General features: G+C 33.9%; 2 protein-coding genes across 5 annotated transcripts; both read left to right on the top strand.

The window, feature by feature from the left end:
- Positions 1–2,227: 2,227 nt before the first annotated feature.
- On the top strand, positions 2,228–45,764 carry LOC128546022 (uncharacterized). 4 transcript variants are annotated; one of them, XM_053516611.1, is made up of 4 exons: positions 2,228–2,389; positions 38,788–39,418; positions 39,966–40,028; positions 45,375–45,764. In XM_053516611.1, exons 2-4 carry the CDS (start codon positions 38,797–38,799, stop codon positions 45,641–45,643), a joined length of 954 nt encoding a protein of 317 aa, XP_053372586.1. In that variant the 5' UTR covers positions 2,228–2,389; positions 38,788–38,796; the 3' UTR covers positions 45,644–45,764. The 4 variants fall into 4 exon arrangements, with proteins under 4 accessions (XP_053372586.1, XP_053372585.1, XP_053372587.1 ...); XM_053516610.1 differs by lacking the exon at positions 2,228–2,389 and adding an exon at positions 2,440–2,760; XM_053516612.1 differs by lacking the exon at positions 2,228–2,389 and adding an exon at positions 18,510–18,635.
- LOC123561138 (uncharacterized) lies at positions 45,625–57,043 on the top strand. The gene is made up of 6 exons (XM_053516593.1): positions 45,625–45,764; positions 46,168–46,281; positions 48,481–48,712; positions 49,722–49,882; positions 50,972–51,190; positions 53,481–57,043. Exons 1-6 carry the CDS (start codon positions 45,692–45,694, stop codon positions 53,969–53,971), a joined length of 1,290 nt encoding a protein of 429 aa, XP_053372568.1. The 5' UTR covers positions 45,625–45,691; the 3' UTR covers positions 53,972–57,043.
- The last annotated feature ends 5,754 nt before the right edge of the window (positions 57,044–62,797 follow it).

Genomic DNA, 62,797 nt, shown 5'->3' with positions numbered 1-62,797 from the left:
AACAGATATCCCTGCGCGTTTCATTGAAATTAAATGACGTTGAGGTAGAGTTGATTTATTCATTCTGCATTCGTTTTATGCACTTTATGCTTAAATAGCTTTAACTCATGTCCATTTCGTGTAATAACATCTTTAGAACCCCTCGGGATTCTGCATATATTGTAACACGAAAAACATGCGTTATCCCTACAAAGAAAGAAGAAATTTTGATGTTTCAGCATAACAAATCTTGCATGTGATAAAAATTATTCCCATAGAGCCTTTCATTTTATTATTTTATTCAAATTGTGTAATTAAGGGTGCTATAGTTTGCTGAATACATGTTTTATACTTAAAAGGACAAAAACCGATCTAATGTACTAAACTTGTCGCAGTAGGTTAGACTGAACGCCGAACACCATGTCTTTGTTGTAGGTATGGGTTCGAATATAGAATTCAAAACAATAGAATATGATACGTACTAATTGAATTATAATTGCTAATACACTAAAAAATCATCATGGGTTCGAACCTACACGTTATGCGCATTCTGTATGTGCGTCAAACACTCTTACCAATACACTGTGCAGTCTTTGTTAGATTTTCTAAAGCGAATCATCATCTTCCCTAGGGAAAAAAATCCTACAAGAAATATTTCCTTTAGGAACGCATTCCCATGGGAAACGCTTCCCTAGGGAACAGTTTCCTATAGGAAAGTATTCCCATGGGAAAACTAAATTATATTTTTTTAAACAAATAAACTGTCCAGTGCCATAAAAGTATTTTTATAAAACAGCTATGATGTTTTTCTAATAGTTTATATAAAAATAAAAATAAATTCCCATGGGAAATATTTCCCAAATGTTTCCCATGGGAAAACACCGTTCCCATAGGAAAGCCATTTTCCCATGGGAAACATAGGAAATCGGCCATTTCTCATGGGAAACAGAATATTATAATAGCAATATCTATTAAAATAATAAGACTAGAATGATGAAAGTTGTTGGTTGCTATATGATAGATATGGGCTATCATTCAGTACCATTTTAAAGTTCAAAGCCTTTGTAGAAGTACTTGACGTTTTTGCCAATTATTGTCCCTGGCAAATTAAATTTGGCGGCCATTATATCTTAACTGGATTTTATATGAAATAAAGAAAGAGAAATTTAGTGGTCAGCCTGTAAAGAGCACCATCAAGTTTTAGGAATCAATCCAAATGCCATGAATCTAATTAAATGGTGCAAAATGATGCTTTATGGCTTAAAAATCTTCTGATATGTTTTGGACATATTTTGGTCGTTTTTTGTGACCTTGCAAATATCTTTTGTCACATTCAATCATTGCAAATGTTTCAGTTTTATCAAAATTAGTATATTTTGATTGGAAATATCACATATCTTGACGATTAAATAAAACCTGGATAGATAATGTAACTAAATGCAAGAAATTGCTTTCACATGGCTATAATTTGCATTAGTTTTCAAAATTAGGTGTCCTGTTTAAAATGTTGCTTTTTCATATTTTCTCCATATTTTATGATGAGATGACAGAAATTGTTTTAAAGTAGACTTTTCGTGATAAAAAGATGTATAACCTGGGATAAATTTAAAACAGTTTTCTTCCTTATAGGTGCACAACCCGGTAGTTGGCGAAACCCATCTGAAATCAATATCAAAATGCCTTGCTTAAAACTTAAAACATTCTAGCAATAGCATTGCAAATGTCTCAATACTATTAAAATAAGGATGTTTTTAACTGGAAATATAAATTATCTTGACATGAAATGGAACATAGGTCAAAATTGTCTGATTGATTAATAAAATGTAAAAATCGCTTACACGGGGCTAATCTTTGCATACTTTTTATATTGAGAATAGCCTGTATTTTGATTCATAATGCTACTGAATTGCTAAATACTAAAATGCTTTATACATTATGCTTAATTTCCAAATGCCCTTATGATAAGTGTTGCTTCCAAAATGCGAGCATGTCAACAACTGTCAAAATAGTGTATTAACTGTGCGGATGGGTGTATCATATAAATGGCACATAACTGTGTACTGTAATCCTTATAATTTTGAACATATCGAGCAGTTTCAGCCTTACGTTCGCACATTATAACCCCGGTAGAACATAATATATCTTCAAACTTTTAAGGTTACAATCTTGACATATCGTGTTACATATCTTTTACATAATTTTTCAATGAGCAGGTAGTCTTTTTGATACTAATCTAAAATCATTTCAATCAAGACAGCGCTCAGGTGTCATGTTTAAACGTGTTGTGCTAAATTTATCATTGACCTATATTTCTTTATTTCGTGGAAAAAGTAGTTCCAAATATTTCTATTTTCGAAACGAAATGAATTAGGAAAACAGTTAAATACTGAAAATTGGACTTAAGAAGTCGGTAAGCTAAAATCTATTTGATATTTCATAGTTTAAACTCTGCTATTGTAAGACTAGAAAAAGGAAGTGTTTAAGAAAAATGCAAAATTTAATCAAAATTAACATTCTTTTTCAATCATCAATATCGTACAGGAAGTGTTTTTGAACAAAGATTAAAATTGTAATATTACCAATTATCCGTAGTAACTTTAAATACCATTAAGTTTTCTTTTCCTTCACTTTATTTTCAACAACAACAAAAAAGGAATTATCTTTATATGTTTTGCACTTTTGTTTCCGTTTCGATAAAAGTGTAGTCGTCTCTCGCGCAGTAGATACATGGTAGAAGACCGTATGCTAAGACTTTGTTTGTTCATGAACTCAATATTACCTGTAAGTATGCATGATTTTCATTACATTCGTAGCTTTTTACATACAGCCCAGTTTCTAAATTGTTTTGCTATTTATATAATTGCTTACTCAGGTTATGAATGGTGCATGAACAAACCCGAAAATATAACTACGGAAGCTCTGAGGAGACAAGTGTGAACTTTTTATATCGTGGCCATGAGATATTATCAAGTTGGCAGAAGGTAGAATATCAGTCCAACGAAATAAAAATTCGTTTCAATCAGTTAGCATTTGGTGGTTTCGAGATAACTTGAACGGCATATAGAAGTTTCCCTTATCTTGTGGCCTCGAGATACTAACTTGTGGGAAGGAGATACTAACTTATGACCACGAATTAATTATCTCGTGGCTACGGGATAAAAAAACATACTTGCCACCCCAAACCATTCGTATACAAGTCCCCTCTAAAATAGTATCAACGCAATATGGAACAGTCTCACATTCTAAATTGGTAAAGGCAAATAGTAAGTAATGAATATGACGATCTCGATTAGATATGATGAATTAGTTATTGACGAGGATGATGTAGATATATTATGACGATTGCGAAATCAAACACGCCATGCTAAATTTCAAATATATAATGCTTATTGCCGATGATAAATGCAAAACATTTTAAGCTAAATGCTACACTTATGTACATTTATGGATTACGGATATCATTTTATGTACACAATGCTTGTTCTGACAAATACGGGACTGTTGTTCCGCAGGAAAAAATTATATGATGTTGTAGTGTTTAACCGAGGCTTTCGTACAGAAGTCATAGAATAACCTGTTAAAAGCAATAAAAGCAATTGTTGCTAGGTCGTTTATAGAAAGAAACTGATATACACTCAAGATGCGGCAATTTCCAGATGTTCTTTATGGAATTTGATCAGAATATATGTCCTTATCAGATTTAAACCTGTTTAACAGTTAAATTATCTGAGGTCTGGAATCTTTCAGTTTGAATCATATAATATACTTATTCAGCCCATTAGTCACATAACTACATAATTTGCATAAATATCTGAAAGCTAGGTATATATTAAAATTGAACCATTTTCGATAAAACACTATGACCTTAGGTAAAATCATGGACAGATGTTTAAAAGTCACATTTTCTACCTGCACCTCATAAAAATGGCATAGACATACTTGTCAATATCAAAACTGTCATCAACATGTAACTAGACCACTAAGTCAAAGTGTATTAACACCATGTAACACTCTCGGGGTCTTTTTCTGCCTTGTAAAATGATTATTGTCCAATTATTCACCCTTTTGCATTTGATGGCAGTTATGAACTGTGACTCACCGTGATGTTCAATCCAGGTCACATGATCATACTGCAGAAAAAAATCTTTACATTCTATAAAACAAATTTTGACAAGAACATCGTTAATCATTTCTTGTGCAGCTTGAACTCTTTTATGCACGGATGGATATTGAAACTATTTTGCACAAGCATTCATACCTGATAGGACAAGAAAAAATACTGATCAATTCTCACATTGGTTACGGGTAACAAAACAAAGCATGATTAAAACTTTTCTAAGATTAAAAGAAACGTAATTTTGACAAAATAAAACCTATAGTTATGTGACTACTCCTATGAGGTCACCTTTAAATGCCGAAGATATGTGTAAGATTTGAAAGCATTTGTGTTGACTTTTTTTTAGAAACATGACTATTACAAACCTTAAACAGTTTTTTGTATATTAAAAACGAGCATAATTTTCTCATTATGATAACAGCATTTCGTGTCATACAAGGTGAAGATATGCTGCCGAAGACATGTTTGAAACGTTTCAAAGCATTTGAGTAAGTGAATTTTGTAATGCTACCGCCAAAGCGGACATCAAAAAAAATTCTCGTATTTGAACAATAAGCTCAAATAATTTAGCTTATAACAAACACCTATCTAAGAGTTCAAAACGAAACAAAACGCCGTATAATGCGGTGAAGTAAAACGTATTAATAATGTCGTTGTCGCCGTTTCTTGTACTTAGTGAATATCATCATCACTTCTATTCAAGTTGGCTAAATATAACAGATCTAAGAAAAAAAAATCTTTAAGAAAAAAGAAAGAAAATAAATCACTTCTCCAGTTATAAAGTGGTACGTAGAACGAATTTACACTTTGGGTGTTAATACATTAATTTTTTTTTTTTTTTTATACTAACACGCAATACAGTTTATACATTCAAACATGCTTTAGTTTTTTTACATAGCAGCTGTGCATTATATGCTTATTTGTTTCAAACACGAGTTCCCTTTAAGCGGAAATCTATTATCCTATATTTCTGAATGAGATCGTGTGATAGTGAATTCCAATCGCGTAGTGTGTTAGGTATGAAACTATACTTATAAACGTCTGTCCTAGCATATATAAGGTTAAAATTTCCTCATGTTTGTTCTTGGTAACACGTATAGATTTAACTAGATGGTCCACTGGTTCTGAACTTCAAACATTCGCATTACTAAAAGTCAGAAAACTACCCCAGTGTGGCTTCTACTGTGTGGTGACGTTCATCCATGCCCCGGCCCCGTCCATAGAGAAAATAGTGAAAAATCTGGCATTAACTTTCATCGAAAGCGTGGTTTGCATTTCATTCATCTAAATACACGTAGTTTGATACCAAAGTTGGAGGAAATTCGTATTCTAGCCAGAAAATACAATCCTGCAGCTATATTCATATCTGAAACTTGGCTTGACACATCTGTGCCAGAGTCTGAAATTCATATTTCTAATAATAATGTTCAAAGAAGAGACAGGCCGGACGGTCGAGGAGGTGGCGTTTGCGCTTACATAAGGAATGACCTGGCGTTTAACCCCCGTCATGATTTAACCATCCGGATCTGGAGGCTATCTGGGTGGATATTCTTCTGCCCAAATCCAAACCCATACTTTGTGGAGTCATCTACAGACCACCAAAACTTTTATAACATCCTGGAAACACTGTGCCATTCTTGTGATGATTTTATTACACGTGAAACCTTAATTTTTGATGATTTTAACACAAATGTTAGTGGTATTAAATGTTCGCTTCTTACCAACTTATCATCTTTTTGTGAGCTTTTCAATTTCAAGCAGTTAATAAAGGATCCTACCAGAATCTCACCATCATTTTCTACAATAATTGACCTCATACTTGTTTTAGACAAAGATAAAATTTCAAATAGTGGTGTTGTTGATGTATCTTTGAGTGACCATTCTATGATATTTTGTACCAGGAAAATTACTCGTTCTTCAATTGGTAAACACAACAATGTTAAAATCAGATCTCAGAAAAAAACTATAATAGAGAAGATTTTCAACAGTCGTTACTTTCATCTGACTGGTCAACTGTAATACTCAGTGATAATGTTAGTGAAGCATGGTGTAATTTCAAAAAACATTTTTATGTCTGTTTTGGACATGCATGCCCCTGTAAAGGAAGTTCGCATTAAACAGCGAACAGAGCCATGGATCAATGATGACATTCTACAAAGTATCAATGCTAGAGACAAAGCTTTTAATTTGTACAAAAAGAATACAACAACTGAACATTATGAAAGTTTTAAACAACATAGAAATAGTACTCAATGCAAAGAAAAATTATTTCAAAGAGAGTGTAGAAAGCAATAAATCAGACTCTAAATCGCTCTGGAAATGTTTAAAACAGCTTGGTTTGCCATATGAGAAAGGTGTTAGTTCTTCTAGCAACATTGGTTTGAAAATTGATGGAGAAGTTAGCTTTGATTTTTTAAATGTTGCAGAAAAATTCAATAGTTTTTATACAACCGTTGCATCAAAATTAGTTGAAGGTAAATCATTTGTAAATAAATTTTATTTATTTTTCCGAATAGTTTTTCATTTTCAATTGTTTCTGAAAACAAGATTCTGAAGTATCTTAACAGACTCAGTGCTAATAAGGCTACTGGTTTAGATGGCATCCCCTGTAGGTTTTTAAGGGACAGTGCTTCAGTTATAGCCAGTCCTTTGACTCATACTATCAATCTTTCAATTATCCAGGGTTCTGTTCCCGATGATCTTAAGAATGCCCGGGTTATCCCTCTTTATAAGAAGAACGATAAAACCGATGTTGGTAACTGTCGTCCTGTGTCTATTTTATGTATACTTTCCAAGAATTTTGAAAGGGTCATTTATGATCAAATGGAAGGTTACTTGAATGAGAATTTTTTTTTATATAGTTTTCAGTCGGGGTTCAGACGTTGATTTTCCACGGATACCTTACTTATCCATCTTTCAGATTTTGTCAAGTTTCAAATGGATAAAGGTAACATGGTTGGAATGGTTCTGCTGGATTTACAGAAGGCGTTCGATACAGTTAATCATAGTATTTTGTTAATAAAACTGAATGCAACTGGCCTTAGTTCAGATGCTGTTCTCTGGTTCCAATCATATCTTTCTGATAGACACCAGTTAGTTGCTGTTTCAGGTGTCCATTCCAATCGTGCCCCTGTAACCTGCGGGGTTCCCCAAGGTTCAATCCTTGGTCCCCCTTTTTTTATAATCTATGTCAATGATATGTCAGCTGTGGTCAAAAATAAGTTATTACTGTATGCTGATGACTCTGGAATTTTTGTATATGGTAAAAGTATAGCTGATATTGAGTCTATTTTATCTATGGAAATGGAAAATATAAGTGAATGGCTTATTGACAACAAGCTTTCACTCCATCTTGGTTAAACAGAGTCTATTCTCTTTGGGACTAAGCCTAGGTTAAAGACACAAAATGCTTAAAATGTTTCTTGTAATGGTACAAACATTCAAGCAACCAGTTCAGTGAAGTATTTGGGTGCTACATCAGACCGAAATCTTTCGGTGATGAAATTGCACGTTCAGTGGTCACAAAGTCTAATGCTCGGTTAAAATTCCTTCATAGAAAGTATCAGTTCTTGGATCTTCATACTAAGAAGCTTTTAGTAATGTCTCTAATACAGTGTCATTCTGATTATGTATGCTCTAGTTGGTATCCAAGTTTGACCAAGTATTGGAAAAATAGGCTTCACACTACTCAAAATAAAATGATCAATTTTATTTGAACATGGATAGTAGGTCACATGTTGGGTCAGAGCAATTCAAGTCTCTAAATTGGTTGCCTGTCTCAAAGAGAGTAGATCAGATAACTCTCTGTCATGTCCATAGAATATAGTCAGGCACTGCACCGGAATATCTTAAGGAGCATTTTACATCCCATTTTCCAGCCCATGACCATTTTACCAGATCTAGAGTGTTTGCACTTCCATCATCAAATTCTTTTGATTCTAATTATTCCTTTGTTGATACTGGTCGGTTTTCTTTGCCAGAGAGGATGAGTAGCTTTGGTAGAAAGTCTTTTGCTTACAAAGGGATTGTCTTGTGGAATGGTCTCCCTCAACATCTTAGGGAAATTGAATCTTCCCATTCATTTAAGCATGCCATCAAATCCTTTTTAATGCCTAATTGATTTTAATAGTCTTTCAGTTGTAGTATATTAAAATCTTTTAATTGATTTAAACAGACAAGTCTTAGAAATTTAATTCTTATCTTAGTCATTTATATTTTTTATTTTTGCTGCTGTACTGATTTCATTTAAATGTAGCTATACTTACATTTTTAAAGTATAAATATTTTTTTTTTTATTTTCGTCAGAAGTAGTGAGTTTTCTATTTTGGCTGACAACTTTGTGATCATTTTAGCCTTCACTGATCATTCCGCATGAAATATTATGTGATAAATCCTTTACTGTGATACAAATATGTAATTTATAAGCCTGATGTTAGACATCTTGAGAACAGGCATATAAATTCCTTCTTAATAACCCCAATGTTCTATAAGCCTTATTGCATGTTTCTTTGATATGTTTATTCCAAGTAAGGTCACGTGTTATATTCAGTATTAAATTGACTTCAGAAATTCCAGAGGAGTACTTTTAAGGGTGTATTGATATTTTATAGATTGTTTCTAGACAGGGACATCATGTTACATTTAACTAGTTGAAATCTCATCCCCCATGCAGTTGCCCATTCTCCTAGTTTATCAATGTCTTTTTGTAATTCTATGTAGCCTTTATTCGTTAGTATTTCCCGGTAGCATACACAGTCATCTGCGAAAAACCTAAAATTTGATGTGATATTATCAGATGTCATTTATATGTATTAAAAATAAGATAGGTCCTAGCACTGTTTCCTGCAGTGCTCCTGATAGTACTGATGATACGTTGGAGGATTCCCCATTGACTATTACACACTGCACACTGACTGGATTTACTAACAAGCAAATTCGATGAATTGGTATCCCCCGCCGAAAGGGTTTGTGGTGAGGAATGGCAAAAAGATATATCCGGCAAAAAGTTAAGGATGTTAATAAGAAGCAAATAATTTCATTAGTCAAAATCAATTTAACAGAAAACAAATGTTTAATTAAAGAGTACATAATAAATGTATGATACTTTGATCCTGACTAAAGAATTTATTTTGAATGGGATATGCTTACTGTAATAAGCTTAGCTTTTAAAATTAAATGCAGTTAATTGAAATGTTAGCTTGAAGTTTAACTGGAATGAAATATTGTCTTTGAGTGGTTTGGCACCAGGTGTTGCTGTTTTACTTGTACATTTGAACTTAAAAGATCAGATGTCCTTAAGAGAACATAGGTAAGATATCTTGAACATGGCTGAGGGCAAGGTTTGTGCAGTCACAACTTAACATGTTGAAGGTTTGAACATTTAAAAAAAAAAAAAAAAAGGAATGGAAATATATATATCTATATATAGATATATGTATATATTTATTTTTTTAGGGGGTGGGGGTGCAGGGGAACGGGAGAGGAAACAAAATTTCACATGCTGATTATAAATATTGATTGAAAATTAAAAATGAAAAAAAAAAGGTAAAAGGGTGAAGTTGGAGTGGGGGGGGGGGGCAGAGGATGCTTGATCAGTGGTGGGCATGACTGGGTGGAGAAGTGAGGTGGGGGAATGGTACAACTTGGAAGGTTTGAAAAAAATCTAAAATAAGAAAAGAAAAAAAAAATTTTGGGGGAGGGGGGGAGGGAGTTGGGAGGGGGAGGGGGTGTGACCAATGCAAGTGGGTGACCAGGTGTGGGTGCGCAACTTCACATGTTTATAATAAATGTTCACAGAAAAGAATGAAAGAAATTTAATGAAATTCTGCCAAATGGTAAGTTTGTTATGTACAAATATGTGGATTTTTAGACAATTAAAGGGCAATAACTCTGAAGTTACAAAAAGAAATCCGTACAAAACTGTCTGTGCACAACCACATTATAGTGCTCTAAATTCTGTTAAAGTTTCATAGTTCTAGATCAAATATATCAAAAGTTATGATGCAGAAATTGGCATATCTATAGATCTATAGTACCCTATATAGTTAACACTAGAAACTTCTAAGGGCCATAACTCTGGTGTTACTTGGGCAATCTGTCTGAAACTTGATGGGCCCCATAACCTCATAGTGGTGAACATGTATATGAAGTTTGTTCGAAAAAAATCTAAAATAAGGAATATTTTTTTTTTTTTTTGGGGGGGGGGGGGGGGGCGGGGGGTAGGGGGGGGAGGTGTGTGATAAAGGTAAGGGGGTGACCAGGTGTGGGTACACAACTTCACATGTTTACAATAAATGTTCATGGAAAAGAATGAAAGAAATTTAATGAAATTCTACAAAATGGTAAGTTTGTTATGTACAAATATGTGGATTTTTATACAATTAAAGGGCAATAACTCTTAATTTACAAATAAATCCAAATGAAATTGTGTGTACACAACCACATTATGGTGATCTAAATTCTGTTTGAGTTTCATAGTTCTAGGTCAAATATATCAAAAGTTATGATGCAGAAATTGCCATATTTATAGTACCCTATATAGTTAACACTAGAAACTTCTAAGGGCCATAACTCTGGTGTTACTTGGGCAATCTGACTGAAACTTGACGGGTCGCAAGAACTCATTGTGGTGAACAGGTATATGAAGTTTTAAATAAATATTCCCAACCATTTCCTAGATATGGCTCCGGACGGACGGACGGACGGACGGACGGAAAGACGGAAGGACGGACGGAAAGACGGACGGAAGGACGGACGGACGGACGGACGGACAACGTCAAAACTATATCCCTCCGACTTTCGTCGGGGGATAAAAAAGAGTCAATCCAGTTTAAAAGAATGGATCTTACACCGTATTTATGCATTTTGGATTTTAAAAGTAGTTCGTGTGGCACGGTATCAAACGCCTTTTCGAAGTCAAGAATAAAATTATCCACTTGTTTGTTTCTGTCTACTGAATATGCCCAGTCATTAACCACTGTTGCTAGTTGTGTTTCACAGCTATGATGCTTCCTAAATGCATGTTGCCTACTGTTAAGAATATTATGGGTTTCAAAATGTTTCATTTATTTTAAAACAAACAATGTGCTCAAGCACTTTAAAACAGATACAAGTCAATGATACCGACCGATAGTTACTAAGTAGAGATTTATCCTTCTTTTTATATATTGGGCAGATGTTTGCCATTTTCCAGTCTTCAGGTATTTTACCTACATTAATTGATTGTTTAAATAAGTGTGGAAGTATACTTGCAATGCTTGAGCCGAGCTCTTCTATCACTTTCGGATGTGACGAATCAGGTCCCATTGCTTTAGATGTATTTAATCCTGTTAAAAGCTTTTCTACCCCTTTCTGTGTCACTAGTATGTTTTCCATTTTAACATATCCTTCTTGGAGTGAAACTGGTACAGACGTATATTCAGTTTTTGTAAAGACACTTGTGAATTCTTTATTCAATACACTTGCTTTATCAATATCAGATTCAACTGTCATCGGTTTTTAATGGAGGAATTCCAAATTGTTTTGTTTTTTTACTATTGATATATTTCCAAAAAGGTTTCGAGTCACTTTTAATATCCCCGATAAGGTTGTTTAGTTGTTTACATAATATGTATCATGAGCAATTTTTACTTCCTTTTTCACTGTCTAATTTTTCGCCATTTGTTTTTCAGTCTGATGTTGCCAGTTTTTTTAAAACTTGAATGGACACGGTTACGTTTTTTTGACAAGTGCTTTAATCTTATTTGATATCCATGGTACTGACTTCGATCCCTTACTTCTTTTGCTCGGGATGTTTTTCTTTATATAATTTATAACTGCTGTTTTAAATAGGTTCAAGTTTTCTTCTACACTACGATTATTCTGGTATCCGTTAAAGTATTTATCATTACTAAAATTAGACATTTCATATCTCATTGTGCTGTAGTCTACTTTAGAGTAAACTAAAAAAGTTCTTTTTTGCTCTTTTCTGTATGGTTTAAAGTTTGTAAATGTGCCCATGATAACATCATAATTTATCAGGTGAATTAATGTCCTTTATCTGGTCAGGGGTTGTTGTAATAAACAAATCTAAAGTGTTTCTCCCTGGTTGGAAACATTATAATTTGTTCCGCACTATTCTCATTTAAAATATCTATAAGTATCTGGCCGTCACAATTACTTAGGCTTGACCCCGTGTCTTTATTGACTTTTTTACCCAATCAATCTTCCTATAGTTTAGGTCCCCGAGTATATGTATGTTTGGTATATCATAGGATTTAACTTTCTCTCCTTAATTCTAATAATTTGTTCTCTTAATAAGTTCATGTGTTAAGATTTGCAAACTGATCACAAACGAACATCTATAAATGTAAATGTCTGAGAGACATATGTTTAAGAGGCGACTGTTTCTGATGAAAAATAGTGATAAAATCCCCCTCTTGTTATCTGATTTTGAAACAAAACTTGAATAAATATAAAACTAAAAATAATTATTTACCTTCAGCAAACTTCAGCAATTTTAACTTCAATTTGAAACAAAGCAACACATTCCTTTAATTTAATGTCATCGAGTTTAGCTTTCTGTTTTGTTTGCCTGTCACTAATGTTTATTTGTAATGATCATATGATAGATTGTCAAAACTTAAATAACATTACCCAACGACATCTTTTGAAATTGTCTTCTGTTTTATACGAAAGAGCATTAGTGCCCGGTGTGTTTTTTATTAACTCAAAATTTCGAGTAAGTAACTCGAAATTTCAAGTTACTAAGTCGAAATGTCGAGTGACGTATCTCGAAATTTCGAGTTAATAAGTCGAAATTTCGAGTTAATATCTCGACATTTCGAGATATGTATCTCGAAACTTCCAGTTACTAACTCGAAATTTCGAGCAACTAACTACAAGTTTACATTAATGTATAGGTCTTGGCCAAGATTAGGTACCTGGTATATCCACCGGGTAGCCCTACAGGGTCATATAATTAAGATGACCGAGCAGCGTTTGCTCATAGAAAATATCACTATTTAAACTATGTTTATCTATTTATCTATTTATTTATTTTGTTGAGGTTAACGTCCCACCGACACAATGATAGGCCATATGGCGACTTCCAAGCTTTTATGTTGGAGGAAGACCACAGGTGCCTAAACTATGTTTCTTTAAGTCTGGAAGGTTTTCGACTTAGTTTGAGCCCATATGGCATTGAAATATAGACATACCCTAAATGAACGTGTAGTTTGGAGTCTGACAATAAAACCGGGAACCTGGACTGATCTAGACTTTCATGAGAGGTCATAGAAGGTGACCGGGAAGTATTCAAACTTAGAATATTTCACTATTTTGACCATATCTAGAAGATTTGCGACCTGGTTCGAGCCGTACCACCTGAACATACTATACATGTGAATGAAGGTCGTCTGAAGGCTATAGTGGTACATTGATGTATGGTAATATATGTTCAAGTCCCTATATGTTCGGTACAATATATGCATGTATAGATAGATGATTCTACTTCGAAGAGTCAAAAGTCGTCCATTACATTCTCGGCCTTTGACAGACGGGCAGACATACAAATTTTGCAAATAAAGGGCAAGATAGTAACTCGAAATTTCGACTAATGTTACTCGAAATTTTGACTTATTAACTAGAAATTTCAAGTTACTAGCTCGACATTTCGGGTTAATAAAAAACGCACCTGGCACTAATGCTCTTTCGTACTTTTATTTTAACAAGTTAAACAGTTTTTGGGTAATGCAGATGTACAGATAAATGATACTTTGCCCTCCGAATTGCAAAACATAGACCGTAAGGGGACGATAAAAGATTATTTCATGTCCACTGTAACTTAATTTAATCAGTACTTTGTTGTTTTTGCAGTTTGATCAACCTTTTTCCGTAAGAAAAGTTTTGCATGATTTCTCTTCGAATATAAGACAATACTTTTCACAACATACAGCAATAATTTCATAACCTCAAGGTCTGTAACATGAACCGTTTAGTTGAAAAAAAGGCGATAACATGCTGCAAACAAATTATGATAGCATATTTTCCATCGTAAATTTTGTCAATTTAGGACAGGCGAAGTTTTGAAATTTTGAGTTTGGATTAATTTCCTGATGGAATGATTAGGAAATGATATCCAGTGTATAGCTTTTTACTGGAATTTCTAAAATTAAGTCAAAATTAACACAATTATTACGTAATTGGTGGATCAAACAGTATATCACAATAAGATCAAGTAAAGGTTAAATACTTATGCTGTACCCACAACAACATTTTAAGTGCCGTGTAGCGGCTATAAAACGTCTCCCTTTACTTGAAATAGTGGTGATATATTTTCTAATCCTTTTGGATCTCGGATTCCATTCAATACCTTTCTAATAGAGTTCCACTTAAGAAATTATTTGGTTACTCTACACAAACGTTCTACTATTCTGGGTCAGTGTGACCTTGACTTTGACCTGCTGATCTCAAAATCAACAGGGATTATTAGCTGGTCATGATAAACATCACTATTAAGTTTCCTTATCCTAGGCCTAAGCATTCTTAAGTTATCGCCCAGAAAGGTTTAACTGATCCGGGCCACTGTGACCTTGACCTTTGACCTACTGACTTCAAAATCAATAGAGGTCATCTGCTGCTCATGACCAATCTAACTGTCAACTTTAATGATCCTAGCCCCAAGCGTACTTGAGTTATCATCCAGAAACGGATTCGTCCACATAGAACCTTTTCTTTGTTAAATAATGAACAAAAATTTGTATGGTTAATGTCCTCTGAAGATCCTGCAATTTTATTGATATTTCTTAGATATTTACATGATATATATAATAAAAGATCTCTCCTGCTAGCTAACTAATCAGATCATGTAGCACCAACAATGAATGGAAGTCATAATTGACTGTAGAGTTTACTTCAATCTCAGCAATAGTTTCTTGTCTTTGTTTTTTCATTTTCATAAGCTTATTTTAATTGTGTCTTAAGAATACGAATGCAGCTTTATTTGCCTTAATGTCCATATTTAAATTTTTGTCAATTATGTTCTCCCCGTATGTTTGTGATTATACATGTCATTATATATGACCCTTGATTGGCTAAATAAAATATTCTATTCTAGTCTAGTCTAGTGTAGTCTGATCTAGTCTGGTCTGGTCTTTTCTGTTCTGTTCTGTTAAAAAAAATTCAATATTTTGAACGTACTTAGTCAAAATTGAAATACGTTATATGTAATAATGTACTCTACTTAGTTTGTTAGCTACAGCAATGTTCACAAAACATGATTATGGATATATGTTTTTTTTTTTTCAAAAATAGTTAATTTAAAACGATCGCGTTTCTTCTTTTAAGCCGTTCATGAGAGGTAATGAAATGCACCACACCACTCATGCCCGAAAGCAACGGCTTAATCGGAAATCTTAGATATTAAGCGAGCTTGTACCGCTAACAGAGTGTAAACAGATTTTTTCTAAATTCTGAGACATTAGACGTTCATTGAAATAAAGAATGAAATCCTATACGGAAGCGTACTAGTATCACCTCTCTAAAGTAAGAATGCATACATAAAACATACTATTATCACATACATGTGCACCTTGTCGACTCCATGAAATTATTCTATATATTGCATAAAACTGAAATGTGTATCCGAGAAATCTACCCTAACTTATTATCTTTTGCTATATTTCCACGGACGTGATCGGATATTGTAAATGAATCAAACAACTTAAATATATAGGACTTATCGCATAGTGCGGCAATTTTCCTTTGATCTTTGCAGTATGTTAAACATGGTAACACACATTATTACTACAAAATCTGTGCTGATATTTTACAAAACTGTTACGATATATATCAACACAGAAATCTCTATTGAGTTTCATTAGAAAAAAAGTGTTGCGATATATATCAGCACAGTAAAACTGTTCCGATATATATCGCAACACTTTTTCTCTATTGAGGTCCTATCGAGGGAATATAAGTTTTTCCTTTCAAAGAAAAGATGATTTTAGCTCCAGTTTACACAAGAATTATCACAAACACTTACATTTATAAAGTAAAAGAATAAATAAACTAGAATATTTCAAAAACTCGATAGTTATCGCCAAATTCAGAAATACATGAAATATATGAAATTCTGAGATTTCTCAATTTGATTTTTTTTTACATACAAAATAACAAGTTTTACAATATGTTTGGTCAGTGAAATGCAAAGATTTAAAACCAATGCAGAAATCTGTTGGATACTTTTATCTGGGGAACACATTTTCTAAAACAGAAGTTTTAGTGTTTCAGTCAGCGAGGCGCAGAAAGGGAATCAAAAGAGTAAAAATAGTAATAAACAAATTTAAATGAAAATAATATATTTTTAATGAAAAAACTATGCGATAAAACAGTTCTAATATGTAATGCTCGTGTGTTACGAGGATATATCAGAGCTAGGGGTACATCTCGTTATTTTTCTCTTCACATATCTGTCTCGGCCTACCGGCCTCGACGATATGTGCAGAGAAAAATACCCTCGATGTACCCCTACCTCTGATATATCCTAGTAACACACTCTCACACATACTATAACTATTACATCTTGGATATTATATTTACTGTTCATTACGTTGATAATGGAACTATTTTTAATCAGCAAAAGTATTCTTACAGTCTTCCTACTTAACTTTATGGCGTGATGTTATTTCTGATTGGTGTGAAACAGCATATTGATTTCGTGCAGTTTAGTTTCAGAACTGGATATGTTGAACTCATTAAATGAATATTATGCTCGCTCTCATAATTTGTATATATGAATTGTTCAGTGATGAAACTGCGTTATTACATATATACTCGTAAATGGCTTTCAATCACATCTGACGCAACGTCAAATTAAAACGTAAATGGATCTTTTTCGTTTAGAAAGTTTGGTCGAAAAACGGCATGTAGAAGGGACACTTTTCTTGCTTTCGTTACAATCTTTAAGTTTTTTTAATTTCAAAGGGTGAAAGTTTTAGTCAACACTTTTTAAGCAATTTGCTCAAAAGGCCATTTTTCAATGTAAAGTATACCAAGCCCCTTTATTACACTGGCAATTTTGTTTCTTTAGATATCTAAAGGGGAGACTACGAATGGAACTACCATGGATTATTTAAAGCAACTATGTAAGGCGCTTTCTCATGTCACGTTATGAGTTTTAAGACAAAATTTGGTCATCAAAAATATGACTATTTTTGTAATCAAAACTCGTTTACAACGATCTAAATAAAATCTGTATATTAGTAGTTATTTAAAGCTTAACGTTATTACTTTATCTGTTAAATCTAAAATATTTTTCTACTGCAATAAGCATATTACATTACAAAAGCTCTACAGCGGTAATATTGATATATACCAATGTTGCATTAGATACAAAGGAAATATATAAAGTGATCTTACAGCGGTATTGTGGCGAATATAATGAGACTGCACAGCAGGGGATAATGTACCTTTACCGATCCTAAAACAGTTTTATTTCTTATCAAAAGCACTACCCGGTGATTGGCGAAACCTATCGGAAATCAATATCAAATTGCCGTGGACTATTTCAAATGGTGTAACTTTATTCTTAATATATCTTAAAACATTTTAAAGCAGCATGCCTCCAGATCGTTCGACAAAAAAAAAAATCTTTTAGATATCTTGAAATAAATGTTATATTTCTTAAGAAGGCTTTAAAACTTAATTACTGACAAACATTATGTTACGGAAACACATGAGAATTTGCTGTTTTTACTACTTTTTACGATGAAAACCGAAAAGGGTTTGTCACGCTTTTACTCCGTGTAAACTTTCTCAATAATAAATATGTATATTTTGAAGACATTATTCACTACTTCAGCTATAGCGCTATTGGTTACGACGACGGGAAAATGTCTTTACTGCTATTGATAGGGTTTATATGCGGTCCGGGGTTCGATTCCCGACGCGGTCATCTTTTCTTTCTTGATTTGGAACTTTTAAAATATTTCAGAAACAAAAAATCATATTCTAATTTTCATAATATGACCAAACTTCAATTTGAAATTTGACATGAAATGGAACATAGATCAAAATTGCCTGAATGATGTAAGAAAATGCGAGAAATTTCTAACTCTGGGCTAATCTTTGCATATTTCTTTAATTGTGCTTTTGATGCAGAATGCTACTGATTTGGTTCAATTCCAAATGCCTTAATTATAAGTGTGAGCATGTCAACAACTGTCTGAACAATATATTAATTTGTGCGGATGAATGTATCATATAAATGGCACATAACTGGATGCTGTACCCCTGTTAATTTTGAATATATTGAGCAGTTTCAGTCTTACATAATATATCTTCAAACTTTGAAGGTTACAAGCTTGATATATCGTGTTACATATCCTTTAGATAAATCTTCAATGAACAGCTCGTTGATACTTATAAATAAATGTAAAATCATTTCATGCAAGACAGCGCTCGCGTGCCATGTTTAAACGTGTTGTTCTAAAGGTAGCATGGTACACTTCGAATTTTGTTATAATTAGAACTTCGTGATTTTGGATGTCTTTAAATTAAGGTGAGAGATAATGATTGTTATTTCTTTAGAAAATTTATACAGCTGACACATGTAAAATTCTGTCAGTTGTAAAACTAACTGCTGGTAGCTTTGTATGAATCAATGAGGCACCTTTTTGCGGAAAATTCAAATCACGGAAGGGTTCTGTGCTTGTTGATTGACACTCAGGAACTTTTTCGCTATTTTGTGAAAAAAAAACGAGCTGGATGGGCCCCCATTCCGTTTATATTCCGAAGTTCAGTAAGGACTATTATATTGAGAAATGCAATAAAATTGGGCATTGTTCTTGCAGCGGGATCATTGCAGGCTGTTCAAAAAGTGCAAAATTGATGGTTTTGGCATGCTATTTTTCATGGATGGTGTAACACTTTCGTTTTGATAACTTTCTTTATTCTTGTATGAGAATCCTGATCTTGCCATTAATTAAAAGCACATTTATAAAATGGCCACCCTGATTCAGCTTATAAGGGAAGTGCAATATTGCGACTCGCGACATGTAAGACTGTCCGTGCCCAAAATTTTCGAATCTAAGTGTACCCTGGGAAATCTGCCAAAATTAAATTTCGGAAAAACTATAAATTTGTGCGTTTTCACATAGTTTAGAACTTCTTCTTCGATATTCTAAACTTTCTGGGGACTAACGCTACCTTACGGCACAGCAGCTCAAAAATGTTACGATGAGGACACATAAAAGCATAAAAGTCAATATACACGCATACGATTGTTTAAGATTCTAGCTCAAGTAACAGGTTTCTGGTACAGGAAAAACAGCATTTGTATCATTATTAACCCACACAGCGCATATTTGGACCACCAGCTATGCATCTCGTCAATCAGGGGCATGTTCGGACGGCGGGGACCCCATGAAATAGGAAAATAGAGGTGGGGGACATTTTATTTTCGCAAAATGATGCAAAATTGCCCTTATATCATTCTTAATGACAAAATACGTTAAATCATGCCAGAAAATAGTACAAACGGATGTATTTTACGTTCTTTGTCTCGTGGCGACAATTTATAAATTTTGGCTAAATTTGCGCATTAGGGGTGGGCAAGTTTAGACTCTCTCATACAGACTTCTTTTCGTGCTAATGAAAACATTTTTATTTGGTTTAATTTTCGAAAGACATATAAAAGTTCAGAACTAGTAAAACCCTCTTTTGTTCATTAACTGAAAAATCTTAATTAAGGTAGCAGGGTACCCTGCTACCTAATTTTATAATCGACCTATATTTCTTCTTTTCGTGGAAAAAGTAGTTCCAAATATTTCTATTTTCGAAACAAAATGAATTGGGAAAACATCTAAATGCTAAAAATTTGACTTAAGAGGTCTGTATGCTAAAATATATATTATAGTACTTTTAATGAAAATAGCTAAAAAAAACTCTGCTAAAGAAAACTGCAAAACATAATTAAAATTGACATTTTTCCAACATATCATTCAGTTTTCTTTTCAATTATTAAAAAGAAACATCTTTATATGTTAACACATTCGCTTCAGGTTTTTAAACAGTGAAACATTTTCTGTCTTTATCAATTACTCTAACGTCCCTTATGATGACCTTGGAGTAGATTCATGATAGTAGGTAGAATAGTGAGGCTCGGATTGTCCCTGACTTTGATAAATGTGTATAACCTATAAACTGATAATGTTTCTGTGTTCAGTACCGGAATAGCACTTGAATATTAAAACTTGGAGAAAATGTGTAGTAGAACGGGTAGTTCAGTCGGTAGAGGCCCCGGGTTTGAGTTCCGGTCTGGCTGCACATTTTCCTCGCCCTGAGACATTTGGTGCCCAACGTTAGGCCGTGACAGAATATAGACCGAGATCATGTTTACCCTGTTTTATATCCCATTAGAAAAAAATTTAAGGACGAATTTCATATAGCGCGGGAGTATGTCATGGTGTAGGACTTGACTATTAAAACTGGGAGAAAATGTGTAGGTGGCCGGGTAGCTCAATCGGTAGAGCAGCTGAACAATATTCCGAGGCCCCGGGGACTGGCTGCACATTTTTCTCACCCTGAGACATCTGCGTCAGTGATATGATTTTATGAACATTGTGGATAATAACATACATTATAAGTTTTAAGTTTATTTCAAATATTCCATTAAGCCAAAAGGCACATGAGGATTTACAATCAATATAATGGCGAGACAAATAATACATTGATACAAACATTTAAACGGAGAAGGTTGTATGGTATTAAATCACTTTACATACACTTATGTATTAAATTTTCTTGTGAAGATTTCCTGAATAAAAGAAACGGCATATTCGCTTAAAGAGAATTCCTATAGTTTTTTTCCTTTCATAGAATTTTTTTAAATTCACATATATGATAGGAAAATTTGTGCTGAAAACAATGAACAAATAAAAACAATAGGTCACCAGGCTTGTTTTTGTGAAAAATTGTTTTGAACACACCCACTGTTGCTGAAACTGCCAGCGATTTTTCAACATTTTCATTATTTTCTGCTTTTCTATAAATACCAACCAAAATATACATCCAGGCAGCACAATACGGTTTTTTCTTTTTACAGATTTTATTATATACTTATTTGATATCAAAGTCATATTTGTAATACTCTATCTTTACAATAATGGGTACAAATGAAAAAAAATATTGTTTCATATTTACTTTTGTGAACTTTTTTCAATGAAAAATACCCATAGTGAAGAATATTTTTTTTAATTTTGAAAAAACTCTTTCATAGAATTTTTTCTTTTTCTTCTTGTGTATAGATAATTGTATTGTGAGCATAAAAATGCCTAAAAATGTATGGGTCACCAGGCTAAATTTTATGTTAAGACCGCTAGAATACAACACCTGTTCGGACGGAAATGGCGCGAACCTGGCCAAATTGATTACATGTATGTCTGCTAAAAGTTAAAAAAAAGTTTTAAAAATTCTTAATTCTTTCTATAATTGAATACTAAATAATCTGAAAGGTGATATTGTCTTATCAGTACTAAGTCAATTATCTTACATTATATGAACAACACTGTCTTTGTACTAAAATGCGATGTGAAAACACAACCACAAAAATAGCAAGATACCTGTCAGGCATGATACTTGTCAATACTACATAAACCAGTATCAACATTTGATTACTGATATAACTTATCAAAAATGTTATTTCATTCAAAATTCCTCATATTTAAGATTGTCTGTAACATGTTTCAACAAATGTTGACTTCAGTTCAGTTTTCCATAGAAAGTGTCTGCTGCGCAGAAAGATGCGCATAAAAAACTATAGGAATTCCCTTTAATTAGCAACTGGTGTTACGTAGCATACCATGTTTACACGAAACTATTGTCAAATGCTTATTCAACGAATTCAAATAATTATCACATTGCATATGTAAAAAACGACAACGATTAAGACTTTTTTTATCTTGAATCCATATAACAAACGCTGATCTTGTCGCAACGAAACACAAGAGCAACGTTTGGAATTCGTGTAATATACGTCTTGAATACGACTTTTTAAGTAACTTAATAAAATAGTATGCCATGTAACATTCCATGTATTATGTTACAATAACAGTATGATAAAAGTGAAATATTATTCTACTGACAAGACATAAAATTATAAATATGCCATCACATGATAACCATCATATCATACTCACTGGTTATAGACTATATCAACTTTGTATAACTGGTTGTTTGACGAATAAACAGTTTGAAATCGATATATGGTAAATAAACAGTCAGAAGCATTGACAGACATAAAAATAACGGGCATAATAAACGTTAAGGTTCAATTATCTTAATATAATTGTAAAATGTGATAAGCGCATATTGTTTGAAAAAAGAAAACAACAAACAAACAACATTAACCATAATATATCATAAATGTTCAAGTGAAGTTAACTTAATAGCCAGTTACGCATAGTGATATTAAAATATATAGCACAATTGCAAATAATGTGATTGCATGTAACGTTTTTGAATTAAACATTGCATAATGTAAATATACAAATTTTCCAAGCTTACGTACAATATTTTCATTGCATGAGTTTATTAATTCAATTAATTTTGTCATACATGGCCGTCTCCAATAATATATAGGTATATATTGTTTACTTAAATATGAATATAATGAACAATCAAATATAAAATGATATTCGTCTTCTAATACACCATATACTAAACATTTTTTTCCCTGATTGGAGTGCTAAAAGGTTAGCTCTGCTTGATTCTTCTAATCTGCTAGACCAATTTTGTACAAATTGATCACGAAGCCTCTGCTTAATATTGTACAAGAATAAATCAATATTACCAACACTTTGCGACAGCCATACATCATAGAATCCTAAAGAACATAACAATAATTTAACTAGAGAACACCAGTTAGTCTTATTTGGGTGATCTTCAAAATCTTGTTTTAACATTTTATAAACTTTATTAACATATTTATTTGCTTCACAATGAATTACCTTACTCCAATATTTTAGTATATATTATAACAAGGTTGTGTTTTAAAAGATATTCTTCCAAGTTCCCCATAAATGAAATCATTTTGTGTAGTTTTCTTTACCCCAAGTATACTTTTACAAAATTGCATATGAACCCTATCAATAGCATTTCCGTGTATAAAACCTGAAACTTCACTTCTATAATTAAGTATTGGACCAATCAGTTTATCAAACAACTCTGTTATATGTAAAACCGATATATTTACAAATTTATGTAAATATTTATTAATTTTAAACATGGCTTTCAAAGCTTGGCCAGCAATTATATTTTGAGCTTCGTTAAAAGATCCATCAGTTGTTAAAACTTTTCCCAAATACGTAAATTTATCAACAGTTTCGACATAATATAATGGGCAAACCATTTTGCGTGGACTCTTTTTACATTTTCTCTCCATTTGTTGAGACGTTTTTGTTTATAAATTGCACATATATAACAGACAGAACAACTGTGATGTCATCAGTGCGGGCGTAAAAAAACAGCGACACATTAGCACTTATTTAGGCGCCTTTCCTTTTCGATTCATACAATATGAACGTCATAATTTTCAATGAAAGTAATAGGTACATTGTAAATATTAATTCTTTAATGCAGTATACGAAACAGTAAATGCCAAATGCATAATTATTGCATATCACTCAAAATGGTAATAATAATCGTGCTGCGAGAATAAGTGAATTCAATTTTTAACATATAAGAGCTAGCAGTTTCAATCCTACATTCGCCTAGGTGACAAAACATGGTATTGCTAATAACAAGCTTGTCTAACAAATATTTTGACTATAAAAGCTAGACATAAAGTGATACATATCTTTAATCCATACAGTTACAGAATATGACACTTATAATGAGCGATTGTACATTGCTCATTAGGAAATAAGCATAACATATTGTACATTTTATTTGCATCCGGCATTTGAAATAGTAGTTTGGCTTTATGCATACTTTTTTGTGTTTGATATTTCATTATGGCAATGGCATAATGAGCATCCATAAAGTATTTTATCGACTACATCATCGTCATCGTCATCATTATAATTGAGAATGTCATATCATTATGAATTTTTATATATATGTCAATTATATGATACATATTTTGTAAACCAAATCATCATCCTCTCCATTGTCATATCATCATTGGCCTCATAAACGCCTCCATAATTGTTATTATCACCATCATCATAATTAGAATCATCGTCATCATTTCGCAAAACAAGTGCAAAGTTGACAAGAAAATTTCATTTGATCAATTGTATAAGAAAATATTTATAATGTTTCAAAAACTAATTACATCTTCTGTCATCAGAACCGAAGACTGGCGATGACATGAAAAACGGAAATTTATACAAATCATTGTTGTGAAAATTACCGTGTCTTATCAGCAATTATGTAACAGTGGCTAGTTAGGGGGCAGTTAGCCCTGAAGGTGTCTTCTCCAGGCCATGAAGGTGTTTTATTTATTTATTCATTATACCAGATTTGTTGAGCGCCCTTTTCATATGTAATTTACGTTCAAAGGCGCTTTACATTTAAACATGTGACACATCGCAGATATGTAGGAAAATAACAAAACATGACATATGCAATCACAAAACTGAAACTGAACAATTTGATTAAACGCCTTTTTTATAAATGATATTTTCAATGGCGTTGTACATAATAATAAAAAATAACAACAATATCATAAATGAACAATGATAATATTTACAGCCTTATTGTAACAAACAGCCATGACCGCACCCCCCACCCCTGAGGTCGTTTTACCCCTATTGCCAATACCAGTGCTTTAAACATCTGGTACGCCCAGACGGGCTGCATATAGTGGTTCAACCTCCCGGTAAATGGTGCCATCATGTACTGTTTTAGATAGAAATACCACACATTTCAAGTGAAACTCAAGTCTTGCGAAAAACACACACATAGAACGTCATAACCCTTAAAATGTGACATGATGAAATAAAAGATGGATTGTCAATTTAGTTAATTACATGATGAATTGTACAGTTAAGAGACCTTCGTCGGCGACGAATGACTTGCTGTAGTTCTGTATTACAAAAACAACAATGGTATATTTATTATGAGTAGAAACAGTCACAGTTGGTATCTATGTGTTGTAGAAAATTTTGAAAAGGTGTGTTTTGAGAGCTCTTTTGAATGAATTAAGTGATGAATCTTTTCTGAGATTGTCAGGGAGAGAGTTCCATAGTTTTGCGGCGGCAACCCTGAAACTTTTATCCCCGTAGGTAACCAGTCGACTTTTTTGTGGCACAAGGGTTGTTGCTGCATTTGCTGACCTCAGATTTCTAGTTGGCACGTACACCTCCAGCAAGTCTCTCATATACACCGGCGACTGTCCATGCAAGGCCTTGAATGTTTGAATGAGAATTTTGTATTTGATTCTATCTTGTATTTGAAGCCAATGAAGATCTTTAAGGATTGGTGTTATATGTTCAAAACGGGTTGTTTTCGTAATACGACGTGCAGCTGTGTTTTGGACATTTTGCAGTTTGCTTGTTGTTGATTTTGGCACGCCGTACAAAAGAGCATTGCAGTAATCTAATCGTGAGGTCACAAGCGAGTTTATCAGGGTTTTTGTGGCTTCAGTTGTCAAATATGGTCGAATATGACCAACGTGTCGTATTTGGCCGTAGCATGTTCGAGTCACAGAATTAACATGATGGTCCATGTGCATGTTCGAATCAAGCGTAGCACCAAGGTTTCGAACAGTTTTTGATGGTCTTATGCTCGATTCGCCAACTTTCAGTTCTAGATTTTCAACATGTTTGGAGTGTTTTTGACTCGAAAAAAGAATTACTTCAGTTTTGTCTGCATTCAATTTTAACATGTTTGAATTCATCCATGAGATGATTTCTTTTAGGCATTGTTCAACTCGTGTGATTGTGGCTGCCTTTGATGCTTGGTCAACTGGTTTAAACGATAGATAGAGTTGGGAGTCATCTGCATAAAAGTGGTGGTTTAGACCGTGGTTTCTACAGATGGACCCGACTGGCTTTGTGTACATCGTGTAGAATTTTGGGCCTAGAACAGATCCTTGAGGAACACTGAATTTCATAAGGACTGGTTCAGAGAGTTTGCCATCGATGCATACTGTTTGGTAGCGGTCTGTTAGATATGATGCCACCCATTGAAGGGGTTTATCGGCAAATCCAAAATTAAATTTGAGCCTGTGAAGAAGGGTGTTATGGTCAATGGTGTCGAATGCAGCCGACAGGTCAAAAAATCACAAGTACTGTGACGTCACCTTTGTCAAGGGGTTCGAGAATGTCGTTCTGAACTTTTAACAATGCGGTTTCAGTTGAATGAAATTTTCTGTATGCTTACTGGTTTATTTCATGTAATTGATTGTTCGTCAAATGTTCCTCAATTCTTCTGTTTACCACTTTTTCAAGGATTTTTGAGAGGAATGGCAGATTGGAAACAGGTCTGTAATTCTTGAATGTGTTTTGGTCAAGACTTGGCTTTTTTAACAATGGTCTTATTCGTGATGTTTTAAATGATTCTGGGACGATTGCACTTTCTAGAGAGATGTTAACAATTTTCGTCAATATTGGGAGAAGTTCGTTTATACAAGATTTCAAGAGCCATGTAGGAAGAGGGTCTAATTCACATGACTTATAAGCTGACTTTTGAACAAGCTTTTTCACCTCCTCCTCTGCTGCCGGACTGAAACTAGTCAAACGCGCGGTATCACATTGTGATATGCGTCCGTCTTCTGGAGTAAATGATTCTGATCCTGGGATGCAATATTAGTTCTGATTTTTTCTATTTTATCTATGAAGAAATCGCTGAACTCCTGTGCTAGTAGTTCTGGGTTCTTGCCTGATGGAAGTGCCGCTTCACTTGGACCGTTCAATAAATGTTTCGTTATTTTGAACAAGCTTTTTTGGTCTCGTTCACTTGATTCTATTTTCTCTGAGTAATAATCAGTTCTTGCCTTTTTTAACATTTTGTTAACGATTGCGCATTGGTTCCTATACATTAAGTGGTAAACGACGAGTCCTGAAGTCTGCCATTTACGTTCTAGTTTACGTTTCAAATGTTTGGCGTCGTGGAGCGCCTCCGAGAACCAGGGACAAGATGGTCTTAATGTGATGGTTTTTGAACACAAAGGCGCATGATTGTCAATTAAAGCTGAAAGTTCACTGTAGTATAATGAGACGAGAGTTTCTGCATCTGATGTACTCTGTGACAAATTCAAAAGATCGGATGATAGAATATCAGCTTTGAAAATATCAATGTCAATCGAACGGAGTTTCCTGTATGTCACAGTTCTCTTTACCGGAGGGGGTTTCGCGGCAAGTGCATTAAACATTACCGCGAAATGGTCCTTGGCTATTTTTCCAGAGCTGTCTGATAACCCAGGATCAGTCACTACTACTGCCGATACTGTTTTATCCATGTCTCTGGTGATGACCACGTCTAGGGTATGACCGTGGACGTGGGTGGGCCCTTTCACATGTTGATACATGCCAAAAGATTGCAACACACTGTTAAATCTGATGGTGTCACGATCAGAAGGAATGTCTAAATGAAAATTCAGATCGCCAGTTATGATGATATTCTTGTCAACTGCGGCGTATTTTGATAAGAAATCTGGCCACTCGGTATCCAGAAAATCATTTGTATTCAGACCATTTTTCTTTGATGGAGGAGGTTTGAATATAACGGCCATGAGCAATGTGTAATTGTTAATACTAACATTACACTCAATATGTTCAAATGCTGAAAAAGTATTGTCACTAGTTGAAGAGACCACTTTTACATCTATCACCGATCTATAAATGAGGGCCACCCCACCTCCACGCCTACTACAAGGGCGTGGCACATGCTTGATTTTGTACCCATCAGGTAACAGTTCACCTAGACATGCTTTATCGATGGAGGTGCCTAACCATGTCTCAGTCACAGCAATAAGATCTAGATCATTCGAGATAATAAAGTCACAGAAGGCTGTCGTTTTGTTTTTCAAGGATCTTGGGTTAATGCAACAAGTTTTTTTATATTTTTCTGGCCTTTAACTATTGTTTGAGTTTCATATTTTATGTGGGATAAATTCATTGTTCTTTTTTAATCAAGCACTTCTTTGTTGATATTTTTCTTATGCTTTTGTCTATCTGTTGATATTACAGTTGAAATTGCCTCAGGTAATGTTCTAATATTGTCCAGTTTAATCCCTTGGTTGATATCCCAATTACGTGTAAGTTGATTATTACCACCTCTGGCAGATCTATACATCAAAATATCATAATCCTTTAGAATTTTCAATGTTTCTTTGTCTGGTCGTGAAAACCTTCTGGGTATGTTTTCCAATTTCAATAATTGGTCTCTATTATACTTTATAAAGCACATTATGTTGTGAGAAATATACACTATTTTACAGGTAAAAGCAGTCTATTCTATTGTACATCCAATTGTTTTATTGAATAAATCCACTATCGAATGAATAAATCCCATTAGAAACACAGAAATGTTATCTACATATATTCATGAAACACTATGCAAAAAATCCTGGTTCTAAAGTCACTGGTTTTCACAGAATAATCAAAATATCAAGAGCACAAATTTCTGCTGCCAACACTTGGCGCAATATCAAGGTGTTGCAATTTAGTTTAAATAAATTAATTTTCCTTCTGTGAGTAATAATAATTGTAAGAATTATTATAATGATTACAATTATCTTTAGTAAAAATGCCAGTAGTTATGGTAATCACAAACAACGCTTATTTTTATTTCAGTCTCATTCATAAACAAAGTATACAACATAAATGCACGACAGATAAAATATACATGATCATTCATTAATTTAATTATAAGAGACTTGTGCACATGAAAAATAATTAAAAGCTACAAAACTGATTTAGCCTTGTCAATTTCTGTAATTTGACCATGCCTATTTAGTTTATCAAATTCTAAAATGATATATATTGAGGCTACAACAATGTAAAAATCCCAAACATTTAAATGGTTCAACGGTCATTTAATTAGCAAAGGTAAATTCATATAATTATTCATACACACATGTATATATATATATATGTATCATATATATGTGTCTATGAGGGTATATATATAGCGTACAATACCAGTGTTGTATTATAATCAAACATCTCAGCTCTAACCTTTTTTATGTTGTCTTATATCAAGTATTGAATCCTGGTTAGTTTTGACATAAGTCTGGTGACATTTGTTTATAAAATAAGTTACAATAGCCTTAATTGATTCAATCCTGAGAGAATTTACTCAGTCCTATGCTCATATCAACATTTACCCTAGGAGTGTGCTAAGATATTTGACTAAGCACCCTTCGTGTTAAAACAATTAATTTAGATTCTAATAAAAACAAAAGAAAATCTAAAGCTGCCGTAAGACAGCCAATGCTCGACTATTCAAATAGTTTTTCCTGCTTTGTTTTCCCAGAAGCAGGAATATTACCCTAAATGTTAAAATATCTATAGAGTTTCAATTCAGTATCTGCATTAATTTTGCATGCAGAACTCAAATCAGAAGTTTTAAGTTCCAAAGGGGACATAAATTTGGCCAAAATGCATGTCAGAGTTATGGGACCTGATGCTATAACCTATTTTTATAACCCCGAAGACACATATGGAGTTTCAATTCAATATCTGCATTTGATTTAGTGATAGTAACTTGTACGCCAATCTTTAACCAAGAATTTCTACGCCCAGAAGTGTGCATATTTGTACATGTCATAGTTATTGGACTTAACCCAATGAGGTTAGTAATTGGCCTAGAAAAGAAAAATAAGTTTCAGAGCTATATACTTTTAAGTTTAAGTAATATCCATATATAACTTATACCAGAATTTACAAAGTCCAACAGGGGGTATAATTTGGCCAAAATACATATTGGAGTTATAGCGCTTGACACAGTGAGGTTGGTAATTGACCTGGAAAGAGAAAAGAATAAGTTTCAAAGCTATATATCTTTAAATGATAACCAAATGTGAGTACATGCAAAACTTTAACCAGAATGTTCTAAGTCCAAAAGTAGTATATAATGCCAAAATTCATACCAGAGTTATGGCTCTTGATGCTATCACCTAGTTTTATGACCCCAAAGACACATGTGAAGTTTCAATTCAACATCAGCATTCGTTTTGGAGATAGTAACTTTCATATTAAATTTTAACCAGGATTTTCTAAGTTCAAAATACAAGAGAGTTATGGAACTTGACCCAGTGAGATTGATGCTTTACCTAGAAAAAGACAAAAAAAAGTTTCAAAGCTATATGCCCTAACGTTATTGAGCTATATGTTCTTGCATGCAAAACTTTAACCAGAATTTTTTGTCCAAAAATGGGGCATAATTTGGCCAAAATGCAGGTCAGAGCTATGAGATTTGATGCTATCACCTAGTTTTATAACCCCTAAAACACACTTGAATTTTCAATTCAATATCTGCATTAGTTTTGGAGATAGTAACTTGTATGTAAAACTTAAACCAGGATCTTCTAAGCCCAAAAGGTGGCATATTTTGGCAACAATATATGTCAAAGTTATAGGATTTGACCTAGTGGGGTTGGTAATTGACCTAGAAAACAAAAAAAAGGTTTCAAAGCTATATGCCTTTAAATGATAGCCATATGTACTTGCATGTAAAACTTTAACAAAAGTGTGACGCCGACGCCTGGGTAAGTAAAATAGCTAGACTATTCTTGGAATAGCCGAGCTAATAAAATGAACATTTTCATTTATACAGCAAGTTGTTTCTTGCCTTTTTAAAATCATAAAACAGGTCTTGGCACTTATTTGGAACATATTTTCATTAAACAGTACAAATATCAACTTATCATTGTCAGAAAGATTCAGATAATTTCCATCAACTCAATATGCTTCGGTCGTAAGTGTATTTCTTGTAAACATTATAGTGACACAGAATATGTATATCATTTTCAGTATCAGTTCTACAAACTGGGCATAAGCGTTAGTTTTCCGGTATATTTTCATATCTGCAAGTCTCTAATCTAATTAGGGCTACCCAACATATAAACTTTATAAGGGCTGATTCGTTTCAGAGGTATTTGATATTTGACATAATTTTCAGTAACATATTCTTGTTTATATTTGCTAAGCTTATTACTCCCACGTCCTGATAGGCCAGCATCACTATTAATATTATCTTTCCATTCTGGAATAAACTGATGCAATGAACATTTCAAAACTTTACCACAGAAATATTTAGAAGATGAAGTAATATCTCTGTCTACTAGTACTGATAACAGGACTTATAATCACCTTACACTAATCTGAGAGCACTATACCAGTATCAAAACAGACATTAAAAAGAATTTGCAAAAGAAGAAACATAACTGTCGCTTTTTCAATATATCAACTGGAATAGAATCAGCACCATAGGCTTTACCGATTGGCTTTCATTATTGCCTTCTTAACTTCAAGCAATGATATATAATCACTGAGTACATCACAGCTATAGCTTAAATAACTGTTATCCACATCAGATATGTCTTGACCGTCTGTATTTCTTTTCAAGACTAAAGTACTAAATTCATGTTTCCATTTGTCTAGAACTGTATCAATATTGTTAGATACTGAACCATCCTGAAAGATAACTTCCATCGGTATAGTTTTCTTTTTTGACTGAGCAATACCTATCTGACCTATAGATTTCCAGAATTCATCCGAGTTATTTACAGACAGCAAATCTGCTTGAAATGAAACCTAGTGAGCTCTCTTACATTTTTGAGCTTCTTAGTCAAAAGTGCGTCTTGCACCAATAAATATTGTTTTTCAGATGTCTCTTAGCAGACGAATTGTTACATTTAACCAATTAAATTCGGAAAGCATTTTAAATTCCAAAGATCAGATAGGTGCTCATTCTATCAAGGGTTTACCTCGTCTTTTCTTGTAATTGATACCAGATTGTAAAAATACTTGTTTATAGTCTAACTTATCATACATCTCATCTTTTAAAATTGTAAAAATAGTAGTAGATGCAATATCAATATCGGATTATAGTCGTAGATTCTGTTCTAACTTATACATTTTGTCATGAAGCAGGTTAACAACATAATCAGGTTGCATAAGATCTTCAGGAATAGATTTGGGATCGAATTTCTCATAATAAGCTGCACTGTGAATCAGAAGCAGCCTCACCTTTAAGTGTTCATATAACCAGATCTGTCGAACTTCCAAGATAAAATTGAGTGATCCGTATAGATGATGATACATCCATTGCTACGATTCAGCTTGTTCAGTAGTTCATTGATTCTGATTATATTAAATTATTTAAACATTTTAAGACTATCATGATGTACTAAGCAATAATCAACTACTGCATAGCCTTTCAAAGATATGGACCTAATATCAGTTCTAATAAAATATCTGCTATTAAAAACGCACATTACTATTTGTTATAATTCAATGTGTTTATCATCAAAACTATTAGAGATAAAATCTACAACATCCCTTTTGGACAACTCATCTATGCCAACAATATGATCATCATTATCCCCAATTCTACATTTAAAATCCTCATACACATAAATTGGTCTATAATTCTGATATCTATAAATGTTATTGAGCAAAGTATCATAAAATTCACAAGCATCAACATGTCTAGAAGAATTGGTTGGTGGTAAGTAACATGCACAAGAATAAAATGAATAACCATAGAATTTATCAGTAAATTCAAGCCATAGAATACCGTTATAATTGTTATCCATTATATTGATAAAATATATGTCACTTAGACATTCTTTCATTAGAAAATCAATGGCCCCTGAACCTAATTTAGCATTAACATGTATTTGTTTTCTAATATTCCCAAACCATAAGTATCCTGGTAAGTTAATCACATTTTGACATGTTAAGTGAGTTTTGCTTATGCCTTAAATGTCAAAATCAACATAGTTCATACATTTTTTGTCTTAAAATAAAATTATCACTGTCAATGTTTGTATTGAATCCATTAATATTCCAAAACCGGATATGAGCATATTGTCTTCCTTCTCTATAACCATTTCCTCGATTAATAAATAAAAAAAATATCAAGTAGAAAATAGCTCAAGTTCTGTCTGAAGACGAAAATAGTTAACCTCATACATATAGATTGCACTTTCCCTATATATTCTATGCATACAGATACTAAATAAAAAAATGGCGTAAACATGTAGTCGCATAATTGCGGATAGATATAGTCATCAGTTTTAGCTATTTGCCTTATTTTCTTTGTACATGGTTTGCTAAAATCACATACAAATTTATACTTGATATGTAGGTAGCATTTTCATAATGAAATAACATGACAAACGTTTTCATGGAAACTTAGATCATACACCACCACTACAATTTGGGGTCTAATTTGTTAGCTGATTTTGCAGTTTGTGTGTTTGACTGAAAATAATTTTATTTCTTGCATCAAATATGACCTCCCCTTTCCTTTTGATTTTTATTCAGCACTGACAATATTCTTTAAGAAAATGTAAATTACAAACATTTAAATCGGGCCCTGGTGTGTGCTGCAGCCATTGAAAATATGTCAGTTTTATAGAATAATTTAAGAAGAATAACTATTTAGTGTAACCTCTATAAAATACCGCCATTTTGTTTTTGTTTTTTAGAGGAGTCAGGTGTTGAAATCAGTCGGGCATGGAATTAACGATGAATTGTAAACCCCATATCCATTTCAAAGTATTGTAGCTTTCGAATTACCTATTGTTGGATTTGGATTTTGTTAATCTAATGTTTGTGAATAAGATATCTAAACATTTGAGGTAGTTTTAATTAAGAAATAATTAAAATGCACCTATATTTATCAGTTAATTGAATATGGGCAGGAGTCGGATGCGATAACTAAATCACGAGATCGTAGAGATTATTTTCTTGCACGTTATTTTGTTTTAAGAATTTTTTTTGCTAAATCAAGGGTTTAATAAAATCTGGAAAGTAGATCCCTCGGAAGCACCGAGAACAAGGCAAACAGTGAAAATTGCAGACTCGGTTTGATTGAGTCTGTTCATGAGCAGTAATGGAAAATGCAACACTGCCCACGCCCCCTAGCACCGGCTTAAGCAGTATTCAATCTTCAAATCTAAATGAGTTAAAATCAATGATCCCGAAGGACCAGAAAATGACCCGTAAATTTAAGAAGCATGTACACATAGCAATGTTGAAATAAAATATGTGTCAGGCTCACATAATATATTGATAATGTAAATTGTAGAAACATCATTAAATAGTCCAGTTTGTAATAAAGGTATATATATCATACCTTTTGGCTCAACTGAACTTTCTTCATGGTGAGACATTAGTATAGGTGGATGGTACGGCGTCCGTCGTGCATGGTCCTGAGTCAACAATTTATTTAAACATCTTCTCCTTTAAAATTACACCAGAAGTATCCTTGTAAGTATCGCTATCCAGTTTGTTAAAATGATTTACACTGGCGGCACCTTTAGGGACCCCCAGAGCTTAAAATCGAAAAACTTTTCAACAACTTCTTCTTATGCACCTCTTATCTTCATCTGACTTAGTTTATAGCATCTCTCTCCAGGGTCCTCTCCCGATTTTGTTCAATTGGGGAGCTTTGGGACCGATAGAGATAAACCTTGAAAATGCTTTAAATGACTGTTCTAATGAATTCTAAGATTTGTTTTGCCAAACTTGGTCATTGGCATCATTATTAAGTGCCAAAAAATGAAAATACCATTTTAACGAATGCTTCTTATAAACCGCACAATTGAACTTCATCAAACGTGGCCGATAGCATATTTAAGGTACGCTCTCACATTGATTCAAATCGGGGCGATTGACCTCTTATAGGGGCGCAATAGAGCTAAAATAGAAATCCATTTTAACATTTTATCTTCTCATGAACCGTTGGATGGAACTTTATTATCTTTGTCTATAGCATCATTATAAGGTTCTTTTTAATGTGTTTATTTGGGGGGAAGTCGGTCCCTTAAAAGGGCTACTAGGGCTTAAACTAAAATACCTTTCAAAGATTTCTTCTCAGGAACCGTTAAATGAATGTTCATTATTTTAAGATCCTCTCCCCAATTTGTTCAAATGGGGGCGATTGGATCCTTCCAGTAGTCACAAAAGCTTTAAAAACACACATTTTAAGGACTTATTTTATTAACCGTTTGATGAAACATCGTCAAACGTGGTCTTTGGCATCATTTTAATGCCATCTCCCAAATTTGTTCAACGAGGAATGCTTGGTCCCTTTGAGGGGTGTAAGAGCTAAAAATAGAAATGCATTTAAACAGCTTCTTCTCATGAACCGCTTGATGGATCATAATCAATTTTGGTCTGTAGCATCATTATAAGGTCCTTTTTCAAGTGTGTTAAAATTGCGTTTGTCCCATCTAGGGCCAAAAGAGCTAAAAGAAAAGAAAAGAAAAATATGTAAATGATTTCTTCTCGTGAACTGCTTGATGGAATTTCAGCAGACTTGGTCTGTCACATCACTTTAATTGTTTGGTTTACCCCTTTTAGAGAGCACCAGAGCTAAAACTAGAAAAAAAACTAGAGGGTCATGATGACCCTGGATCGCTCACCTGAGCTATATTAGTTACATGTTTCAAATGTCAAATTGATGCTAAAATATTAAGAAAGTAGGCCAGTAGCTCACATTCATGTTCATCCACATTTCAAGGCTCTGTCTTAACAAAAAAAGTAGGTCAGTAGGTCAAAGTCAAAGTCAGGTGACCCCTTATTACTTGGGATCATCAGGTAATTATATTAAAACAGTCTAGGAAATATGATCAGAAACTGTTTTAAGTATTTTTTTCCTATATAACTCATATAACCCCCGGGACAGGGCATCATTTCACCCCATTAGCATAATTTGAGAGCCACTAGGCAATGCTACATACCAAGTATCAACGGCATAGGCCTTGAACTTTCAGACAAGAATATTGAAAAATCCAATATAAGTCCATATGACCCCTGAGCGGGCCATATCTGACGCTAGGGAAATAATTTGAACAATCTTGGTAGAGGACCACGATATGATGCTACATACCAAAAGGTCTAGGCCCTGTGGTTTAAGACAAGAAGATTTTCAAAGTTTTTCCCTATATAAGTCTATATAAACTTTGTGACCTCCAGGGTGGGGCCATACTTGACCCTAGGGGGATAATTTAACAATCTTGGTAGGAGACCTCTAGTTGATCAAAACCCTAGGACCCGTGGTTTTGGACAAGACGATTTTCAAGTTTTCATTTATATAAGTCTATGTAAATCATGTGACCCCCAGGGCGGGGCCATATTTGACCCTAGGGTGATAATTTGAACAATTTTGGTAGAGAACCACTAGCTGATGCTACATACCAAATACATAAGCCTTAGGACATGTGGTTTGGACAAGAAGATGTTTAAAGTTTTTTTTTCCTTTCGGTTGCCACGGCAACCAGAGTTCTGCTTGGAATCAATTCTTTAAACAATTTTGAAAGGGGGCACCATAGGATCATTCTTGTGAAGTTTGGTGTAATTCTGACCAACGGTTTTGAAGAAGAAGTGTTTTTTTTCAGAATCTGTTGACGGACACACGACAGACGACGGACGACGGACATGGCGGTCACAAAAGCTCACCATAAGCCTTTGGCTCAGGTGAGCTGAAACCAATATTAAAACCTCTTTGTATCTGACGTTTGTTCATATGGTTATGCATCTTTTTGGACGGCATAGCAAAAGATATGATAAATCTATAAATAGTTTTATCTTAATGTACTACTTAAAGCATTTTCTCCAAACTTTGTTAGAAGCAAAGTCAGAAGTTCAAGTCCCTTTTAAAGTGTACAACTTAGGTCCATTAGGGCCTCATGCCTAGTTTATTTAATGTCAAGGGCCTTTGAACGTCTTTCAAGGAACAGAAATACAATAAGAGGGCCATAATTGTCCTAGATTCCTAGATCGTTCAGCTGTGTTTTTCTGCTGGAATGAACAATGTTTGCACAGGGTCATCCAAGGAACAGTTCTGTGAAAATATTTAGACAAATCTTAATAACTTGATAGACAATCACTCAAAGAACATTGATGTGAGAATAATTCGAAATCAGGCCATACGCAGGATATACTAGTGATCTCGTTTTTGACCTAGATTATCAGGTTTTATACTTGGCGTAGATTTTCTAGAGACAAATATTCTGACAATTTTTCTTAAAGATGAATAAAATAAAAATGCCTTTATAGTGTTTACAAGGTTATCTTTTGTTTGACCTAGCGAACTAGTGTTTTTTCTCATGAAGTTCACTTTTAAACTTTATTCTTAGACTTTATAGTGATAAATATGCTGACAAGATATATGAAGATCAAATTGAAATGTGGCCTCTAGATGTAAACAAGGCTTTTTTATGATTTGATTGAGCTAGTTTTTTAATTCACGTAACCAAATTTGACCTAGATATCAGTACAAAGTTTTATGAAGAACAAGTAAAACTGAAACCTCTATAGAATGTTAACAATGTTTTCCTATGATTTAACCTAGTGTCCTACCTTCTGAACTCGGATATTCTTGTTCCTGGCCTAGATGTCATAGAGACAAACATACTACTAGTTTAAGGATGAACAAGCAGAAAAAATGGACTATGGGGTGTTTCCAAGGTTTTCCTATTATTTGACCTAAATACCATGTTCGTAATCACAGGTAATCAAGTATCGAACTCTTCCGCGGTTTTATTGAGGGCGACATTTTAACCAGGTTTCATTAAGTTTGGACAAAACTGTGACCTGTAGAATTTTAAGATCCAAACTGGTGACAACGACGTACAACTAACGACGGATCAAGACCGAAGACGGACACATGGCGACCACAATAGCTCACATTGAGCGACTTTTGCTGAGGTGAGCTAAACAAACTAAGGAAAAGATTATTTCAAATGAAAGAGAACAAAAATGTAGGTAAACTGAAAAGTCGAAATGTACTTTGATTTGAGCTGTAAAGAAAAATAATTAAACATCAAGGTATTGATATTATATATAAGAAATAAACATAAAATGTAAACAAATAAGACATTTGAAACTTAACTATTTTAAATGTTTAGATTTATGTGTTGAATGATTTATGAACGGATTTAATCGTCGATAAGTGGAACAATTTTCTTTAGATGTATAAATATTATCTAGTCAAAATTAGTTGAAAAGACTAAAATGTCACTGCTGATTTGAACAGAGATTTGTGTGTATATCCAAATGTTGAACCAATACCAATGTGTCGTACATTTCGGGCGTGTATATAAAACAGCATCAGAAAAAAAAACCCTTCATATTTATCATGACCAGCATAACCATCAGAATTGTGAATACAATATGCATTTATGTTGACAATTTAACAGTGAAACTCATAGCAAAGAATTGATTTTATGTTACTACAGTGTGTTCTGTCTTTTCCGGTTGAAAATCGTGTTTGCAATCCATAAACAAATCTATAACCTAAAGGCTTTCATCAATTTTACAGCAAACATATTTTAATATTGTTTGTTGTGTGTAATTAAGTTGCCATCATTATCCTAAATTTAAACTATGTCATAACAAATCCACGTATCATTTGAAAAAAAATATCATTCTGATTGATACATGAAATGTTCTTGAAATTCCTACAGATCTATCAGTGTTTAATTCATTTTTAATAGATTTGATGGTATATCCCATATTTTTATATAGATTGACCAGATGGCAACCACAGACAATGAAAGACATCTGCGGTATATCCTACTCCTTACTGAGGGAGGTACAGATATTTTACGAGAACTTCTTAAGAGGGAGACGCAAAAAGAAATGCAAAATTCAGGCAAAACGCTCAGTGAATGTTTGAAAGACAATAAAGATAATTTAAAGCAATGGACAAAAAAAGAACAACAGGAGAAAATTTTTCCAAAAAGTGGAAACGTGGACACAAGTGAATGGGATCTATCACTATTAGGAACAGTTATCTTGCAGCTTTACGGAAACTGTCTCACATCCAATGAACGCAGAAACATAAAGCAACTAAAGCAATTACGAAATGATCTAGCTCACTCGCCGACACTATCTATGGATCCGATGAAATATGACTCTGCCAGAAAAGAGGTTGCTTCATTATTGATACAGATCAGTAACACGCTTGATCGTTCAGTCCACGACAGATGTCAGACCTTTATAAAAAGGATTACTACAGGGTCTGTAGACATACAGACCGCTATAGAAAAAGTGAAGTTGGATAAAAACCTGCTGGAAAAAGTACAACACGTATCAGATAGCGTTGAAGAGATTGCAGGAAAAGTTAACCTTTTGTCTAACAACGATAAAATAGAAGGTAACAAAGTTAAATACGATTGCATTCTTTACTTCATATAAGCATTCGTACAATTAAAATGACATAGATGAAACTTGTCAAGTCAACATCGATTACATTTGATTTGCGATAAGTTTTCTACACAGTAAATTTCCTAAAAAAGTTTTCTAGGCATTTATTCTATAATATACCTTGATATATCCCTGCTTACAGTAGTTCATGCGGATGTACATTACTCGGGCATACATTATTTCAATTATTCAATATTTAGGGCTTCCTACTTTTCAAAAAGTGTGACGATAACAATAATAAGAGGCCAAAATTTAACTTATGTTTGTAACTTTACAGAAATGTTAATCAAAATTGTTCAAGTATGTTTCTTTGGTATTGTGAACATCTGTTAAAATATAATCATAAAATGCGAAGTGACCAGTTAGAAATTTTACTGTTATAAGTAACCAATACACAGTGAAATGATAATTTGTTATCGATTTTGCACAAATGTCCTACTTGAAGTTCTTCTGCTTTAGTTATTTATTGTATCATTCTGACTTTTTTCATTATTTAGAGCTTAAACAGTTACTACAACAACAACAAAACCATGTGCAGAGTAATGCGTACTCTTTTCCAGGTAAGATCTTAAGCTTGTACTGACTGTCGACATATAAGATATACCACCTATGTAAAACACACCTTATAGTCAAATCATCGTCAAATGTGGGCCGGTATGTTAATACTCGGAGACAATATCTTTCTAGAAGAAGCTTGAACCTTTCCGTTTTCTTTGATAGACGTCTCCGTAAAATATAGCAATGTTTCATGTAAAAACGAAGTGTCAAATATCATGCTATAAAATAATTGATTTTATGATATTTTTGCAATTTTATATTTTATTGATTATGTACTCACAGGTTTTCAAGAAACTTGTACCCCAATATATAATCCGAATATATTTGTAATCATTTAGAATTCATAAAAAGCTAAATGGGATCAAAGGTCATGCGCTTTATATATTTGCCTTGAGACAATGTCAATCTATAAATGATATAAATATGTATTTAAAAGTGATAAAGGGAATTTGTTTTCAAATTTCATACAAGGACAAAGGATAGTAGGAAAAGTGTTTGTGAAAGTACAGAAATTCTACACAGCTTACCCTTTCTTTTTCAAGAGGATTACTGTAAAGTAACAAATCCATTTTATTGAAATTTCACATAATGACAGAGGACATTGAAGTGTAATTTACAAGAACCCTAACTCTATATTGCTAACCTTTAAAATTATCTCCCTTCATAAAACCGAGTTACCTGAGCCATAACACTGAATGCCGTTTATGAGACATAAAAGATTTTCAGATAATCTATCGTTTTTGAATATCGTCAAAATGTCCATTCCATAAAATAAGAGTAGAGAAGGATTAAACTGGCAGCTGACATACATGTAAAAGCAGTTTATCTAAGCTTTTAATTTTTATCCAGTCATTTAAATAGTACAGAACTTAGACTACCCACTAAACTGATAAATAGAGGGTATTACCCGGGTGTCTTTTCATACTGAATTCGTTAAACGAGTTGAATAGAATTATAAAACGCTATGCTCTGCTCGGGTACCAACCAATCCCTCGGGATTCTGCAGATGTTATAACATGAAAAAAAACATGTTATCCCTACATTATGTACACATCAACCTAATTCTGGTCTCTAAAAATAATAGCTAAATCAATTAACTCGATTCTTTTATTTATGAAATATGTTCTTAGAAAGTTGCGTTTATGATCGGATTCAGAATCAATATGAGGTCTAAGAAAATGATGCGTGTAGCTTTGGATCAATGAAGCAGTGTCGTCAAATGCTTTAAGAGTACAGTGAACAGAACCATTGCTCTTCTTTGTCAAAATATTTAACATGTACTTTATATTTTTATACATTTGAGAAGATATTTCAAGAAATTATCAAGTGAGTTGATTCATATTTCACACAATGATAGAGGACATTTAGAGGAATTGCACGTCAAAGAACTATATTCCTTTATCATATTATGCTTGTCTGGAACATAAAGTTCAAAGAAAAATATCAATAGTACATTTACTGAACTGCGTGTTTTAGGTATGAAATACGCGATTGAAATGGGTTAGTATATTTTCCCGTTCGCGACCATGGTTTTTATAGAATACCTAGGGGTAGGGTATAACACGTACGGAGACATTTTCTTTCTGATCTGGTGCCAGTGACTGTACCAAAATGTTTGATGACCTTTTCTATATGGATATTTATCGGCTATACAAAAGATTTGATCTTGTTGTAAATGCTTTTTCGATATAATTAGATAAAGTCTTTACAATGCGTGGATTTTCTGAATTTACAAGTTCAATAAATTTATACATGCTTGTCTGGCACATAAAACGATAACTATTCAAGGGGTCACAAGTCAAATGGTTTATCGCGGCCAGAAATTTGTACAAACCGGACAGAAGTTGCGAAATTGTCATTTGTGCAGGAATGAAGCGTTTACCATAATGTCCAGTACTGGACAGGTATAGTGACCATGCACGGACACAGCCAATTTTCTCAGAGGGGGTCAGATCCCCTGCCCCCACCCCCCTACCGCCCTGGAAATTCTGCAATTTGGCACTTCTTTTTTTGCATTCTGGGACAGTTTTATGGACTAACCTGTTAAATTTGCGAAAATGATAAAATCAAGCTTTCTTGAAGGTAAAATTCTTAGTTTCTTTTAGATAAATAATATGAATTATGTCGGGGTCGTATGTAGCAGCAGCGGCATATACTTTACATGCAGTCCTAATGTTGCCTTTTTCGAAAAACATTTTCTTTCCTTCTTGTCTTCTTTCCTTTTTTAAAGATTTTCCAGAGGGGGTCCGGACCCCCGGTCCCCATCCCCCATCTGGATCCGCGCATGGTGACATATCATGCTTTCTGTTTATGCAGGTAAACTTGTGTTTGGTTAAATTTCAACAGAGCACAATTGTCTGAACAGTGTACAAACTCATTACTGTTTTTTCAGACAAGGGTGGAAAAAAAGTGGTAGACAATGAAAGCAGTAACATTTTTATTAAAAAAAAATAAACAATGAGACAAACATTTCCAACATCTTTGGACGGTTCAAAAATCCCATGTTAAACATACGATAAAGCCCGAAACGCGTGAAAATATTCCGAATGTAAATCGGGTGAAGTAAGCGCTCTATGTAGATTATGCGTCTAGATTGATTAAACTGGGCGAGTCTACTTACTTATTACTTAAGGATGAAAAAAAACGTGTTTTTTAAATGTTGCTCTTAAACAAGGGTGGCGGTTGAACTACTAAAAGTACAACAACAGTTGATTCACAACAAATCGTACGGTATGTTTTATAATCAGTAGAAGCTAGTCGTATTTACGCTTATGAGACCTGTTTCACCCATAAGTAAAGAATTGACAGGTCCATCATGAAATATTTTCCCCATCGTGCAAATACTTGTCCTATTCAATATGATCGCGGCCTCATCGGCCGCTGTCAATAACCGGAACCACAACATGACTGTCTTTACCTTTTTGTTATTTTAATCCAACAACGCCCTTGTGGACAATGAACATAGTTGTGCATGCTGTTTCGTCGGCAGCGAAGCATGCCCGCAGATTTAACATACCACAAATTTACGGACGATACCGAACAACAAGTAGTCCCATGTCCTCCATTGATTTCACGTAATTCAAGCCTGTTTAACTTTGAGAAACGCTTCTGTAGTCAAAATTACATTTTTTAGTACATATTTGCCATAATCTATATTTCATAACGAAAACAAAGCGTATGAAAATGAGCACGCTTGCTTTGATCACATGACCAAAACAAGTCTTAATCGCGTGAACAAAATAATCTTCAGCACCATCGACGTAGACCAAGTTGCTTCTTTTTTTTTAACATTTTGAATTTAAACTCAGTTCCTGCTGGAATGTTAGAATCGAAACAACACCAAAGCGCTTGCTTCTGTCAGTAATCAGAAAACATTTTGTAATGTGACTAAGTTTTTTTTTCACGTGACCAAAACAAAGTATTTAGTAGTATCTCTTATACACTCAATGTGAGCGTATACTTTTGTGGGAAAAATCAATATGTTTAGGGATTTAGGAAATAGTGTTCGGTGGGATTCCTTATTCGGCGACTGTGAAAGATCGCCAATAAAACTATCTCGAGAATAGTGACACCAGTATTACTATGAGAAAGATACGATCCTTTCATAATATTTACGTAAACAATTGTTATTTGCGTGACTTAGGAAAACTATTGCGGCCGTAACGGAGGGGGCGAAATATTTGCAACCGTTTCCCGAAAAAAATGCACTTTAGTTTGATTTAATTTTACATTCTAGCTAGTAGTGTTTGTTACTGACATATCATCAAAGGGTATAATTAATTCAAAAGAAACATTATTTTAAACAAGTTCGCCTTTTAATCACCGTTAGATTTGCGGTGTTGTTGTCCCCAAATATTCACGTTCTGGCGTACGATTTCTTCCCGGGTAATTATACCATAGGGGGCATTTTTAGCAAAACATGCATGTTGTATTATGAGGCATATTTCATTGATCTATAGCTGTCTGAATGATACCTGGAGATCATAATATATGCTGATACTGGAGACACTAGTAGTTGTTTTGATTGTTTTGAATATTGAATTTAAACACTTATAATTCATTGTTAATATTCTTTTATGGTTGCTTTTAGTTTAAGAACTATTCAGAAGTGTCTTTTATCTATGTAATATATGTTTAATATATTCATAGCCTGCTTTTACCAAGATGAGATCTCATTTGAATTTTTTTTCAAAAATCACGTGTCCAGAACATGGAGAACAGTTTCCGACCAATAACTTTAGAATCATTTGACCCATAATCGTCACACTTTATACAATAATAGGAATTTCAGAGAAGATGTGCCTTATCGTTTCTGGGGTCACTTGAGATAAGGTCAATGTCACAGAGGCCTGAACATGGAAAAACTCTTTCTGATCAATAACTTGAGAACCTCTTGACCCAGAATGTTGAATCTACATAGGATGATTGGACATGCAGATTAGATTACCCTATTTATTTGGGGATCATTCAATCACAGGCCAAGGTCACAGGGGCCTGAACATGGAAATCGGTTTACTTGAGAACCACTTGACCCATTATGTTGAAACTTCGTAGGGTGAATGGACATGCAAAGTAGATGATCCCTATTGCAGCCAATGGTTGTCTCTTTGACTTTCGCTCCTATCCCATATTGACTTCTTGCCTATTACGACTATGCATGGAGCGGGGTGGGGGGTAGAGAGAGAGAGACATGGGCTTTTCTACAAAAGGTCTTCTAGTTTGAAAATTAATTGCCCCCGTCCCCCTCCCCCTTCGAAGGAGGAGAGGTATATTGTAAATACCCCCTTATTCCAGTAAAAGCAGATTGTTTCTCCACTGATTTGTTAAAAAATTAAAAATGCTTATAATTCAAAAAAAGATTTTGAGCAAGAATAATCAGACCTCACAAAATTATCAATAAGTTCATGAGCTTCGCTCATATATTATTTTATACCCTTGACTGAGTAAAAGCAGAGTTTTCCCCCTTAATTTGGTATAAAAGTTTGAAAATGCTTATTAATCAAAAGTAATTTAACTAAAATCTCCAAACTTATGCTAACTATTCGTGCCCATTACCAAAAGCTGTCAACTGCTGCCCACACAAGTCCACTCAGTGCTTTGATTACAAAATATCTTCAGCTATTATAAATGGCGATAAGACAGCAATTATACATTGAAAACGATTTTTTTCTGCAGAGGTCTCTTTGTACTGATGTCCTGGTGCACGTAGCCTATATACCAAAACAAGGCGTTTATATAGCTATTAAAGCCTTATTTCGGAAAGTAGATATACAGATAATTATAAAGCGTATTTTATATCGTAAAACTGTTGTTTTTACTCTGACTTCTCGTTACTGACTGTTTTACAGTTCTTGGAACAAAGATGACATTGAAAGGACCTGATGATTCCAAAACAACACTTATTGAGAACATGGTGACGGCAGTTTTTGAAAAGGCGTTGAAACGGACCAGGGGACACACAGATGAATCAAAACTTGCGAGGGCAGTAATGAGCATTGTAGAAGAAATCAAGCAGTTGGATGACTGCGAGGTTGAAATAGAAAAGCAATGTATTAGAATGACTGTGCAATGCAAGTCAAGTGATGGATATTTACAGCTGCTAAAATACTTTCGATGAGACGTGTTTATACAAAGTCTTCTTGATTTGGTACTGGCAGCGGAAGATATGTCTGAAGGTCTTTTCAATATAACGTTTGAAATAGAAGGCGATAGTCTTGATGAAATAATTCATTATATTGGTAACTTTTAAGAAATATTATTCCAACAAATTAATTAACAAATAAATCGTTTGACTGTATGATTTATATTTAGCAAGTGATAAAAGATAATTTCAGGCAACATCGTTGATTTTTATTTTTGCTTTTTATTTACACTTAGTAAGCACTTAGTAACAATCTGAGCTTAAAATAATTAAAAGTATTCAGGAAGAGCATTCATATTTGTTGACAGTAAAGTGTAAATTACTACTTACTGTAACCGTGTGGAATGGAATAGCATAGGTGTTCAGTTTAAAGCGGACTTTGAAAAAAAACGGGAAACGGAACACTAATGAATAATTGTATTGCTTTTAAATAGGCTAACCAGTATGAAGACAGGTTATGACTCGGGAGTATTTGTTTTATAAACAAATTTTGCTTTCAGAGGATGAAAATAAACCTGAATTATCTTCAACGGATTCCATGATAACAAGAGATCCCATCTATAGGACTTATGCGAGTGTTTCGAGAGAAAAGACTGGTTTGCCACATGATCCAGGTAACAAAAACAAGTTCAATAAATTTATACATGCTTGTCTGGCACATAAAACGATAACTATTCAAGGGGTCACAAGTCAAATGGTTTATCGCGGCCAGAAATTTGTACAAACCGGACAGAAGTTGCGAAATTGTCATTTGTGCAGGAATGAAGCGTTTACCATAATGTCCAGTACTGGACAGGTATAGTGTCCATGCACGGACACAGCCAATTTTCTCAGAGGGGGTCCGATCCCCTGCCCCCACCCCCCACCCGCCCTGGAAATTCTGCAATTTGGCACTTCATGTTTTGCATTTTGGGACAGTTTTATGGACTAACCTGTTAAATTTGCGAAAATGATAAAATCAAGCTTTCTTGAAGGTAAAATTCTTAGTTTCTTTTAGATAAATAATATTAATTATGTCGGGGTCGTATGTAGCAGCAGCGGCATATACTTTACATGCAGTCCTAATGTTGCCTTTTTCGAAAAACATTTTCTTTCCTTCTTTCCTTTTTTTAAAGATTTTCCAGAGGGGGTCCGGACCCCCGGTCCCCACCCCCCCCCCATCTGGATCCGCGCATGGTGACATATCATGCTTTCTGTTTATGCAGGTGTGTTTGGTTAAATTTCAACAGAGCACAATTGTCTGAACAGTGTACAAACTCATTACTGTTTTTTCAGATAAGGGTGGAAAAAAAGTGGTAGACAATGAAAGCAGTAACATTTTTATTAAAAAAAAACAAAAAAAAAAAAACAATGAGACAAACATTTCCAACATCTTTGGACGGTTCAAAAATCCCATGTTAAACATACGATAAAGCCCGAAACGCGTGAAAATGTTCCGAATGTAAATCGGGTGAAGTAAGCGCTCTGTGTAGATTATGCGTCTAGATTGATTAAACTGGGCGAGTCTACTTACTTATTACTTGAGGATGAAAAAAAAACGTGTTTTTTAAATGTTGCTCTTAAACAAGGGTGGCGGTTGAACTACTAAAAGTACAACAACAGTTGATTCACAACAAATCGTACGGTATGTTTTATAATCAGTAGAAGCTAGTCGTATTTACGCTTATGAGACCTGTTTCACCCATAAGTAAAGAATTGACAGGTCCATCATGAAATATTTTCCCCATCGTGCAAATACTTGTCCTATTCAATATGATCGCGGCCTCATCGGCCGCTATCAATAATAGTTATGGATATCTATTCCAAATGCATAAGCCTTATGGCTCTAAAAGAGAGAACATTCATTCTAATATTGGGAGCTACAATTTTATGTATCGAAGGAAACTTTGTAATGGTGCATTTGATTTAAAAGGTGCTAGACTTGAAAAAACCTGTCCGTATCGATAGTAACAGAACGTAATAGAGTTTTAATTCGCAATAGCCTTTAATGTGACCCCGAAGGTGAGTTTTTTTGCAAGTTATAGAGTATGGAGTGTCCAAATGACCTTTCTGTCTCTCACACACCCTCTCCCTCTTGCCAGTTATAGAGTATGGAGTGTCCAAATGACCTTTCTGTCTCTCACACACCCTCTCCCTAACTTATACACAAGATAAGAGGTAAATCGTTGTGCGCTCGAGATAAGATGTCGTGCGCACGAGATAAATAAATCTTTAAAAAATGCATGTCCTAAACTCACCAACTTTAGGGATTTGAAAATAATTTGACACAAATGTTAACAATATTGAGGAGTGTCGCGTTTATGACACGGGTCTCTCAGTTCAAAGTCAATGTCACAAAATGTTTCATACCTAAACTATTTTGGCATATTTTGCGCAGACAACTGTAGCATTGTTTGGCATGCTACGGGGCAATTGTCACTCATAGTGACAGTACTTGTTTTGTCAGGTATTATCGCAACAGTTTTTACACTTTAAGATAAGCTCCAAATTCGAAATACAAGACACTGTTGACATTTCGTCTGTCTATTAGGTAGATATTCTTTAGATTTTTTCAGAATATCATCAGTATGGTGGCCTTCTGTGTCTCGATTATTTAGATTCAACATAGAAAATTTAAATGGCGTGGACGGCTGCATTCTGTAAATGTGGCTTTATTTGTTGGACTATGCACTTGTAATTAAGTATATAATAATTTACTTTTCCTCCAATTATTTCTAAATAATATAAAGTGATACATTTTAAAATATATTTTGCATATGTGCTTTTGGTGTGAAATGAATACAGTAGTTTAGTTTTTAATCGGTTGCATGTAGGTTCAACGAACATCTCTATAGAGGAAGAAAACGAAACACTGCTCAACGATATACTCGAATTACTTGACAGTGAAGTTTGTGAATTTCCGAAAGTCATTCTGCTTTTCGGAATAAGCGGTGCAGGGAAGAGTGCACTCATCAATACAATACACAAGGCCTTGACGGGCCAATATTTCCCGATTGCAAAACATGGGAAGGGCGAAGCACCATCAATCACTATGGCATTGAATAGGCAAGTTGATTCATATTACCATTGTTAGAGTTACAAATCAGCAGGTCCATGCATATATCCGATCAGTTGCGCTCATTTTTTGTCAGTAATGAAGGCCTTCGCGTGACTTCTGATTTACCATGGTTCTGAGCTAGCCTTATCGATTGAAAACCCAATCATCTGAATGGTGAACAATTAAGGTACTTCAGACGATAAACAGCATGAACGCTTTTAGTATTTTCATTCTAACATGTTCAATGAGATATAACGATCATTCTAACACGACCCGATTTGTTTTCCTGTAAAAAAAGGAGACTGAAAACTGTGAGTTATTATTCAACAATTCATTTTTTGACGTCACAATTGTTACGTAATAGCGTTAAAAGGGACAGCGGTGCGCTTGAAAAGAAATAAGTAGATTTCAGGCACATACTTGATGGATATCGTCAAGGGAGTACATAATAATCCTTAATTACGTGTTAGAATCGAAATAATATATCTCAAACAGTGATTAACTAATGAATAAAATCATCGTTTGTCGTTTAGATGCGTATTAATATATTACTCGGGCTGCGCCCTCGTGATAAAATTGCTTCGCAATTAAACTCCAAACTATTTTTTTATTCAATGACAAATCACTGTTTGGGATATATTATTTGTTAATCATTATAATGAATTTCATTCATTTGAACAGTAATGGAGCGAACATAACGCGATAATTTGACGTCATAACTGACTCCACAGTTTTCTCTGACCGGGCCGCCCAATAATTATTGTAAATCGCAGACTATACTGACTGATAAATCAAATATTTAACATGCTCCTAATGTTTAATAAATAAATCTTTCTACATTTCATAATTTTAATATAGAGTTTTTCGTATAAAATGTTAGCATCATTATCAAAATAAGCAGGCTGATGAACTTGACAAATAAGTCTATAATACGAACACTTGAAAGTAACAAAAAGAAAAAGAAAATAATGAGAAGTTAACAACTCTTAATCGCTCAAGTGAGCATTTTATTTTTAGATACGAAAACTGCGGAATATCACTGCAAAGGATATTCGACAAATCAAAAAAGGAGAGAATGAACGATACAATACGAAAGTTGCCACACATTTTGGACTGTTCAGGGCTTCCAGATGTAAATTCAAGGGAATTAATAGAACTACTTGAGGTTTTGATAGGAGGTAATAAACTGACACTGTTATATTGATGTTTGAACGGTGATGTTAATAACCTTTTTGCATGAAGATCGGCATTTCTTTTTATCTAAAATCGATTGATCACATGTTTGTCAGACGTCACGGGAGTGAAATAAAGCCATAACATAAAATTGATATTACACACTTGTAATAAAGCTTTGCCGTCAGTGACGTTTATATACAAGAGACTTTGGTCAAGTTGACTTGTTTATAATAGTTAAAAATGTTTTATTTTTGTTTCTGCAAGAAAAGCTAACATGTGATAAAAGGGGAATTACATTTGTGACTTTCCACACTGAATTTATTAAACTCGTTGAATAAAATTGACCAAATGTTGGATTAAACGTCGCATCGACACATGATAGGTCATATGGTGACTTTCCAGCTTTAATTGTTGAGGAAGACCCCATGTGCCCCTCCGTGCATTATTTCATCACGAGCGGGCACCTGGGTAGAACCACCGACCTTCCGTAAGCCAGCTGGATGGCTTCCTCACATGAAGAATTCAACTCCCAGAGTGAGGCTCGAACCCACATCGATGAGGGGCAAGTGATTTGAAGTCAGCGACCTTAACCACTCGGCCACGGAGGCCCCAAAATTGACCAAAAGCTCCAAATCCTCGACAGAGACTCGCATTTTATTATTTCATGCAACTCGTTTAATAGATTCAATAAAAAAAAAACACATTCATATAATATCCTCTATGTCAACATTTAAAAGTTATAACACTGTAACACTAATATAATATCAAAAATATGAGGTCGCTTTATTTCACTTGCATGACAACAAATGTATTTAAATTACAACTGATAAATAAATATTCAGTACAGTCTGTCTATCTAAAATGTGATACGATACGACAGTAGTGCTCAGACGTTGCCTTTGTGAGTTTCAAAGATAAAGTTTACAAAATGTAGTTTATAAAATCTTTTCAAAGGATCCCGTGACTAATTTGGCAATGTGTTTCAATAACAGGAGTCTGAGTGACTATGGAGAGGGCATATGCCGATGTATAGCTTTTATCTCCACACAAAACACATCAAAAATCTATAGGATTTTATTTTTCATGTACAGGTTATATTCCTCCTGGAACGCAAATACCGTACCTGCAGGAAATACAGACAAAAAACGGCGAAGGTAGTCTTAAGATACTTTATAAAGAACCAAAGCCTGAATGGAAGGTCACCAAAATAGTCTTCGTACAAGGCTGTGTAGATGCCATTCCTAGAAACCTTATTGAGTGTTTGAAAAAGACCTTGGGAATCGTTGATGAAGATACGTTTATCTCGAAATGTAACGTATCTGTAGCATACATTGTATTTAATAACCAACACTGATGTTGACTTAAAGTTTTTTTATTTTAACATATACATATTCTGCAAACTAAATTGTTTTTAGCTCACCTGTCACAAAGTGACAAGGTGAGCTTTTGTGATCGCGCAGCGTCCGTCGTCCGTCCGCCCGTCCGTGCGTCCGTGCGTAAACTTTTGCTTGTGACCACTCTAGAGGTCACATTTTTCATGGGGTCTTTATGAAAATTGGTCAGAATGTTTACCTTGATGATATCTAGGTCAAATTCGAAACTGGGTTACGTGCGATTAAAAACTAGGTCAGTAGGTCTAAAAATAGAAAAACATTGTGACCTCTCTAGAGGCCATATATTTCACAAGATCTCCATGAAAATTTATCAGAATGTTAACCTTGATGATATCTAGGTCAAGTTTGAAAGTGGGTTACGTGTCTCAAAAACTAGGTCAGTAGGTTAAATAATAGAATAAACGTTGTGACCTCTCTAAATGCCATATTTTTCATGGGATCTGTACGAAAGCTGGTCAGAATGTTTATCTTAATGATATCTAGGTCAAGTTTGAAACTGGGTCATGTGCGGTCAAAAACTATGTCAGTAGGTCTAAAAATAGAAAAACCTTGTGACCTCTCTAGAGGCCATACTTGTGAATAGATCTTCATAAAAGTTGGTCAGAATGTTCATCTTGATGATATCTAGGTCAAGTTTGAAAGTGGGTTACGTGCCATAAAAAGTAGGTCAGTAGGTCAAATAATGAACAAACGTTTTGACCTCTCTAGAGGCCATATTTTTCATGGGATCTACATGAAAGTTGGTCTGAATGTTTATCCTGATGATGTATAGGTCAAGATTGAAACTGGGTCAACTGCAGTCAAAAACTAGGTCAGTAGGTCTTAAAATAGAAAAACCTTGTGACCTCACTACAGGCCATATCCTTGAATGGATCTTCATGAAAATTATTCAGAATGTTCACCTTAATGATATCTAGGTCAAGTTTGAAACTGGGTCACGTGCCATCAAAAACTATGTCAGTAGGTCAAATAATAAAAAACCTTGTGACCTCTCTAGAGGCCATACTTTTCATGGGATCTGTATGAAAGTTAGTTTGAATGTTCATCTTGATGATATCTAGGTCAAGTTTGAAACTGGGTAATGTGCGGTCAAAAACTAGGTCAGTAGGTCTAAAATTAGAAAAATCTTTTGACCTCTCTACAGGCCATATTTTTTCAATGGATCTTCATAAAAATTGGTCTGAAAGTTCACCTTGATGATATCTAGGTCAGTGTCGAAACTGGGTCACGTGCGGTCAAAAACTAGGCCAGTAGGTATAAAAATAGAAAAACCTTTTGACCGACTTCTCTAGAGGCCATATTTTTTATGAGATCTTCATGAAAATTAGTGAGAATGTTCACCTTGATGATATCTAGGTCAAGTTTAAAACAGGGTCACGTACCTTCGAAAACTAGGTCAATAGGTCAAATAATAGAAAAACCTTGTGACCTCTCTAGAGACCATATTTTTCAATGGATCTTCATGAAAATTGATCAGAATTGTTATCTTGATGATATCTAGGTCAAGTTCAGAACTGGGTCACATGAGCTCAAAAACTTGTTCACTATGTCAAATAATAGAAAAAACGACGTCATACTCAAAACTGGGTCATGTGGGAACAGGTGAGCGATTCAGGACCATCATGGTCCTCTTGTTTAATATTAAGTACAAACCGACAGAAACGAGATATTGAATTCATGTATCTTATCGTTATGTGAAAAGGCTATGTTTTTAACGTTTAAGACCTGTTTAGTAGGTTTTTGCTTCAGAAGTGTTTAGAGCTATTTTAGATAAGATACAAGCATATTGAGATATATAATATATATAAATTAATGGGATTTGTAACAGAAGTTTGATCTGAACTTGTCACTTTTAACTTTGAAAAACCGTTTAATTTTGGGGCTTCCACACCTCGTGTGATCCAGGCCTGGTCACATACATTCAAGCTGAATAAGTGACCAAGTCAAAATCAATTACAATAGTAACAAATACTATAGAACTCAAAAGGAAACAGGGCCTCAACAAAACAACTTCATTTGACCAATCAGAATAAGTGTAACAAATCCCGATATTCAATGAACTAAGACAGGAAAAGACCCAAATGTTCAGAAACTACCTACATTAACATTAAGTAATTTTCAGTTCGATAAATGCATATTTCTAATTATTAAAATAAACCGATGAAATTCCGTTTATATAACTAGAAATGTGACTATTTCATTTTAGATCAAGCTGACATATTTGTGTTGGTCACTAAATGTGATCTAGTAGAGGATTCCAAAGATATCAATCTCCGAAGGAAAGTTCAAGAGCAAACAATTAATATGGAAGAACTGGAAAAAGTCGAAGCTGATCTTGCACGGCAGTTTAATTTCGAGGGAGTCCCAGAGTTTAATACGCTTCGCTGGGTAAGCTTGACACAAAATGTTGGACTTGATAATCCTTTAGTAGAAAATATTGCACTCCAATTTCTAAAACAGATGGTTGTACCAAGCGTGCCACGCGTTCAACACTTCGCAACGGTTATGGATAGGAAGAGAAGGATTCAACTCGGCATTCTCAGATTCAGAAAAAATGTAAGCTGGTGTTGTCAACAAACCAAACTATTGTTAATTGTTGCAGCTATGGTCGCCGTACTTGCTGTTGTTTACTATTTGCTTGTCCAAACAGCTACACCAGATTCTTCAACTGCCAAATCAAATGTCTCCAGCGGTTGAAATTTAACATATATCACTTCACCTTGAAAATGTTTATTAATAACATGGAAAGCAGTGACTTTTAGTTTATGCATGTAACAAAATTAATTGACATTCGGCTTAATGAGGTTGCAATTATTGAAATTTCATAATGATCAAATTTGGTATTTTGCATCAATAATAACATATGAATTTAAGGCTAATTTTGATGCAATTAGTTAATTATAAACATGTATACACATGATATATATTGTAACGCGACCAAATTTATTTTCCTATTAAACAAATAGTACAGGTTATTTCGCATTACCCGCAGATTATTTTCACATAATATTATGTAGCATTTAATTTCCTTTTCACGATTGAAAAAATCTATAGTAGATACAAACAAGATGCGTTTTCCTCGCATGTCAAAACCTTTAAAATTCATCCTATTGAATTATGAAGCAATAAGAAAATGAAATCCAGTTGTTTTTTGTCGCAAGCAGAATACCGAATTATTATTACATACCTAAAATTATTTTCCATTGGGTTTCAATGGACAGCGATCGTGCAGTATTTATCTATATCATGACGTGGAACGCTTCCATATCGGACGTGGAATGTTTTCTTAGCGTTGTAATGGAAAGAATCGCGTGACATCCATGGCGTCCGTTCGCACGTTGTGACAACAAATTGACGTCATTTTTGCGGAAAACATTTATGCGCGTCAGTTTGATTTGTTCGTTACATTTTCGGAGAATTTCTTTTCGTATTTTTCTTGTTTTTCGTTAAAGAACGATAATTTAGACATAAACTAATTACTTGATTGTGGGTATGTAATAAAAAGGTTATCAACTTTGTATGTGGATATATGCACTCGTTCTTTCGCGGATAATATTGCGCTCATAAAGTCGCGCAATATTACCGCTGCAGAACTCGTGCATATATCCACATACAATGTAAATAACCTATAATTGTGTATCAACCATTGTTTGTTTTAAATTTACCTAAAAATCGCATAATCGCTATATAATAGTCATCAGTCCATGTGAACTCGGAGATTAGAAAAAATCAAATTAAATCATAGACTTGCACCAGATGAGGAAAAGCAATATATTATATGGAGTGTCTGTTATTAGGCGAAGCGTGTTGGATTCGAATCGTGTGCATGTCAATAATATTTATTTTTGGCTTAATAATCATTATCGTTACATGAAAAATAGATCGTGTCTGCTTTATTCGTATTAAGAAAGCCAGCTTTGATAATGTTTACCCATGATCTAAGAGATCCGTATATTTCAAGTGGATATGAAGGCAATGCTTTAATTCTTTAACTGGAAAATTACATGAGTCTTCACTTTTGTTATCATTTTTCATCTCTAGAATAGCATATCATCTTTTTCAGCAATGTACAAATGTACATTAGCAATGTACAAATGTTTGAATATTATTCAATCAAGTTTTTCAAGATAAAATATTAAATGTATTTGTCTCATGTAACTGTATACTCCAGTTACTAGTAGCATTTTTTTTCTATTAGTTGTATGAATATTGACATTTAATGGTTATTCATTTACATTGTACCACATTAACCATTCATAAATGTATGTTGTTGCTGCGCTGTATCGAGTAAGTGGAGCAAAAAGTAGTTTTCACAATTCCGCCGTAATTTCTAATGTATGTTTTAATAAACATGAACACTTCATGAATTTTTTTCCCGAATTTAACTGTATAGCACTGATAACCTGCCAACTTATTTTAGGTAGTAAATAAATATGCAAGTTAATGTCAAGGTGTACAAGTTTTTCTCTATTTTTCAAAGTATCAAAAAATTTCAAATAGTCGTGCTCAAAGCTATAAAATGCTTATTTTATTGCCAACATGATAATTATTTCACCTGTAAAATCTATATATTAAAGAGTATTTCATTTCAAAAGCAATATCAAGTATCAACATAATGTATTTTTATGCTTACATTAGATCTGATATATTGATTAAAAGGATTATGTAACTTAATCTGTGGCGCTAATGATGGCTTTGATTCAGATAATGCATGTTTATCGTCCCTGAATGATTCTAACTGCCATGCAATGAGACGATGGCATTCAGTGATATATAACCTAAAATACCTCTTTTGAATTGAAAACATTCAACGAAGCAAATTATGACGATTAAATAAACATGCCCTTCAAAAGTCTGAAGTCAAGTAGGAAATATCTGCAAATTTTGTCCAAATATGAGATATAAGCAATCTGTTTTTCTGGCTCATTGACATGTTTAAATTCATAAAGTACTTACATAAAGCTATGCTTCAGTTTGCCTAGTACCAATTCATGTCGTTTAAGAGGCTATATATTATTTGGCATAATTTATATAATTATTCTTAAGAAAAAAGTAGTTTTTTTTCACATTTGCCTTAACTGTACAAGAAAAGATTTTCACCACAATATGATTTAGTACCAGAAAAGTATTTATTTTGATTTAGCTTCGTACAGATATGTTAATGTAATGTTTGACATGTTTAAATTCATAAAGTACTTACATAAAGCTATGCTTCAGTTTGCATAGTACCAATTCATGTCGTTTAAGAGGCTATATATTATTTGGCATAATTTATATAATTATTCTTAAGAAAAAAGTAGTTTTTTTTCACATTTGCCTTAACTGTACAAGAAAAGATTTTCACCACAATATGCTTTAGTACCAGAAAAGTATTTATTTTGATTTAGCTTCGTACAGATTTGTTAATGTAATGTACTTTCCTGCTAAACAAATAAACAAGATTAGATGATGGCGTATATGTACGATTTTTACCAAGTCTAGTGAATGACTATAGTAAACAGTTCATTAGATTTGTCGATCAGTCGACCAAACGGATTTATTTAGCTCATGTGGAACCATTTAAAGATCTGTGCAAGGATGTTTCTGACAAAGTATGGCGAATATCCATCGATTATTTCATGTGAACAATTTGTTAAAAGTTATTTTTGGTTTGCTCTAACAACTCGTACATAAAATTGTTGTTCTTCAAATTGCATTCATGATTACCAAATTTTTAAGTGATATATAAAAGCGTTTGTAAAAATGAGAAATAAAATATATCGTTCGTGATTTCGGTAGTGTTGTTGAAATGTGCTCCATGGTCATGGAAAGTTAAAAATGTTGACCGTTTCCAAGAGCATCAGACCCGTTTCCCAAAGCAACAGACTTTAACAGAATCGCAAAAGCATTCATTTAAATAAACATTCAATCTTCGTGTCATGTTTATATGTAAGAATGACTTTACACGTTTGTTTTGTGTATAATAGTATGCAAATCCCCGAGAGATTCTTGGTGGCCGAGATCTACATCCCTATATCAACGGCATGTAACAGATAGCAGTAAAATAAGAAGAAAATGGCAATCACTTCGTTGACATTCATGTGACCACTCAATGTCTGTCCGCAGCATATTTACTCGATTGACTATGTTGGCCATCTATATTTTTATTTCTGAGCCTAGTATCTCGAGAGCCGAAATAACGAAACGACGATAATGAAAGTCGAAATCACGATGGTGAAAACTCGAAACTATCGCCCCCTTAATGCAAAAAAGTACCAAGTGCCTTCTTTATTCATATGCTCATGGTACCTTTTTGCATTAAGGGGACGCTATGATTGTCACAATCGAAATCACGAAACCACGATGATGAAAATGCGATCGTTTCGCGCTTTCACCATCGTGGTTATATGCTTTTATCGTGGTTTCAACTTTCGGCGTTAAACATTGGAAGTCCAAAGCACAATGGCGAAAGTTGAAAGCAAGATGATGAAAGTCGAAATTACGATGATGAACGTCGAAACAGTCAATTCACGATGATGAAAGTCGAAAATTCGATGATGAAAGTCGAAACTATGAAAATGCAAAATGATATCGTGTTTTCATCATCATTATTACTTTCGTGATTTCACTATAACAATCGTAGTTTTGAGTTTTGGCCATATTGCTTCAGATTTTTCTATCGTGTTTTCGACTTTCTTCATCATAGTTTCGTGAATCCGACTTCCGAGGTATGGGGTTCATGACCAGAACTCTCGATGGTAAATACAGAATACCGTAGTTTACGAAATTTAGATCAATAAATCTGTTACATGATGTTACAACAAGATGGTGTTGCCCATGCTCAGGAGGAAGCCTTTATTCTCACTAAACAGGCATGAAGTTATTAAAGATTCGTCAGACATTTTCTGTTACAGTTTCAGTTCGTTTATTTCAACATATATCAAGTGAAATGATATGAAAAAGTTGTGACATTCTGAATTTGAAAATAATAGTTCAAAACTGTCTGATATCCTCCTGAATGGGAAAACCTGAATAAACTGGTATATGTTCATAATTTCTGCGTTACCTTAGTTTTTATTTACTTAACAATCTTGTCTGTGGCAGGGCTGTGCTTCATAAAAATGGTAATCTTATAATAAGATATTCACAACAACTTTATTTTGAAAGGACTAAATTCACCTTTTGCCTTGAGTTTGCTTTTTGAAACGAGGCTGCTTTAACTTTAAATCTGACAAATCTGATTTGATCTGTACCTGAACATCCTGTTGATAATGATTTACGTTGTACGAAACCTCAGTATATATTCAAGCTTTCTTGCATACCAGACGGGGATTTCTGGTACACCCCGGGGTGTAAGATGACTCTCGTGCTTTAAATGACGTATTACAATCTACATATATGTAGACGATTTATGTAATTATTTACATCTCATTTCAGAAAAAGGGAATAAAAATCCAATACGTTAACAGTTCCTCTTTGTTCCTGATAGTACATTTCTCGATTCAAAACACGTTATTTTATCAAAAAATCATAACGATAGGCTGCAACTGATAAAACAAAACCGGAACTAAACATTGTTCTTTGTCTTATGACGTCTTTCCTGTTTGCAGACGCTGGTTTCCAAAGCTTTGTTTAAATACTCTGCTATAAGAAATAGTTCTAAAAAGAAAGCCGTTCGCTTGATTTTATTTTTATTATTTCTTGATATAGGTATGCAAGAAAAAGATTCTATCACTGCTTATAGGTGCAGATTGGAATATCCGGCTCTCGAGTAACTGTTTAGGCTGCCTCGTTACCGCCTGAACAGTTATCCTCGAGGCCGGAAATTCCCATCTGCACCTACAACCAGTGAAAGAATCTTATAGTATATATATAATTTAGGAGTGTAACTTAAATACAAACTTCAAGTAGGAACAATTTATTTTAGATTAATGTGGAATTAACTGCATCAATGTATGTAGACTGAAAGAAATATTTAAATATCATTTTCCTGAAGATAAAAAAGTTATCTGAGCTGAAATGATCACGGGTAAAATATTTGCAAAAATGGAGACAACTCCGCTAAGACTTTATTATAGGCTTAGATGGCTGTCAGGCGCGTAGCTGGGACACTTTTCATAGTACGCATAGGTAATGTAGGGGCCCGGGTATCCTCCTCTTGATTATTTTTTTTTTATGTGAGAACGGCAAATTGTGCATTTTAAACAGCGTATTTTTAAGCAAAAATATTGCACAAACAACTTATTTTTTTCTCATTAAATATTTTCTTTTATAATCTGTAAACTGTATTGTTTAACTTTGTATTCGTGTAATATTACACGTGTAAACTGCGGTTCATGTACATGTGTGCAAGTATTCATTCAAAACAGATGTTTCGTAGAAATATACTACTCAAAATATCAGTATGATTGGATATATCGTAAAAGAGATATGTCTATTAATAAATATACGATAGTTGTTCAAATGAATTTTACCGTAACTCTAGCTTTTACCATGATCCCGCGCTTCACGTATCGCTAGAGACGTAGAGCTAGACCACGACTGCAGAGCGAAAATTTCTCAATTTTACGCTTAGCTATCGTGATCTCGTGTGAGGCCACGACCGCGAAATGCGAGATCGCAACAATCCGTGTGTTAGTGAAGAGAAAAGAGCAATTAACGGTTGCGAAGCGTGAGATCACAATGGCAATGTACACAAGTAGGAACATTTCGCGATTTTGCGCTAGGGATTTCGCGCTTTGCCGTCACGGATCGTGATCCAACGCTTCGCTTATCACCTGCGCATGGTGGAGAAGCACAAACTGAAAAATTACGATTGCGAAACGCGGAATTGCAATGGCGAAGAGCGAAATTACGAAAAATTCACAATAACGCGCTTCGCCATTGTGATCTCGTGCTTCGTCATTGTGATTTCACGCTAGCGAAATCAATGTAAAGAGTTAACTTTAAACACCGTTATAATGAATTTTCGGTTAAATTTCTATTATAAGGAACAATTAGAAATGTCAATATTTTATCACTTCTTTGATCTATGTAAACAAACATGGTTTGTAAGGAACATTATTTATTTCCATGTCCAAATGTTAAAATATACATTGAAATAGCATACATGTATTAAGCTTTAGCGATTATACAAGGCCTTAACATTAGCATTGGGTAGACTTTGTACTAACTTATTGATAAGTAAAACGAATATTAAAATCATAGCGTATTTGTTGATATATCTGAACAACATCTAAAACCAAGTATTACACTGAAATCTTGATCTGACTGTTTTTAAGAATGTGGTTTAAGGTCTTCTGAAATATAATACATATTATTTAGTTACCTAATAGGCCATTAAAATATATCACCAATTATTAAAGAAAGAAGATATTTATCTCGCTGTAAAATGGATGTCACTGTAGTATAGTACGACTTGTGGGGCAAAAGCGTAAGATTTAATCGGATGTATTTATTTGGTTTCTGTAGGATTTTATATTCTACAACAATGTGACCATGGACTAATTGATAATTGTATACATTTAAGTACAATTATGAGATATAGCAGATATTCTATGACGTCTGAAAATAACTTAAGGAGGTAGGTTACCTTGATATTTGTATGTGCGAATGTCCGATCGGAAGCTAACTTGACGATTTAAGACTTCGTTTACGTCAAACATGTGTTTATATATCCATTCTTCCGAAACAAAATCAAGCACATGCCTCCGCCTGCCTCCAATCCTATATACTAAAACTTATCTCTCATAATGTTTCAGTAAAACACTGTAGTTTCTTGAATTAAATTGATGTTACCATGGAATCGAAGGTCGTGACCTGTATATCTAAGTGTAAAATTCAAAAGCGTTGACACCGGTCTATTTAAGGAACACAGGTCCGGCATTTTTATTTGCCTTTCAACAATATCCATGAGAGTATTAGCAGCATGAAGAACGATTTGTCTTTAAAAAATGTCAGACGAAGGATACTGCTGTAAGTGTTTTAAGCTGTGAAATTTGTTTAAATAAATGCAAATAACACGAAAATATTGCTTACGTTAAAAATAAGATGTTTAAAAGCTACATTAACAAGAAAGATAATTTTGTTTAATAGCTTTTTATAAGAAATTACGATTAAAAGCTAGATATAAATTATTTCAAACATCTTTTTTGGCATGGTTACTTTAAAATCTAAGATAAAAATAGGGTAACATGTAAAGTGCTTGGTAATTTGCTAATTATATTACCCAAATATACCATGTTGGTCATTAACAGAATGAGACTGAACCTGTCTAAAAATCCGTTTTGATATTAGTTGTTTAAAAATGATAGAAAATGCGTTACCATGGTAACACGCGCCCCGCGACATATACATTTCAAGCTTATATTAGAAAGCTAACTGGCACACTAGTAAAATTATCAATTATGCAGATTTCCACGGATAGCAACGAAGCCAAAACACACTGAAAAGTGTTAAATATCCATATTTTCCTTCTTCTTTCAATATAAAATACCTTTGGAGAGTCATGTACTTCAAACCTGGATAAAAAGTGTACTTGAAGGGACAGAATTGAGACTGGAGCAGTTAAAACATTAAATTACACAAAATACAAGTTTTGCTGCGATTCAACAGATCTGAATTCATCCTGGTAACAAGGTAGCCTACCTCCTTAATAATTATTATGTGCGAATATTATGTCTGTAATATGATAAAACATATTCTATTCGAAATTCTTTTTAGACTTGAAAGCTAACATTTGTTTCATTTTGTTTTTGACATTGTGTTATAATTTTTTATAGAAGTTTGCCTGTTTAATTAAACTGTTAGCATAAACAGCGTATGATTGTAACATTCCGCTTGTTCAGGATTGTTACAAAATAAGTAATCAAATAGTAGGATAACGAAATAAATTGCAAAACTTTAAATGTATTGTTATAAAACTACCAAAGAAATTAGTGAATTTCAATGCATGTTGACAGACAGACAGACATACAGACAGGTGTCTTTATTTTCTCCCAAGGTAAACATATAACAACATGGAAAAGAACTGCATCAAAAATTGAAGCTAAAATAACACTTCCGGCAGCACCTTATTTACTGATGAATGTTGCGTTGATTTTGTTATTGGGGAACCCTTCAACATGCTCACACATCATACATCAGTTGAAAGAGTGCGCGCAAATTGATCATATTATAATAATACATGTAAGGTAATAGCAAGTACGATAAACTTTGATAATGTGGCAGCTGACCTCAATACAATCGACACTGTTTATTTTCAAATACAGGTTAATCCAATATTTGCTTTACAATACAGCTATGACGGATTAGATTAGAACACCCCTGGACTGAACTCAACTGCCACATTATCAAAGTTTATTAGTACAATGAATATTTTATAATTTTTGCGCTATATAAATGCCATGTATTTGTATTTATTTGTATGAACAATCCATATAAATAGAAGTCATCAAGAAAATATTTAAAGGAACATAATTGTAAGGTAATAACAAGTACAGTAAACAATCCATATGAATGGAAGTCATCATGTAAATATTTTAA

This window comes from Mercenaria mercenaria, chromosome 10 (genome assembly GCF_021730395.1).
Source record: "Mercenaria mercenaria strain notata chromosome 10, MADL_Memer_1, whole genome shotgun sequence".
NCBI classification, from domain to species: domain Eukaryota; kingdom Metazoa; phylum Mollusca; class Bivalvia; order Venerida; family Veneridae; genus Mercenaria; species Mercenaria mercenaria.
The sequence above is the reverse complement of the archived record's forward strand: the minus strand, read 5'-3'. Positions and strand labels throughout refer to the sequence as shown.

Bases quoted from the DNA above. Each gene is read 5' to 3' on its own strand.
- LOC128546022 (XM_053516610.1), top strand. From the start codon at position 2,707: ATGGTAGAAGACCGTATGCTAAGACTTTGTTTGTTCATGAACTCAATA. The intron at 39,419-39,965 runs GTAACAAAGTTA...TTCATTATTTAG, and splicing joins TAACAACGATAAAATAGAAG to AGCTTAAACAGTTACTACAA. The intron at 40,029-45,374 runs GTAAGATCTTAA...ACTGTTTTACAG, and splicing joins TAATGCGTACTCTTTTCCAG to TTCTTGGAACAAAGATGACA.
- LOC123561138 (XM_053516593.1), top strand. From the start codon at position 45,692: ATGTCTGAAGGTCTTTTCAATATAACGTTTGAAATAGAAGGCGATAGT. The intron at 45,765-46,167 runs GTAACTTTTAAG...TTTTGCTTTCAG, and splicing joins TGAAATAATTCATTATATTG to AGGATGAAAATAAACCTGAA. The intron at 48,713-49,721 runs GCAAGTTGATTC...TTTTATTTTTAG, and splicing joins ATCACTATGGCATTGAATAG to ATACGAAAACTGCGGAATAT.